At 45.0% G+C, this 69,073-nt stretch overlaps 5 protein-coding genes across 12 annotated transcripts; 2 read left to right on the top strand and 3 right to left on the bottom strand.

Annotated features, from left to right (window-relative positions):
* Positions 1-1,879: 1,879 nt before the first annotated feature.
* Positions 1,880-10,545, bottom strand: MIIP (migration and invasion inhibitory protein). 7 transcript variants are annotated; one of them, XM_077190302.1, is made up of 11 exons: positions 10,388-10,545; positions 8,845-8,996; positions 8,562-8,743; positions 7,544-8,008; positions 6,809-6,911; positions 6,248-6,359; positions 5,988-6,046; positions 5,423-5,552; positions 4,533-4,629; positions 3,646-3,753; positions 1,880-2,463 (listed from the first exon to the last, which is right to left on the bottom strand). In XM_077190302.1, exons 3-11 carry the CDS (start codon positions 8,730-8,732, stop codon positions 2,446-2,448), a joined length of 1,263 nt encoding a protein of 420 aa, XP_077046417.1. In that variant the 5' UTR covers positions 8,733-8,743; positions 8,845-8,996; positions 10,388-10,545; the 3' UTR covers positions 1,880-2,445. The 7 variants fall into 7 exon arrangements, with proteins under 7 accessions (XP_077046417.1, XP_077046414.1, XP_054503940.2 ...); XM_077190299.1 differs by having other exon boundaries at positions 1,880-2,789; positions 8,562-8,733; positions 10,388-10,544; XM_054647965.2 differs by having other exon boundaries at positions 1,880-2,789; positions 8,562-8,733; positions 8,845-8,945; positions 10,388-10,544.
* A 1,308-nt stretch (positions 10,546-11,853) lies between these two features.
* MFN2 (mitofusin 2) lies at positions 11,854-24,239 on the bottom strand. 2 transcript variants are annotated; one of them, XM_054647665.2, is made up of 19 exons: positions 24,164-24,239; positions 23,074-23,228; positions 22,390-22,568; positions 21,574-21,709; positions 21,066-21,228; positions 20,450-20,574; positions 20,039-20,147; positions 19,839-19,946; positions 19,335-19,488; positions 19,027-19,094; positions 18,751-18,872; positions 18,297-18,423; positions 18,023-18,127; positions 17,510-17,612; positions 16,653-16,873; positions 16,365-16,514; positions 15,939-16,135; positions 15,455-15,589; positions 11,854-14,811 (listed from the first exon to the last, which is right to left on the bottom strand). In XM_054647665.2, exons 3-19 carry the CDS (start codon positions 22,562-22,564, stop codon positions 14,742-14,744), a joined length of 2,268 nt encoding a protein of 755 aa, XP_054503640.1. In that variant the 5' UTR covers positions 22,565-22,568; positions 23,074-23,228; positions 24,164-24,239; the 3' UTR covers positions 11,854-14,741. The 2 variants fall into 2 exon arrangements, with proteins under 2 accessions (XP_054503640.1, XP_054503639.1); XM_054647664.2 differs by having other exon boundaries at positions 24,075-24,217.
* A 2,076-nt stretch (positions 24,240-26,315) lies between these two features.
* PLOD1 (procollagen-lysine,2-oxoglutarate 5-dioxygenase 1) lies at positions 26,316-47,548 on the bottom strand. The gene is made up of 19 exons (XM_054647707.2): positions 47,146-47,548; positions 42,294-42,385; positions 40,370-40,506; positions 39,399-39,562; positions 39,081-39,193; positions 37,678-37,741; positions 36,499-36,596; positions 36,068-36,169; positions 35,829-35,960; positions 35,414-35,535; positions 34,630-34,734; positions 34,083-34,208; positions 33,113-33,254; positions 31,881-31,994; positions 31,541-31,606; positions 31,133-31,237; positions 30,620-30,766; positions 29,771-29,896; positions 26,316-26,636 (listed from the first exon to the last, which is right to left on the bottom strand). The coding sequence occupies exons 1-19, from the start codon at positions 47,228-47,230 to the stop codon at positions 26,481-26,483; spliced, it is 2,196 nt and encodes a 731-aa protein (XP_054503682.2). The 5' UTR covers positions 47,231-47,548; the 3' UTR covers positions 26,316-26,480.
* A 4,603-nt stretch (positions 47,549-52,151) lies between these two features.
* Positions 52,152-57,601, top strand: KIAA2013 (KIAA2013 ortholog). The gene is made up of 3 exons (XM_054647705.2): positions 52,152-53,286; positions 54,283-55,136; positions 56,598-57,601. Exons 1-3 carry the CDS (start codon positions 52,320-52,322, stop codon positions 56,622-56,624), a joined length of 1,848 nt encoding a protein of 615 aa, XP_054503680.1. The 5' UTR covers positions 52,152-52,319; the 3' UTR covers positions 56,625-57,601.
* Positions 57,602-59,568: 1,967 nt separating this feature from the next.
* Positions 59,569-66,524, top strand: LOC129129820 (chymotrypsin-like elastase family member 2A). Its single transcript, XM_077190094.1, has 8 exons — positions 59,569-59,597; positions 60,928-61,069; positions 62,022-62,119; positions 63,015-63,143; positions 64,336-64,472; positions 65,164-65,309; positions 65,822-65,974; positions 66,443-66,524. Exons 1-8 carry the CDS (start codon positions 59,569-59,571, stop codon positions 66,458-66,460), a joined length of 852 nt encoding a protein of 283 aa, XP_077046209.1. The 3' UTR covers positions 66,461-66,524.
* Positions 66,525-69,073: the final 2,549 nt, after the last annotated feature.

The raw sequence follows: 69,073 nt of genomic DNA, 5'->3' as shown, positions 1-69,073 counted from the left end.
ACTCCCCCACTCTCTGTTTTCCCTGGAAATGCAGATCCAGCACTGCCTCCAGCACAGAGTCCACAGTCCAAGTGCAGAAGCTTCTTTAACACTGGCTGAAATGCAAGTTCCAAGCAGTAAGAAGAGGTGTTCCTTTACAGTGTGCCCCCAGGTGACATCTCAGTCCCATCCCCTGCATGAAAGGTTCTGTTCTCCAGGACTGTGTAAACAAAGGCCCCGTGCAAACCTCATTATTGCAGAACAAAACATTCCTGTACCCACCCTTGTTCCAGACTGCAAGGCAAGATTTATTCTATTACCATCTGGACGGCAGTTGTCTTCTGCTAAGTGGGCAGTTTTCCTTATCTCTTCCACAAGAGATCACTCCTCCCTAGGGAGGGAGACACCTGCTGATAACAGCCATTGAATGTCCCTGCATGGCTGATAAGAACTACAGCATCCCATTGGCAGATGTGAGCCCAGAGGGAGGAGCCAAGCATTCCTACCTGGATATAATCTGGAGATTCTGGAACACCAGCCAAGCATTCCTACCTGGATATAATCTGGAGATTCTGGAACACCAGCCAAGCATTCCTACCTGGATATAATCTGGAGATTCTGGAACACCAGCCAAGCATTCCTACCTGGATATAATCTGGAGATTCTGGAACACCAGCACAGCTTCTGCACTGGATTGCCCAGAGGAACAGCAGCTGCCTCTTGCCCTGGATCTGCAGAGGCAGAGACTGCACCTTTCTCCAGGATCCCTGCTCCAGCAGAACCAGCCCTGGCACTGCAGGAGGGCTGAGCCACAATTCCAATGGGACTGTGCCAACAGCCTGACCCACAGGGTGTCAGGCTGGGTTCTGATTCTGACAGTGGTGTTTTGGTTTACTGCATTGTTTATTTTACCTTTTATTTTCTTCCCTATTAAAGAACTGTTATTTCCTGCTCCCATATTTTTTGCCTGAGAGCCCCTTAATGTAAAATTTATAGCAATTTGGAGGGGAGGCAGTTTACATTTTCCATTTCAGAGGGGGCTCCTGCCTTCCTTAGCAGACTTTCCAAACCAAGACAACATTCCAACTGCTCCTCACAGCAAGGCCACCTGTGCAGGTCTGCCCTTACACCACTCCCAATGCCATGAAATGGAGATGGGGGGAGGGAACATGAATTTAAAAGAGAAGCTCCACAAACAGGAGCATTTTTAGGCTGTTTGAGCTTGCAAATGAAGGCAGGATCACACAGGCCAGAACCAACAGAGACAAACATGAGTGAGCAGGGGCAGCATCACCAACTTCTTTCATCTGTTTCTAATGGAGGGTCATAATCACACCTCCAACACTTCCACAGGTGTGAAAGACTGAATGTATTCCCATCTATCAAGAGACATCTTGAATTCAACATTGGCTCCAACCTGCATCCACCAGAGAGATCTAACACAGGTTACTCCATCTACAGCATTACCTTTTCTCTGTTTATAGTATGAGACAGACTTGCTGTAATTTATTTCAGGATCAATTAAGGAAATGTTTATGATGCCTTGAGTTTGAAGGCAAAGTAGTAAAAATGTTTGAAGAAAGAATTTGTCCTATTTGATATAAAATTTGGCACCTAGTGTTCTATAGTCACTGGATTAGTTTAGTTTTAAATTAGTATTCCAAATAGTGGAAATTATGTGACCAATTCCATTCAGTTGACCCTACAGATACATAACCCAAAGCTAAAGTCATGCTAAGTCATGCTTCCAGTGTTCCTCTCCTTGTTTAAAAAAGTATCTTCATGCATTTGATTTAATAAATAATGTATTTCATATAAAAGTAAGTGAATGCCAAGAAGCTGCACAAATCAAATTAATTCTCTCAAGTTAGCTCCCTAAAATACATTTGAGGCAGGAACCTCTGTTTCAGAGAATTCAAAGCAAAATAAAACATCATTTTTATTGTTTTCAGACATGGAAAGTAAGATCAGTCTATAAAGTTCAAACAAATCACACTATGTGAAATAGCTTGGTTTGGTACAATTTAAAAATTCTAAAATGCTTTTTTGGTTTATCTCCAGAAAACTTGGAAAAGTAGAGGTAAACAAATTGTGCAACCACTTTAAGGCATTATCTAGCTCACTGATGAATAAAATCTCATTTTACTTTAACATTTTTTTCACATTCAAAGTTACTCTGATGTGCTACACTCTGTAGCTACACACATTGCACTGAGAAGAAACTGAATTTTTAAAATTTTTACAAATCATTGAGGAACTCGAGTTTAACAGGCTAGAATACTGTGTTTCACATTTCGAAAATTTGGAAGTAAACATATTTGTGTCACTCCACTGAGCCAGGCCCTTCACAGGCCAGTTCCTCACCCTGGCATTCAGAGTTAGTGCCACTGCTGGTCACTCAGTTGAGGTGGCAGATGCACCAATGATCCTGCACACATGACTTTATCCAGCCCCAGCTGGGACACTTCATGCAGCTCTCAGTAGCTGTAAAAGGCAAAAAAATGTAAAGTGAACTGTACAAACTCACATCTGTCTATTGGTTGCTCACATAAGCACATGACTATGAAAACTGGGGAAAATCTGTGCAAATATTTATTTTTATCCAAATTGCTTTGTTTCTGAGTTGTTTCCACGTGCTGTGCCCATCCCTTCCCCAGGACAGTCATGGTGCAGAGTGTTGAGGGAGTGGGGTCTGAGCTGAGGCTGCTGCCTGGTGTCCTGGTTTGCTCTGCTAAACCTCAGGTGTGCCAGGGGAGGCAGTGCAGGAACTTGTCAGTTCTGGCTTCTCTGGACAATCTGGACACTGGGTGCTGGAATCCAAATAAAGAGGATATTAATTAAAGAATGCCAAAGTGACTTTTCCCATTTTGATGAAGACTTGAGCTGAACAGGCTTTTGCCAGTTACTCAGCTCCATTTGCTTTTTTGTCTCTGTGCACACCAGTCAGCAGAAGGAAAACATTTCCCACCAGTGGTAAGGAGAAACTCTCCAGGCATTTTTGTTTGCTCAGCCCTCAATAATCACACCCTTTAGAGATGGGGCTGCAATTTCCATTTGTGCAATTCCCAACTGGCACCATCATATTTTCTGAAAAATCCCTTTTTGTATAATTAACATAAAAAGAAACTGTGTTGAGCTGTCTGGGAAAACTCAGGAGATTCTTCTGTATTCAGCCCTGGCTGTGAACTCTGCCTGTCTCCAGGGTCTGTTCTTCAGCTCAGGCTACAACCAACATCTGGTGCCACCATTTGTGGTATTTTCAGGGTGGCAGGAAGGAAATGATGAATCTGACTCCATGTTCTTAGAAGGCTAATTTATTATTTTATGATATTAAAGAATGCTATACTAAACTATACTAAAGAATAGAGAAAGGATTCTTACAGAAGGCTTAACAAGATACTAATGAGAAACTTGTGACTCTCCAGAATCCTGACACAGCTGGACTGTGATTGGTCATTAAGTTAAAACAATTCACATGTTGGATAAACAATCTCCAACCACATTCCAAAGCAGCAAAATACAGGAGAAGCAAATCAGATAATTATTGTTTTCATATTTCTCTGAGGCTTCTCAGCTTCCCAGGAGAAGAAATCCTGGCGAAGGGATTTTTCAGAAAATATAATGGTGACACCCAACATCTCCTGGGACTCCAGAGGCTGTGCTTACCAGGTGAGGGGAGGGAGAAGGCTTCTCTTCCAGGGAGGCTCTCAGATCCAAACTGCTCAGCAGAGTGCTGCTGGAAGGAATAATGTTTTCCCAGCCAGCCAGGCAATGCTGTGGAGAAAGATGGGAATGCTGTTCCCTTTTTTATCTATTATGGCCTGTTATTGTTTAGAAGTAACTTCTGCATAGGGAGGTTTAACTGAGTAATTAATCTATTGTTTTTTGAGGAGTTTGATATGACTAACAGATAATGATAAATGAAATCTCAAATAAAAGAGAACTAAACAGTTCTCTTCCACTTTTCTAAACTGATCTCTCACTTTGAGAACTCAAGCACCTAACCCCTCTGAACCTGTCTCAACTGACTCATCCAGTTCCCTAAACCACAAAACTAAGCCTCCTCCCACCTCTTCCCTGGAAATCTCCAGGCCAGGGTTAGGTTAAATTAACAATACTGCCTGCAGCATTGACTGGAACAGAATACAGGACCAGCAACACAACAGCAGTTTTAAATCCACCCTTGCCACTACTGATTTAGTGAATACTTTATAGACACTCGCCTTTCAGACTCCTTAATGTCTGTGGAAACAAACACAGGCACTCTTAGCTGTGCTTCATCCTGTTGAGAGGCCTGAAACAAGTCAGCCAAATCTCCACATGGCATTTCCTTTTGTGCAGTGTAAAGCATTGGAAATCTGTCACACACTTTATGTCACTCACAGCAAGGCATGAACTCAGAACACACCAAAGGATGTTCTGGCTATCTCACTGATGCATATCAAAAATTTTAGTGGAAACTCTGCCAAGGGAATGAGTCCCAGATTTTCTTTCCTTCTTGCTATAAATCAAGGACCAGGGGTTGGGCCTTCAGCAGGAAGGCAGCAACTTACTGAGGACAGTGCAAGATCATCTGTGGGCTGAAAGCTCCTCCTGCGATGGGCTCTGTACTTGTGGGCTGGCAAAAGGGCACCCCTGGGAATGCTGACCCTGGAACCACACAAAGGAATCACAGAATCACAGAATAATGGGGTTGGAAGAGACCTCTGAGATCATCGAGTCCAACCTATGCCCTAACACCTCAACCAGGCTATAGCACCAAGTGCCATGTCCAGGCTTTTTTAAACACATCCAGAGATGGTGATTCTACCACCTCCCTGGGAAGAGCATTCCAGAACTTTATTATTCTTTGGGTGAAAAATTTCCTCCTAATATCCAACCTGTACCTTCCCTGAGGTAGCTTGAGACTGTGTCCTCTGGTTCTGTCAGTGCTGCCTGGTGGGAGAGACCAACCCCACCTGTCTGCAACCTCCCTTCAGGAAGTTGTAGAGAGCAATGAGGTCACCTCTGAGCCTCCTCTTCTCCAGGCTAAACACCCCCAGCTCCTTCAAATATTCCTCACAGGGCTTGTGTTCCAAGGAAAAAGGAAGGTGTAGGAAGTAACTGCCCACACCTCTGCCAAGGCACAAGGAATGTGCATGCCTTCCCACTCAGAACCCAAGGGTCTAACCCCAGAGTGAACCATTTTGGATTAGGGCAGTAGACATTTTACAGGTACATTCAGATTCTGGACCAAATTCAGACAAAACATGCATTTCTCATTGATTTCAAAACTGTTCATGCTTATAGAAAAAATTAATAAGGAGTTTTTAAGCAAAATATCTCTGCCTTGAAAACAGCAACCTTCTACAGAACTGTTGGGGTGCTCTTTTCACCTGATCAGATTTTATTCTCTATTATTTCCTTGATTTGTGCACATTACAAAGCAGGAATTCTTATTTACTTGACGTGGGTTGGCTCCTCCAGTGTCCCTGGGGGCTGGTGGCTACGTGGGATCTTACACACAGGGCAGGCAGCTTCTGAATCCCCAGGGATGGTAAAGAGGCGCTCGTTTAATCCATAACAGTAAACACCTGCACACAGCAACAAACTTTCAGCAGGGTTCTTGTTTGTCACAAGGTCCCTGAACCCAGCCAAAAAAACTGTGTTCTATCACAGCACCACATCTGCATTCTATAAAAAGAGCTGCTTTTCCTGAAATATCTTACACATTTCCTGTCCCCAAGTCAGTTCCTAAAAAGCAAAACCAAAACTTCAACCTCTTCAATTTAGAAACAGAAGATTAGCCAATTACAAGAAACCCTAACAAATTAAAATGACACTGAGAGTGGATCCCTAGAAGACTCAAGTATCTTTGGAGTAGGATGTTGAGTCTGGTTGAAAAGCTGCAGCTGACACTAACACATTCTGGCTGGTCTGGCATGACGTGGTGCTCTCTCAGGATGACAGGTAAAGACTGCTTAGCTCTTTATTCACAGAAATTGCATTAGGAAGAAATATGATCTTACACTTATGAGAACCAATTATCAGATCCAGTTCTTGTTCAGGAGCTGTGTAATCCTCAGGCCTACAGAAACACACAAGGAAATCAGTCAGTGACAGAGGGGCTGGCCCTGTGAACAGCACTGCCTCTTCCAAGCACACATGGCTGAGAGGTAAATAAAGACACTCACAATGTCCTGCTCCAATCAGATTATGCTTATCATTACTACAGGGGTTACTAAGGGACTGAGCGTTGAGGCTTCAGCCCTTCCCCATTCCCACTTACTGCAGGTGCTGCTGATGAATGCAGGTTTCTCTGTTGGACTGTCGGAACTCCTGCAGTTCTGCAAAGTACTGCTCAGATTTTTCTGTTACTGGAGATTTTGTTTCAAGAAGCCCTGAGAACACCAAGGAAAGAGAATGATTAATGATTTTCAATGATTTACAAAATTTGGGAAAGTACCAAAGCAAGCCTCACAAGATACAGTCCAAACAAAATAATGATAATGAGAAGGGCAGATCATGTCAAGCCAGAGATTTACTGTGTGGTTTGGGTCCCTTATTGCACTCATTCATTCCAGGTATTTGCTATCCCTTCTGACCTCACCAGGCTTTGCCATTTGCTGCCTGAATTCCCATCCCACTGCCACTTCACCACTCCAGGTAAGCACAGGTCACCTCTAGTCTGGAGAGGGGCCTCAGACAAAGCTGCAGCCCCTTTGCTGGGACCTGCTCCATTGGCCCTAGGACAGCAGTTCCACCACACCCCAAAGGGGTCAGAAGCTGTATTTTAACTCTAAATATCACCATATCACACTGAGAGCTTTGCTTCAGAGTTAGGATTCACCTGCAATCCAGTCATAGCCCAGGAAAGGACGGGCAGACCAGCTGCTGACAGGCATGGCATCTTCTTTAGGGTCAGGCTGAAAAGTCACATGACGAGTTTCCTTCTGAAAGAAAACAATTCATGACAACTTCCTAATCACCTGACAGGACATTCAAAGGCACAGCTGAGGAGACAACCAGCAGATGGGACAGCTGTGCCTTAGTTTGAGACTGGCTTCCACCTATGCCCCTACTCATTTGCAAATTTGAGTATTTGCTCACCAGCTCTTTGTCTTGTCAATAAATAAAACAGAAAGAGGAGACAGGGACTTGCCCAAATAAGGCAGGATTTTTCAGAGCTTTAAACAAAATGCTGAGCTGTATCACACATCACCAGAGATAAGGCAACCTGTGCTGCCATGGAGGATGATCACAGCCAGGGCCTGCCCTTCATGCCTAAGGAGACAAACTGTGGGACAGCAGCACTGCACCTGCCTGCTCTGCCTCAGCATGAGGATGACATGTGCAAAAGCCAGACAACACTTCCCAGTCAAGTGTTACAGATTTCTGGTCTTCAGTTCACTGGCTCAGGAAAGCAGGGCCTGAACAAACTGCCAACAGCCCCTGGCTGGGAACAGCTCTGACCCCAACTTCCAATTTACACAGTGGGAACAAGAGAGGTAACATTCACCCAGCCCTTCCTCCTCATCATTCTGTTGACTTAGGAAAATAAGAAAAGCATTGGTTTAACATTTACCTTCAACTCTTTGGACTGAGGCATCAGCAAGACTGACTTAGGGCTGTGGGGCTCTCTGATGACCACGTGCTGCTCACCAGCCTCTTTATTTTGCACTCTGCTCAGTGTTGGCCCTGGATGACATTTCTCATGGAAAGCATGTAGCAGAGCAGACTGTTTTCTGTTCTCTCCATGCCCCAGGAAGGAGGATTCTTCCTCTGGACTTCCTTGAGCACCACCATCCCCATTCTCTCTGGAGATGTCTCTGCCAGACATGATGACTGCAGACACTGGCATAACGTTCTTCTCTTTCCCAGGAAAGTTGGAATTGAAACCTGCTCCTTCCTGTGTCTTTGCTTGTTGTTGCTGTACCCCTCTGGCACTGCTGCTGTGTTTAGGAGATGAACTGAGGGCTGGGCCAGCTCTGGGTTCCACAGACACCTTTATTCCAGGGTCAGATTTTACTGCATCCACCTGATTTTCCTTCTGTAAGGACAGACTCTCTTAACACATTATCATCAGTCAGACTACAAACACCTTTTGTAAGAACATTCACTCACTAAATCAACCTCTCTAGATTCTGTTCTAGAATCAACCATTCTAGTCTGTTCACTCCTTTAAATTCCTGCAGGGGAAAAAGCAAAATCCTTATGTTCTGGAGAGTGTAAGAAAGAGATCCACTTCCAATGGAAGCTTTTCCCTGCTTTTCCTTAAAAGCAGCTTTTCCCAATTTCAGAAACCATTGAACTTTCAGCCCTCGTGCTTAGAAGAAACAAAATGATTTTGTTCCACAATGCTCATTCCTATCTTAGAAGAAGAAACTTGCCTTTCTTAGGCAGGAACTGATCTCCAAACCCTTTGCCAGGAGAAGAGATTGAGACCACAGAGCAAACAAAAACCAAAGGACAGACTCCATATTCCACATACCACTTTCCAAGAGCTCTTCCATGCCCATATGCCTCCTTGACCACACCAAAGCACAGGCAGAGCTGCTGTCTGTCATAAAGGCCCATTTGCTGCCTGAATTTCTAGCACATACCACTCTCCTGGACAAGAGGATCAATCTCTCAGCAGATGCAAGGCCATGATGAGATGCTGGAAGGAGCTGCTTTCTGGGAAGTTCTTTTCTCATCTTCTCCTGCCTCATTCTCAGCCTCTGCAGAAGGTCCTGGCTGGCCTGGCGCAGCCTCTTCAGGAGCTCCAAGTCCATCCTATAAAAACCTTTTAATGTGAAGCCAGAAGGAGAGTGAACTACATAAATTCACTGCAATAAGTGAAGAAGCAGACACACTTTCAGGGGAATTTTGCTAAAAAATACTTACAGCTGTTGAAATGTTGATTTTGCCCCTGAGAAATCAGCCAGTGTCACAACTCCTTATGCTCAGAACCAGCACCACAAGATGCTTCTCTCCCCTTGGATAAACTGCCAAATATTTTGCACTCAGAAACTGGGAGCTGACTAAACAAAGAAAGTCTGACAGAGGAAACAGTAAACACGAAAAATTCACATAAAAAACCTAGATAAGAGATATTTGGTTTAGAGGCTGTTATTTAGGACATACTTATGCAATTCTGCTGTAATGTTCTTTTGAAGCATTGAAATTTATATTGTGGTAACACCAGGATGCTTGTAAATTCAAAGTATAACTAATTAATGTGAATATCTCCTACATCCAAAAGAAATACAGAGTCAAAGCTGTCTTCCATGTTCCCTGGCCAGGAAGGCTCCAAAAGGCTCAACTATGACTCAGGACTACAGTTCAGGCAATTCCAATCCCACAAATTAATTAAATTAAATCCCACAAAGGGATGCCCTTTTATTAGAAGAGGGAGATGAAAAGGAGTTAATTAACAGATAAATAAATAAAACCTAGTTTGACTGAAAGGCTGTCACACTGTTCAACATCTTTACAATATCGCAAGCTCCTCTAAATTTGCAGAAAGTGGATTTTAAAATAAAACAGCTGCAAACCCTAAACCCAAACTCCCACACTGCTTTTGGCTAGGCTGATAAATTTTGTTCTCAAGAAGACTTTGTGTTTCTCTGGGACCTTTTGTTCTAAAGGATCCCCAAATACTTCTGGCAAAGCTCATCTAATTTGTTTTTGCATCTGCTACCTTGGCAACTGGACATGAGGAATCAAATGCACATGTGATACAACAGCAGTGGGAGGAATCAAGAGCAGTGCTATCAATACACTACAATATCTGTTTGTTGCAAAAAATAAGGGAGAGGTGCACTCACTACAAAACATAAAATAGAAATACCAGTGTTGAGGCACTAAATTCGAGACAATTTGGAAAAAACAGTGGTTTTCACAGCCTTCACAGGACAAAGCTAATAGATTTGATGAGCATCCACTCATCATTGCTTATCAGAAAGCAAATACTCGGAAAATAACATCAGTCAAGGGACTTTCTGGAAGGGTTTTACCAGATGAGATCCACTCTTGGCATTATCTACAAAACCTTCATGTCCAGCCACGGGGGCTCAGGTTTATGAAACTGCTGTAATTTGAAATCTTTCTGAAAAGGAGCTTGGCCTCCCGCAGTTAATAAAGAACGGTTGTGTGGGGAGCTGAGAACCCTGCGAGGAGGTTGTTCAAACTCCGCGCTGCTTCTGCACAGATGCGCTGGCTCGGACGTCCCATCCTCACAAACGAGAGCCCGAGCATTGTAAAATCGTAAAATTGTAAAATTCCCCTTTCCTATGCGAGAGGCCGGTCGGGCAGCGGCAGAGATCGGTGAACTCCTTCCTTCCTCCCTCCCTGGCAGTGCGGGGAGCCCGCGAGTCCCGCCCGGCCCTGCGGCCCCGGGGCTGAGGCGTTCAAAGTCCCCGCGCCGGCCCCGCTTTCCCCGGCCCACCTGCGCCGCCCCCGCCGCTCCGGGGCTGCCCGCCCGCTCCGGGAGCCGGGGGATGCCCGCCCAGCTCCAGCCGCCGCCGGGATTCCCCCGGGCCGCCCCGGCGCGGCCGTTCCAGCGGGCGGGCCCGCCCCACGGCTCCCGGCATGCTCGGGGCCTGCCCGGCCCGGCCGCGGGCCGCAGGGTAGGGCTGGGGCAGAGCCGCGGCCCGGCTGCGGAGTAGAGCTCGGGACAGAGCCTTGATGTGACCGTGAGGGGCCTGCCTGGCTCGGGACAGAGCCCTGGCACTACCCTGAGGGGCCTGGCCCGGCCTGGCCAGGGTAGAACTCGGGACAGAGCCTTGATGTCACCCTGAGCGGCCTGCCCGGCCCGGGACAGAGCCCTGGCACTACCCTGAGGGGCCTGGCCAGGGTAGAACTCGGGACAGAGCCCTGGCACTACCCTGAGGGGCCTGGCCAGGGTAGAACTCGGGACAGAGCCCTGGCACTGCCCTGCGGGGCCTGCCCGGCCCAGAACAGAGCCCTGGCACGGTCCTGCTCCCAAAGCTCCGTGTCAGAAGGGCCGCATAGCCCCAGCACCCCCCCACAGGCCAAAGGAGTTGTGTCTGAGAGGAATAGCAGATTTGTCTTTACAAACAAGCTGTGGGGCTGCTGGTAGATAAAACCAGCACTGGGAGATAAATAACTGGGAGGATTCCACTGATTGATGAATGGAAAAAGATATTTGCTTTTATGAATAAACTTTAGGTTTGCTGATAAATGAGATTAGACGTTGAGAGACAGAAGAAACAATAGGGAAGAAAAACCCCTAAATTCTATAAGAATTAAAAATTAAAAGAGAGGGTTATACATTAGAGGGGAATCTTTGGTATCAGGTGTTTTGGGAAGTCTGAACCTCTCAAGTACCTCAGCCAATGGGGAAAGAGAGAAGGGAAATGTGGCTGGGAAATTGGGATAAAAAGGAGGCTGTGTCCTCCAAAAACTGGAGAGATCCCAGGAGAATGCCCCATGGCCTCTGCCTTTATTGGAATAAAGCCAGAAGGGACTCCTCTGTCTCCTTTTTGGACATAAACCTCTGGTGTTTGTGGATTAATTTCCCTAATATTTTGAAACCACGTCACAGGAAATCCAGCCTTCTCTAACTCGCCCAATGTAACTTACCAGCTGAGGATGCTGATGCACCAGAGTTTCAGGCCACCAACCCAGTAGTTGCTCACTATTATTTCCGACAATTTTCTCAAGAAATCATTGATTCAATACTCGCAATTTTACTGCAACTAAAACTTCCTATCAGGCAATTCAATATCACTGGTTTCCTTGTTAATTTTCAAAGTAAGAACACAGAAAAAGGTCACAAGTGTCAAACATGCAATTCAGTAACACAAAGCAGCAAAGCTGTACATACTGATGGAAGCTGATATGCTTACACTGGGAGACTGTATCACAACATGCAGGACACATCAGGAGAAATGTTTTTCCAATTCATTTTTATTTTGGTTTCCATTGTTTACAGCACTGTTACAGGACTAACTCATGCAAATTTATCACCTTAAATACAGCAGAGAAAACTCACTGGTAAGAGTATTTCGAAGAGCTCCATCAACATAATACAACAGGAAAAGTAAGTAGCAGCAATAAGATAAAAGTGCATTTAGCTGACCTTCTTTAAATGGGAGTTTGGGGAAGACTGTTTCTGGAATTACCTGTTTTAAGCAATAGTTTAGCATTCCTTATGAAAATCAGAAGAGAACAAACTCATGATAGTGTTCATTCCTCCACCACTCTCAATTAAAGAAGTACAGCTGTAATTTGTTTCAGAAGAATCCAGCTTATAGGCCTGTCTGTTAAAAGTTTGATTCTCAATCACTAGGGCTTCCAGGACAAGGGTTACTCACACATGTTAGCAGTTTTGCTTCTGAAAAAGTTCAAGTGATTCTTTCCCCCATTCTGTAGGTCAGGCTTCAGCTCTGCAGTGAGAATGCCAGCAGCACCCAGGCCTGAGCAGCATCACACACACAGCAGCCAAACACTGGGTTCTAGGAACCCATCAGTCTCTTCTCCCTTCACAGATAAGACACTCCCTTAAAGGTCAGCTCATTTATCAGATTTCCTCTGAAGGCTGCTGAAGAGATAACATTACCTCATCAAAAGCAAGAATCATGAGCTGCTAAGCAGTAGAACCTCATCCTCTGCCTTGACCTGGAAATGACAATATCCTTGTGTATTTGGGACTCAGCAGAACAGAACATAGCTTATTGCAGCTGTGTATGTGACAGATTGAGAGACTGAAGATTCAAATTTATTCAACAAGACCTGCAGCAGAGGAAGACTAGATGATCCCACTTACTCCAATATACTTCACCACAGGCTCAGAGTACCCACTTCCAAAAGCAGGGACTCCAATTTTTCTTGCTCCTTCTCAGATTTGATCAAATCTATATTCCCATCCTGGTGGATGCCCAGGGAACCCAGTCAAGGTCAAAAAAAACCTTCTGATAGAAAGAGCTTTTCAGTTTGAGTTGGAGTCAAAGCTTTCTACTGGAAGGGAAAGGTTTGTTTCCTTTCTGCATTCTAGGGATGTCTCACCGCCAGCTCCTACACAATCAAGATACCTCAAGTCTTTCTACAAATCTCAGAACAGCCTTACCTAAGAAGTACTTACTGACATTTCACTATTTTTACTCCCTCAAGTACCAGGCAGCTTCCTTCTGGAAGTTCCATGATATGAAAAACATGGGACTTATCACAGGCACATATATTCACACCTGAGCATGAATGAGAAATCCTAAAGCCATTCTCAAGGGAAAAGTCTCTTTGTCAATATGAAAAACACTACTGCTCAACAGTTCAGAATTCAGCTGGGACCTGCTCCAGAACAGCCCATATTCTATGTGTGTGATGCTGAAGAGATTTAGGTTGTCACTAACCTCAGAACTACAGGATCTGAATTCTGGATTCCTCAGGTATTTTGTAGGCAACAGAAAGATTGTAATCAACACATGGCAAAATACTGACCTACAAAGGGAGAAAGAAGCTTGCAGTAGAGGAACTTAATCCTACTCAAGCTCCTACAATCAGCCAGCATTTCTTCTCTGCCAATTCTGACTGGAAGAGACTCAAGTCCTTACAATTCCCAATTATTATATTCCAAATGCATCAGAGCAAAACTCAACAATTAATTTCATGTATTTGCAAATAAAGAATGTATTTAAAAAACTAAATTGCTTTAAGCCATTCTTGCCCTGGCATGAACTACAAGAGCCACAACTCCCCCCACCCCAGAAGAGCTGTACTTGCCAGCATGTTCTGATACTTTTAACAGAAGAGAAAAATACCAAATCCTATTGCTGCCCAGACTGTACATCCTGTGGGAACTCTACATAAAGCAACATCTCTTACAGCGTGTCATCCACATGCTGTTCTTGTGGCCAAATAGTGGTAATGGAATTCCACAGGCCTGCTTCCAGAAAGACAGCTGTGCTTTTCCAAAAAAAAACCCACATTCATCAACTGAGCTCATCATGCAGTGCTTTACATTGTGTCAGCTGGCTTCTCTTTCCTAGTTTTCTTCATCAACAAGCTGCAAATCATCAGCACTATCTCCTTCACAGGAACTAGTTCTGTCTTTGCAAACTATTTGTCCACGATGGGAAATGGGCCAGACTGTGTTATTAAAGAGCTCTTAAAAGGAAGAAACTAACTCCAAATTCACTAAGCTCACCAAAGCAAAATCTTAATCCCTCCTGCTCCAGAGGAGAACTGGGTTTTGTTCACAGGTTTAAGCATCCTGAGAGCAGTAAACCTTTCAGTGCAGTGACACTGTGATTTTCTGTTATGTTCTAGAACAACGGAATGTTAACCTCAGACAAGCCTGTGTGGGCTACAAATGCTTTGTGAAACCACCACCATGTCTGTGTGCGTGGGATCTGTGTTTAGTCAAACAGCTGCTTGTCACACATACATCAACCTGGGGCTTCAAAACTTCTGTCTTTATGAAGTAAAACAAATTACTCCATAAAGATGGGTCAGAATAACTTTTAACCTGATAAACATTTGCTTGATTGCTTTAAATTTGTTTAAAGCAAAATAAAGTACAGTAAAAGCCCCCTGTAAATGTATAAAGCACACACTCCTCCTGAAATAGCCTGGTCTCACAAGGAAAAAGAAGAGTTATTAACAGGTAGTGTTTGGAGGTGGGACACAGAACAGGGAAGCAGAACCCTACTGTTCACACAGCAACTGGAAACACAGCAACTTGCTCTTGCTCATTCCCTTTAGGGAATTCCATCACCCACCATGTTCTCTGCAGTAATTAAAGAGCACTGAAGGGAAACTGTTGTTTTTCTCTTTTTCTCACACTATCTGCTTTGCTGCAGGTACTGATGTGTGAACATGTTGAGCTCGCTGTCAAGCCAACCTGCTTTGTTCCTGCAAGGACAGAAAGTTTTGTTAGGGGAATGAAACAGTGAAGGAATTTCTCAAGCCAGTCAGAAAAAAGTGCAACAAAAATGAGTACACAGCAAGGCATGGAGTGCCAGAGGCTCATTCCAAAAGGCTGCTGCCATTCCTGTGCAGGTCAAGGATGCTTGCCTGCTGTCAGTCACTAAGCTTTGAGGTTTAGACAGAGATTTTGGACACAACTTCACATTGGCCTTACTGTGTAGGTAAGGAATGTTTGAAAAAGTCTTCCCAACATCCTCTGCAGGGTAAAGAAAGCAGCAGACAACTGAGTGCAAAGGTGAAGGCAAGACTTTTTGCATAATTTTATAAGGGCCTGAAGGAGCTTGTAGGAGTGGAAGACTGTACGTTTTCATAAATGGGAAGGAACTGTAATTCCAAAAAAATAAAAAACAGGAAGAAAAAGGTGCCTTGTGAGACAGAAGTTTTAAATGACTGTCAACAGTCCATAGGAAAGTACCTAGTGAAAGGGAACATGAGCTGGTAGGGAAAAGGGCTGACAGCTGCACATCAAGTGCTATGACTAAGACAGAATGAACTCTAAGGCACAGCTCATACGAACATCCTGGGGAAATCACATGAAAAACAATTATATGGAATAATCAAATCTCACCTGAGCAGTTTTGCTTTGCTCTGCAGTGAATCCAAAACTTCTATTTTTTTATTCATGGCAGAAATTTCTTGCTCAAGATTGTCCCGTGTGACATCCACTTGCTGACACAAATGAGCAAACGTTCCAGCAAGCTCTCTATGAAACAAGAAGAGTTGAGTATAAGGGAAAGTAAGATCAAGCAGCACATTCAAGGAATAAATCCCTTTGATGTATAGGGATGATGGCATTGTGACTCAGACACTCATCCTTACACTTCTGCACAAGAATATGTCAGAGCATTTTGATTTGAGACAGGGAAGTATATTATGACTAATGACTAACAACACCCAAACACTACATATTCAAAATAAAAGTAATATTATTTTAAAACAGGTGTCATTACATTTTTGAAAATCTGCAATTCAGCATGAATAGAAGGAATAGCACTAAAAAACCCCAAACAAGAGAATTTCCATCAAGTGTTAGCTGAATACAGGGAACTCACTGCTGGACTTGGTGGCTGCAGTTGGAGCCCGTGTAGCTGACAATGAGCTGCAGTTTTTCCCCAGCATACTCCACAAACTGCCTCTTGAAAGCTCTCTCCTTGGCTTTGGTGGTCCAGGTGAGGCGCTCATACACGTAGAGCAGCCCATAAAGGCCAAAAGAGAGAGCAATCAGCCTCCAACCCACAGCCTTCCACACCTAAAGAAGCACAAGGATAAACAAATTGCACAATATTACTGATATTCACTCCACACAGAGCATTGCAAAATCAGCTCACTGTACTCAAATGGAAGATCAAAGGAGAAAATAGGAAATAGAGAACCCTATCTGTCAATAGCAAATATCTACAGGATTTGGCAGTGCAAGTGCTTTTTACACCAGTGCTCCAACTTAATTTATAAAAATGCTACCTAGAATGCACACATACCACACCACCAACCACGATGATCCCCATGGAAGTTCGGGAAGTTAAAGAGGCCAGTCCAGTCACCATGGACACCATGAGTTCTTCCTGGGTCATAGAGCCCTGAGGCAAAGGAGGCAGGCTGGGATTTGCTGGTGTTAAAGGGCGCTGAACCTAATCAGGAAAGCAGGGACAAAACAAAATCAAAGAAGAGAATAAAAGGAGGTGAACTACTGCTCTTCCCACCAGAGGAACTTCAGCAGCCATTGAAATAATGAGAATCTACCCCAGTCACTCAGTGAGGCACTCTACCTGGTCATTATAGCCCATCAAGGCCCGACGACCATTCTTTGGTCCCAAAAATCTGTTCACCAGCATTGTCCATCCAAGAGAGAAGTGGAATTCTATGTCCTCCTGGAAGTCAGCACAGAGCTTGTCACAGTTCAGGTCATAGCTGAGCCTGAAGCACTGCCGGGGAATTAACATGTCGATCTGGCCCCGCACAGAGACCGGGAGGAGGGGTTTTAAACCATCTACACAGAGAGACAACAAAAACATGCAAAAACAGCTGGTGAGTTCTCAAGAATTAACTGGTCTTGTATTCTATAATCAAGGTGCTTATGGATTGTTTCATCCTCTACAGTCAGTTTTCTTAGTATGTTAAATTTCATAAGCCAAGCATGTTGCAAAGTAAGAGATACAGCATCAATTATTATTCAATTCTTGGTTCTTCAGACCAACCCAGAAGGAAATCTTTCCATGGATCCTTCAAAATCCTTACAGGTAGCTGGTGAAGTTTACAGATTAGCAAGACTTTAGAAAACAAAATCTGAAACCCGGTTCTTTAGGCACCATATTCAGACAGGCACCTAGTTCCAAGTAATTTGTATTTCATTAGGATTTGGTATGAGCATCTTCCAGATTTTGCCAGTTCCACTCTGTCATGAGGGTTACAGTGTGACTGTACATATTCATTAGGAAATCACTGCATAGGCTCAGACACAGAACTAGTCCTCTGCACAACAGCATTACTCATCAAGATGGAAACTAAGGTGGTGTCAGCTGCACGTCAGCCATTGGATTAATGAGAAACCCAGAACATCTGCCTATAGTTATTTCAAAATGCAATTCAAGGGAAGAGAAAGGGCAGTATTGCCTCTGGAGCTGACCTATCATTTCTTGCTGCACTGTCTGCAGGGAAGTTGTGATAGCACTGGAGCAACGATCTGACATGTTACGGCCCAGGCCTTCCTCGATGTGTTTATGCAGCTCCTGACAAAAAAGAAAGGTTATTAAGATTAGAATAAACATAGCTAAGATGCAGGCTGAAGGTGCTAGTTAAAAGAGTTAAAAGAGTTGCTAGTTAAAAAGACTCTCCCAAAACAAGAGCACACAATCTGTCTGCCCAGTGTTCGAACATTAATATCATACCTCCCCCCATTTTTCAGTGAAGGGGATGAAAAGGCAAATTTAAAAAAATCTCATAGAATTTAGTTCAGGAAAAGTTCTGTTCAATCTATATAGTATGATATATAATGTGTATCAATTTATTACTGAGATTATTAAAAAACTAAAGCTTTACCTCTATCCTAGTTGGAAGATTGAAATGTCTAACAATGAGCTGGCATAATTACTCAGAGCTAAAAAAGGTCTCTTAAATTGCTTAAGCAAACATCACTTACAGTCTTGTACACTTTAAGAACTACTTGAGATGGGTGGAAGTCTGCTTGGTATTCATCTACCAACACTGAGAGCCGTCTGATTTCTTCTGCCATTGCATTGGACACCTAGAGAAATAGCACAGGAGAGAAAACAGAGCTTCTGAAAGCTTTTCTCCTCTTCCCATATGTAACTCCCACGTTGTTAGTACTTCAAAGCTTTGTCAGCACTGTGCATTTTCCCCACCATGCTGGTAGCCCTTTCAGACTGCAGTTTTCTGCAGACACTCCTCCTTACCTGCCTCTCCACCTCTTCAGTGATTTGTTTGATTTTCCGCTTGTAGTCTTGAGTAAGGAGCTCCAGCTGTTTGTCAATGAAACCGAGACGATCCTGACGTTCCTCTCGCATTTCCAGGCAGTAAACTCTGGTGAAAAAAAAAACCTGTGCATCAAAATGCCAAATAAATGCATTTTTTATCTATAAATATATTTGAGTTCCAGAAATAAGACAGATTTTCCTGCCCAGTAACAAAACATGTCAATATCTGCAACACATTACACAGTCATGGCACAGGACAAAAATAAGGTCATTTCCCAATATTTCCATAACACACTAGAAGCAAGACCACCAATACACGTCCTTCCTGCTCTCAAACATGCTGGATTCTGCTTTGCATTTCAAACACTCATGTTCCCTCACATTTCTCCCAGAATACAAAGTGCAGTAATGCAAGCACCAGCAGAGTTCTCACCGCTGTTCCTGGGCAGCAACGTGCACGGAGTCCATGATGAGGCGAACATCTTCCGCAATCTGCTTCGCTCGCACCGTATGCTGCTCGAATTTTGTTTTCACTGCTGACTGTGAGATACATTCCTGTATACAAAAGGCAGCCCAAGATTAGCAGCAGGCAGAACCATATAAACACAGTTTCTCCTTCCTGTACAATCCATTTCCAAAATATGTCCCCACAAGTGCCAGTCTTTCAGGAGTAAAATCTAACCAAAAGTTCGGCACACATAATGCTCACCTCAAACCTTCTCTCGAAGCTTTGAAATTCCAGCATTCTTACTTGAAACCCATCTGCCAATGCTCCACCTGAGAGAAGGAATGCACAAAACAACCATTTAAACCTTGAGAAAGCAATCAGATGTTGGACATGAAGAAATGCTTTTGCTTTACACTGAAGCCAATGTAAAAGTGCTACTAAGTCACCCCTTCTGTTATGATAGCCTTATTAATAAATTGGCATACTCAATTTTATACATTTTTTGAGACAAGATACTCTTTATTTTCATCTCTATAAGTCAATGGAAAGTTTCTGCTAGCTTTCCTCACCTCCTTCTGGCATGCCTTGAGCCCTCTGAATCCTGGCATTCAGCACTTCTTTTGCAGACACAAAGAAAATCCGATCCCCTGCCTGGGCTCGGTCCACCACACCCAGCTCATCCACCAGGAAACTGGTGCAGCGCTCCATGTGCTGCCTGCGCACCTGGGGGAAGCCATCAGAAACCACACATGCAGTTAAATCCACACTATCCATCCCTAAAGGTTAGACCAGGCACCCCAATGACCTCTGCTGGTCTAAGCTACCAAAGAAGCATTGAAGAAAAAAAAAATGTGTTATTTTATGGAATTTTCCAGAGGTTTTCTAGAGTGATCTAACTTTTGTGAGACTCTTGATTTCCTGCTCAGAAATTTCCAGATTCATGTCCTGATCACTAGTCTATGTTCCCTTGAGTCTCCACACTAAGGTGATAATGATTGCATCCCCAAGGACCAGAGTCAAAACAGACTCCATAATATCCATGCAAAGAAAAGTACTTCAAACACATCACAAACCTCCTCCATGTATTCTGGTTCAGAGGCAGATGCATCCCAACGGTTGTTTAAAATAAATATATTGGGTCGAGACAGACGTTCATTCACCTTGTGAAAGAACTGCTTCTCCTGAGGAAAATGAAACAAAACCTCTTTAAATTAATATCTCAAATATTTTTAACCTATAGCCAAATTCATTGAACAAGTGGACTTGCACATACAGTTTGCATCAATGTTGATTCAGAATTTGCCACCAGAACAAATACATCAGCATCAAGACAGAATTTGTCAATCCAGCTGTCCAGCTCTGTGGTTACATCAATGCCAGGGCTAGAATTAAAGAGAAATGAGATATTACTGTGCTGTGAATACAGCAAAAACAAAATTTAAATAGTAAAAGCTTTTCAGAGCATTAATTTCCCATGTCTGAGCTACCCTATCCTGAGGTGACAGAGTACAGGCTAAAAGGAAGTAATGATCAAGAAAATCACACTGTTAATTACAGCAAGGGACTTTGGTCACTGTCTTAGATTAGAACAGGGTCAATTCCCTGGAGGCTTGTTAAATATATTTGAAAACATTTCCATAATTAGTCTGTGATAAGCAGGAAAGGAAAGAAAGCTATTTCTCACCTGTCCATCAGCACCAGGTCGTCCTTTAGGAGAGAACATTTGGAATTGGGCCACATTACACTGACCAGGCTGCCAGCATTCAGATGTTCATCCTGATGAAGGGCATGAGCCAGCTGGTTCACAGTCTAGGAAGAGATGGAAATAACATTTCCTGTTTGCCAAGACCCACTAACACATTTATCCTCCCTTCAGGGCCCTTCACAGACAATTTGAGATAAAGCCCAAGTTCAAATTATATTCTCTCTGGAAGGTTTTCCACATAAAACCTTCTTGAATGTCCTAGGAAAAAGACAACTGCTAGTGAGAGTTTCTGAGATTTTTCCTGTCAGGAAAGGATACTGAGGAATTACCAGGAAATCTGTGATTCTGTCAGTTATACAAAGCTCAGAACTTCCTGAGTCATTGTTCCCTCCTCTCTCTAAGAAATACAACATATCATCTCTTCCATAAAACAAACAAGTCCCCATTCTGCAACTTGCTTCTTACATCTAATAAAGACTCATTCTTCATCTCCACTCCTTCAATGATTAAAATCCTTAACTGTGAATTTTTTCTTTCCTTTTCTGACCTTTCTGAAGAGCTCTTATCCTTAACCTTATGTTTAAGGAAATGGTACCTTTACACTCTTCTTCTCCTCTGAACCTTCAGTCAGCAGGAAAGCCTCGTGTCCATCTGTCCCTTCTACACGCAGGAAGCAATTAGTGGTGTGTCCAATTCCTGAAGGGAGAACCTTGTCCCACAGCATGGCATTTATCACAGTGCTCTTCCCATTGCTTGTCCTGCAGCCAGATTAAGGACAGTGTTTCAGGCTTTCAAGAGCTAGGTGTGCTCATTTTGATGTTACAGAAGCAAGTTCTCTACAGCCAAGCTGTATCAGAGCCATGAACAATTTAGGTGCCAGAGGCAACCTGCAAAAAGACTTTTTTATTTCCCTATTTAAAGAATTCTTCAAATTGAAGAATTATGTGATACAATACTTGTTTCCAATTTACAAGAGCACCTGTATCAGGGACATTACAAGCAAAAGCTAAAGCACTAGTGTTTATATAAATATTTTTTACTGGCTACAATACTCAAATGCTTTCCTGAATGGGCAGCATAGGCAACACAAGCATGTGACTCACCTCCCAAAAAAAGCAACTTTCATGTGTCGTCTTGCCAACACTTCACTAATACCACTGACTTTTGACAGGTAGCCTTTGACTTCCAGTACCTGCTCTTCTGTGGTGACAGGATCAAGCTCTGCATTCTTGTGTGTTTCTAAAATCAAAATAGATCATGCCTCTGAATGCCAGAAGCCATCTGGGTCAGACCTGGGTGAAACCTCTCTCTGCCATGGTATCACTTAACATTTATCTGTGTCCCACAGCTCACATGGGTGTTCTTGACATAGGCAATGACACCCTGAAGCAATTTTACAATAGGATTTATCAAATGGACTCTTTTGTGTATCTCATAACTGTTCATTCTTGGGACTGCCTTGAACACAACAGCCAACACTGCAAACAGGCCAGCACCCTTAGAGATAAAATCTGTCTGTGCCTTAAGCTGTTAAAGCCAATTACTGGTGCATGTTACATGTCAGTAGCAATGATGTGTCCAGGCAAGAATAGTGAAAGGATTACAGGCAAAAAATACCTACTGGGGTTGTGTAATTAATTAAAAATCTCCCAAACATAAAAACCAAGCATAGCTCCCTAACTAGCTCAGTTTCTTAACATGCATGAACTTCTCATCTTCAAATATGAACCTGAACTCCACCCAAATTCAACAATTTTCATTTTTTCTTACAAACATGAATGCATAAACAGACATGCATGTATAAATAAACACAGATTTAGCAGTTCTGTTTAACTGACTGAGGGGGTGATGTGTGTTTTGGGGGAATCATATGTAGGTAGAGCACTGTTCCACACTCACAGTCCAAGAACTCAAATTACCTTCTAGGAACGAGGAGCTCTCGTTGATGTATGCAGCCAACTGTTCAAAGATACCATTGATTTTCTTCTTTGCAGTGACAAAATGTTTAAGTGGAGAAGCATTTACCTCAGCCATGTGTCTTTTATCCTTCTTCACTGCAACTATTGAGTTGGAACGAGTAAACAGCAGGGACATTGCGCTACAGGAAAAATCCAGCAAAGAGCAGTGTCACCAAGTGTCACCACCTGTCCAAGGGGTGCAGTGACAGGACAAGGGGGAAAGGCTTTCCACGTACACAGGGCAGGGTTAGGTGGGATATTGGGAAGAAATTCCTCCCTGTGAGGATGGTGAGGCCCTGGCAGAGGTTTCACAGAGAAGCTGTGGCTGCCCCATCCCTGGAAGTGCTCAAGGCCAGGTTGGACAGGACTTGATCCACCTTGTCTGGCAGAATGTGTCCCTGCCCATAGCAGGGGTGAAACTGGATAATCTTTAAGGTCCCTCCCAACCCAAACCATTCCATGACTCTGTGATCCAACCAAGCATCTTTACAAGAACTAGATAAATATGCATTTGAAGGACTATCTTCTGTCTTTCATAAAGAAATTGTTCCACTTTATCAGGAAAAAAACCCCCAAAACTCTCTCTTTCTCCCTTCCAATAATCAGGCTCGCAGTGATCACTCCTCCTCCCCATCCTCTGCTTACTTTCAGGATGAGTTACGTTTTCACAAGTCACGCATGGCCAGCTTGAGGCCCTCTCGAGAACAAACGGCAGCAGTTTTCCCTGCCTTCTCCCTCGCCCCGGCCGCACTCGGTCCCGCAGCTCCTTCAGCGACGCCGAGTCCAGCCGGTCTCCACCCCTGTGGCAGAGTGACCGTGGATGACGGACAGAGGCCACCGAGCTCCGCCGTCACGGGCTCTGCTCCGGTGTGCCCGGACAATGTCCCCGGCTCTGCTCCCCAGCCATCCCTGTGTGCCCAGAGAATGCCCCCGGCTCCATTCCCTCACCATCCTGGTGTGCCTCAGGGATGCTCTGGGCTCTGCTCCCCCGCCAGCCCTGTGTGCTCAGAGAGTGTCCCTGGTTCTGCTCCCCCGCCAGCCCTGTGTGCTCAGAGAGTGTCCCCAGCTCTGCTCCCCCGCCAGCCCTGTGTGCCTGGACAATGTCCCTGGTTCTGTTCCCCTGCCAGTCCTGTGTGCCTGGACAATGTCCCTGGTTCTGCTCCCCTGCCAGTCCTGTGTGCCTGGACAATGTCCCTGGTTCTGCTCCCCTGCCAGTCCTGTGTGCCTGGACAATGTCCCCGGCTTTGCTTCCCCGCCATCCCGGGGTGCCCGGAGAATGCCCCCGGCTGTTCCCTCACCATCCCCGTGTGCTTCAGGGACGCTCTGGGCCCTGCTCCTCCGCCATCCCCGTGTGCCTCAGGGACGCTCTGGGCCCTGCTCCCCCGCCATCCCGGTGTGCCTCAGGGATGCTCTGGGCCCTGCTCCCCCGCCATCCCGGTGTGCCTCAGGGATGCTCTGGGCCCTGCTCCCCCGCCATCCCGGTGCCCACAGAACGCCTTGCGTTGACGCCCCGGCCGGACGCCGCATTCCCTCAGCCCTCAGGGGCGGGAGGAAAGGGCGGGAAGCGCCCTCCTCGCGCCCCCTCAGGACCCTGCCCCAGCGGGTCCGACACTCACCCGTCCCTGCCCTTGTCCCTGTCCCTATACCTGCTGCTCCGGAGGCGACCCTCAGAGAGACTGAGCCGGCCTGGAGCAGCTGCCAAGGTCCCCTCGGGCCGGCCCCGCCCGTGGCTCACCTTCACCGCCGCTCCCGCACAGCCGCCATGTCACCCCGCGGCGCCGTCGCCCGGGAGGTGCGTAGGGGTGTGCGTCATCGCCGGGCGCCGCGCGCGGGGCACGCTGGGAGTTGTAGTTCCCGGGCCTGATGGCGGGCGGTGGCCCGGGCCCAGTAGAGGAACAGAGCCCACAGACCGGGAAAGGGTCACGGGAAAGGTTTAATGCGAGTTCCCCGTGCTCAAACCGTACAGCTCGTTAACGCCACCACCGAACCGGCCCGAGGAAACACACAACAAAATAACAAAAAAACCCAAACAAAAAAAAACCCAAAACAAAATCAAAAAACCCCAAAAAACAACAAAACCCCACCAAAAAACAATCCCCCCTCAAATAAAAATAAAACAAAAAACAACAAAAAAAAAAAAAAAAAACAAACCCCAAACAAAACATAAAAAACCCCAAAACACTGAAAAAAAAAATCCAAAAAACAAAAAAACCCCCAAAAAACTGAAAGAAAAAACCCACAAAAACCAACCAACCAAAAAACCTACCCCAAAACAAAAAAATAAACAAAAAAAAAAAAACACCCCCCCAAAAACCCCCAGGAAACCAAAACCAGTAACAAAAAAAACAAAAACAAAAACAAACAAACAAACAAAAACCTACCAAAAAAAAAAACCCAAACCAAAAAACCTGCTGCTGAATAAATACATAATACACATTTTGGACATCTCTGACTTGCTGATGAATCCCTTCGTTTGGTAACAGGCATTTAACAGTTCTGCATTTCACATAACACGACTTTAAGTACAGTTTTACTTCTCAAATGCTTGCCCCTGCCTGGATTTTTCTCTCCTGGGCACAGGTGAGTGTATGGCCTCAAAATAGACCTAAAAAGCTCAAGGAAAGCAGTTGGGAAAGCTGCCTGTCCCCTTCCATGTCTGAAGCTGTTCTGCCCCATTAGAGTGACCCATCCCAGAAGAAAGGCTCTACTCTGACAATCAGGCAGCAGAAGCTGGAGACACACAACTAAAAGGCACATAATTATTTTTTTCCCCTAAGGACAATCACTCTATGAATTTATTGCTTGTGAAACACACTATTCTGGCATAATGGTGTCTGATAAGCAGAGCAGGTATCCCACAGGCACAGGCAGAAAAGGTTTCTGCCCCTTCACTCTCTAACCACAGGTCTAGTCTGGATATATTTTTATAACTACTGGCTCACCCCAATCTCTCAGCACTTCCCAACCACTCATTTCTATCAGCTTTGACCCCATTGGAGAAGTTTCTGCAATGGAGTGTTTTGGTTTTCAATCTCAAACAATAAAAACACTGAATAATTATTTCCTCTAAGAACCAGAGAACAGCTCTTTCCATCTAATGTGAATGGGCCATCAAAGAAAATGATTAAAACAATCTCTGACAAATGGAATGAGGCCACCAAAGACCACTGGGACCTCTGGGTTGTTATCCAGAGATTGATCAGAGCTTTTGGCTATTGTAACATGGGATAGAACAGACAATTCTGAGAGAAGCCCCCCTGACTGATGGAGCTGTTCCCAGCCTTCCCTTTCTTAGATTTAATCTACATATTGACATGGCATGAATTTGTGTGGGTATGCCTGCTGCTCTTAGCTGGAGAAACAGAAGGTAGGGAGGGAGGTTTTTTATCTCTTCAGTCTAATCCCAGAGGTAAAGCATCATCAGAGGACCTTCCCTTAGCTAACCAGAGCACCTATGTTACCACTGCTGCTGCTTTGAATTTTGTGATTTGCTTGCAAAGACAGCAAAGAGGTAAAGAATCAGATGATCTTCAGGCTCTTCCAACTCAGCTTCATTTGGTGTGACACTTAACTGTTGTAACTCCTGGAGTCAGCTCCCTGATTGGTTTATATTTGGAATAATGTCCAGGAATTATTGTGTACCATCCAGTCCCATATATGCTGTGGATGAAAACAGGCTTCCAGCTTGTAACTTGCCTCCTAAAAGCTGGATTTCCGTTCCAAAAAACCATTTTTTAAAGCCAATGAATCACTGATGAAAGTTCAAGTAAACAGCACTTTCAAGAAACAGTGGATGAGGAGCAGAATCAAAAATGAAGGCACAAAATCTCCTTTGGACTTCTACAGCAATATTCCTAGATATTACCTGCAGTGTCAGAGAGTGAAGTCCTCCAGCAGTGGAGTCTTAGAATATCAATAAAAATCACATTAAAAATCATATAAAAATCAAATCCACATATCTCTGAACAATGCCTCAGAAACTCTCAGCAACATTCCCTGTTTCTACTCCAAGTCAGCAGGGAAAGGGCCTCTCCTCCCCGGGGAGCAGAGCTCTAGGGGTCGATGAAGGACACGGCGATGTAGCGCGTTCCCCTGGTGGTGGGCAGCCCCTCGTGGTAGTGGGTCAGGCGGCCGGGGTGCATCAGGGTCCAGCCCTTCCTCGGGGCTCGGATGGAGCAGTTGTAGCGCAGGAACCGGCAGCCTCCGCCCTGGGGGGACACAAGGGACACATGAACCTCCACAAGGGACACTCAGCGTCCTCCATGAGGGGACACAAGGGACACGTGAACCTGAACCAGAGACACTCAGTGTCCTCCACGGGGGGGACACAAGGGACACATGAACCTGAACCAGAGACATTCGGCGTCCTCCATGAGGGGACACAAGGGACACATGAACCTCCACAAGGGACACTCAGCGTCCTCCATGAGGGGACACAAGGGACACATGAACCTCCACAAGGGACACTCAGCGTCCTCCATGAGGGGACACAAGGGACACATGAACCTCCACAAGGGACACTCAGTGTCCTCCATGAGGGTGACACAAGGGACACATGAACCTCCACAAGGGACACTCAGTGTCCTCCATGAGGGGACACAAGGGACACATGAACCTCCAGCAGAGACACTCAGTGTCCTCCATGAGGGGACACAAGGGACACATGAACCTGAACCAGAGACACTCAGCGTCCTCCATGAGGGGACACAAGGGACACATGAACCTCCACAAGGGACACTCAGTGTCCTCCATGAGGGGACACAAGGGACACATGGACCTCCACAAGGGACACTCAGTGTCCTCCATGAGGGGACACAAGGGACACATGAACCTCCAGCAGAGACACTCAGTGTCCTCCATGGGGGGACACAAGGGACACATGAACCTCCACAAGGGACACTCAGTGTCCTCCATGGGGGGACACAAGGGACACATGAACCTCCACAAGGGACACTCAGCGTCCTCCATGAGGGGACACAAGGGATACATGAACCTCCACAAGGGACACTCAGCGTCATCCATGGGGGGACACAAGGGACACATGAACCTCCACAAGGGACACTCAGTGTCCTCCATGAGGGGACACAAGGGACACATCAGCCTCCACCAGAGACAAATCAGTGTCCTCCCTGGGGGGACACAAGGGACACATGAACCTCCAGCAGAGACACATCAGCCTCCACAAGGGACACATCAGCCTCCTTCCTGGGGGGACACAAGGGACACATGAACCTCCACCAGAGACACTCAGCGTCCTCCATGAGGGGACACAAGGGACACATGAACCTCCACCAGACACACATCAGCCTCCTCCCTGGGGGAACACAAGGGATACATGAACCTCCAGCAGAGACACTCAGCGTCCTCTCTGGTGGGACACCAGAGACACATCAGCCTCCACCAGAGACACATCAGTCTCCTTCCTGGTGGAACACCAGAGACACATCAGCTTGGAAAAAGCACCTCAGGGAAGGGGTCCCTGCCTTCTGACAGTGCTGTATTTGTGTTTTGGGACTTCAGCTGCTCAGAGTGACCCGGGATGTGTTGGAAAGTCTCTTTTCTCAGTCTGGCAGTTGAAGGAGGAGTCAGGGCTCTTCAGTTCTCGGTCTCAAGGTTGTTCATTGTTTCTTATCTATAAAATTCTTTCTCCTGACCTGCCGAGATCTGTTCAGCAGGACAGTCAGAGGCACTCTGCCTGCCCCAGGGCAGTGTTATGTCTTTATACTAAAAACTATATCTACAATATTTATAATTACTTTCTAATACCTATCACTTATGTTAGACAGTGAGCTTCTACTCTAAACCAATCTAAAAATGCCAACATCACAGCAGAAGATGGAGGCCAAGAAGAAGAAGGAGAAAAGTTGGACACGCCCAGATTCTTCTATCTTGCTCCCTGAACCTCCATGCTAAAAACTTCAAAAATCTATTTTTCACTCCATGATAAATTCACTATCATTCTACTTAAAATGTCATGGCTTGCAGATCTTTATATAAGGTTGGTAATTTGCTTCATGGGTTATAATCAAAACTACAGGCATTTTGAGCTCTGTGCCAGGGTCTCTGAGCTTTTTGGCAGGGGTCTTGGCAAGCTAGGACACCCAGAGGGATGTCCTGAATTACGACATTTTGTGTTCCCCCCAGACAGAGGAAGGAATGATGAATCTGACTCCATGTTCTCAGAAGGTAAATTTATTATTTTATGATACTATATTATATTAAAAAATACTATACTATACTAAAGAATACAGAGAGGATACTTACAGAATGCTAAAAAGATAATAATGAAAACTGGTGACTCTTTCCAGAGTCCTGACACAGTTTGGCCCTGATTGGCCAAAGAGTGAAAACAACTCACAGCAGAATCCAATGGAACAATCACCTGTGGGTAAACAATCTCCAAACACATTCCACATGAGCACAACACAGGAGAAGCAAATGAGATAAGAATTGTTTTCATTTTCCTCTGAGGCTTCTCAGCTTCCCAGGAGAAAAATCCTGGGCAAAGGGATTTTTCAGAGAATGTGAATGTGACATCACAGCACTTCTGAAAATGTGACAAGGTGTTTGGGGAATCTCCCATATTCTGATGCATTCAAATGTTGCCACATTTCTTTTCACAGAGAAAAGCAAGGCACAATTCTTCCCAAGAATATTTCTGGGTTTCACATTCTCTGAACCTCAGAGAAAGAAAACACAATTCTTATCACTTGCTGTGCCTGTGTTTGTGCCAAAGTAGAACACAATGTGGAGATTGTTTACCCAAAGTGATGGTGTTTTGTTTCCTTGGCCTATCAGGGCCAGGTGTGGGTGTGTGTGTCAGGACTGCCACTGACAGTCACGAGATTCTGTGCAGTGGAGTGCTTGGCAGATTCAGTTTAGATGTAATGTAATATAGTGTAATATAATATAGAATAATAGAGTATAATAAAGTAATTAATTAGCCTTCTGATAAAATAGAGTCAGATGCATCATTCTCTCCCCTTGTCAGGGGCAAAAATACCCAATATATTCCTCTTCCTCCACTGCCCATTCCCTCAGGATTAAAAGTCTCCTGCCATGAGGCATCACCCTCTTTTTCCCACCTGGGGGGGGGTCACCTGGATGATCTGGTGTCTCCTATCAAGGAAATAAAATTAGCACTTGTCTCCACGTGGAGAAGAGCACTTCTTGTGTGGGCTGGGGTCCATAGCAAGCTGGATTGGATCCCAACAGCCCCCCAGGAATTCTTACAGCCATTAATTGTAATTCTTAGTACAAAGAAGCCTGATGTGGGTCAGGGCAGGGTTTTCAGCTGCTCCAGGTGCTGTGCTGCACTCCTGAAGCCCTGGCAGGCACTCACCTCGTAGTCTATGCCCACTCTGTTCAAGGCAATGTTGATGGTGAAGGTGGAGGCGTCGTGGTGGGGCACCAGGGATGGCTGCTCGTCAGGCTTGTAGCGAACCACAAAGGCCAGCTCAAACTGGGTCTGAGAGAGAAGGACAAAGAGCACTCTGTTAGAGGGCTACAGGGCTCTGTGGCTTCTGAGCTGCAGAGCAGGGGCTGACACTGAAATTGCATCCCACTGCTAAAGGAGAAAGGCAATTTCTCAATGACATTCTTCTGCCTGATTTTTGCCTATCTCCTAATACACATACTTGGGTCACACTGCAGGGTCAATTCCTCTGTGCTGGGAAATACTGTGTGTGTATTGCTGGAGCATTCTTGTCACAAAACTGCAGCTGGAGGAGGTGCTGAGCTCACCATGAGTTTTGCTGTTAAGGTGGACACACTGTGGCCTCAGCTCTCTTTACAGAGAGCAGCAGGCACAAGCTTTCCCAAGGATTTTTCATGGGAAAGCAGTGAGAAGCACAGAGAGGAGAAGAGAAAACAATTCTTATCTCTTATTCACTGCTCCTGTTGTTTTTGCACATGGTAGGAAGATTGTTTACCTGAAGGGATTTGGTAATTGGATTCTGGTGATGATTGTTTATATTGATTGGCCTATTAGGTCCAAGCTGCCTCCTGACTGGAGACAGTCACGGGTTTTTCTTTAGTATCCTTTTAGTATCTCTTTAGTATAGTATCTCTTTAATATAGTATAGTATAATGTAATATAATACAGTTTTAATAAAGCAAATGTTCAGCATTCTGAATCAATGGAGCCAATCATTGCCAGTTGTTGGGGTTGCCCTGCATACAACAAACATACCTTGGTGTAGTATCCTGGGTACAGCTTTTCTGTGATGGGTGCAATATAGTCCAGAAGAAACTTATACCATTCTCTTTCAAAGCCAATTTGGTTCATGTGTATGTCAATAGTTGGGACATTCTCATATCCTCCTTGTATTCTGCTATCCTGAAATAGAATCAGCAGAAATCCCTGTAAAGATGGGAACCTTGGAATTCAGGAATGAAAAGTACTTGTTCCTGGTAACTACAAATAAATATGATGTTTGTTTATCAGAATTTGCAGGATGGAAAGCTCATTTCAACTTAAGGGATGCAATATTACCATCAGAGAGGCTGAACACTGGAACTTCAGAGGACACTAAAGAGGACTCAGGGAAAAATCAGAGTTAATCAGGAGCAAAATAAAGTATTGTCTCTACTCTTCTGGTTTAATTCAGGATCTAATGCCTTCCCACAGGAGACACTGCTATCACCAGAAATGCATAGAAAATGGTGGAGCCCAGAACTCAAAAGAGCTCCTGCCTTTACTCACCGTGTTGTCACCTGTGGACCACTGGCCATAATGTTCCATTTCTTCCACCAGCTCATCACAGGCAGTGTCAGTGAATATGGGGAACCAGTAAACATCTGGGCAGGGCTGCAGATAACAGACAGGTGAGAACAGCAGAAACAAGGACAGGTGCTTGAGGCAAAAGAAGTAGGGCTAAAATGAGTGCAGACTGAGTGGAAGGAAACTAAAATATTGAGGATAGAAATTTGTCTTCTGATTTATGTGCCCCATTCCTACTTAAGAAAGCTGGAATGATTTAGCTCTAAAAGTATTTCAAGGTCATGTTTCCTATGTTCAACTGCTTATTCCTGAGAATTACAATAATGATGATAAAGCATTGTCCTAAAGCTCATTTCCCCATTCTGATGGATAAGAATGATGTTTTCTTACCATTTCTACCAATTTCCCTTTCAGAGCTGCTGTGTAGTTTTCATGGATGTACTTTTCTCTCCAATCCTGCAATCAGAAGAGATACAAACCACTAATTTCTGTGGGGCCCCTGCTTAAAGAGGTAATAAAGGGCCAGGCACTCATGCAAGCAGTATTTCACAGGCTTTAAAGATCCATGTGTTATGAATCCCAAAAACATGTTCTCTTCAAATTGTGTGCCTGTGCTCTTCATCCCACCTGAGAGTCACCATTATTACAAAGCCTGGGCTTCCCATAGTGATGAAGCTAATATCAGATCTTCCCACATTGCTGTGCCTTCTGAGTATGCAGGTTATCTCACCTCAGGATTGCTGAATATCTGCCAGAGGTCGTTGTGGAGGTGACTTGTCTGGTAATTCTCCAGGGACAGTATGTGTCCAAACTGATGCTGGTTTGTCAGGTACATAAAGACTCCCTGCAGGACAGAGAGAAATAATAAAGGCCTCATATTTCTGAGAGCCACTGTGAAACCAAGCACTGGACAGTTCTCCAAGCTGTTAATTTATTCATTCTTTCAGTTTTATTTCCACCCTGCACATGAGAAACTCTGAAAGGTTACAGACAGAGACTAATTCTGTGTCCTGTCAGCCAGGGCTGGAAGCACAGGAGAGCAGCAGCTGTGAGATTAGAGTCTTCCTTCTTACCCTCTCAATCCCATTTAGAGCAGTCCTGAAAAGGCCTAAGAACAAAAATGTTATCCACATTTAGTGGTGCACAGCTACACAAGGTTTCACAGCAAGACAGAAATGCCAAGCTGTTCCAAAATCTGCACTGTACTGACTAGTAAGAGTTATTTACATTTAGTGGTCCATGGCTAGACAAGGTTTCACAGCAAGACAGAAATGCCAAGCTGTTCCAAAGTCTGCACTGTACTGACTAGTTTGAGTTATTTACATTTAGTGGTCCATGGCTACACATCATTTCACAGAAATCCCAAGCTGTTCCAAAATCTGCCCTGTACTGACTAGTTTGAGCTACTTACATTTAGTGTTCCATGGCTACACAAGGTTTCACAGCAAGACAGAAATGCCATGCTGTTCCAAAATCTGCACTGTACTGACTAGTAAGAGTTATTTACATTTAGTGGTCCATGTCTTGCTTTCATGGCAAGACAGAAATGCCATGCTGTTCCAAAATCTGCCCTGTACTGACTAGTTTGAGTTATTTACATTTAGTGGTGCATGGCTACACATCATTTCACAGAAATCCCAAGCTGTTCCAAAGCCTGCACTCTACTGACTAGTTTGAGTTATTTACATGCAGTGGTCCATGGCTACACATCATTTCACAGAAATCCCAAGCTGTTCCAAAGCCTGCACTCTACTGACTAGTTTGAGTTATTTACATGCAGTGGTCCATGGCTACACATCATTTCACAGAAATCCCAAGCTGTTCCAAAGTCTGCACTGTACTGACTAGTACCAGTTCACCCTACCCCTGCCCTGGCAGAGCTGAATGCCTTGAAACTGCTCAATCCTGTCCCCTTCAGCCTGGCAGGCAGCTCTCCCCTGGCAGGATCTCTCCTTGACTGACCTGGCTGCGAATGTTGTGGCACAGAGCCATGTCAGCATCCAGCTTGCCACTGTGGAACAGATCCCCCTGCTCCAGCTCCGAGCGCAGAGCCTTGCCTTTAACCATGTAAACACTGCTGATGTAGGGAACATTCCAGAGCCCACTGAAACACAGCAGAAGAAAAGTGAGATACCACTGAGGATGACAGGCAGCACTGCAGCATCAGCCAGGCTTGCCTAAATGAGCCAGCTCAGAACAGCAGGAAGAAACCAAACCATACCAATAGAGATTGGCATTCCAGAAAAAATCACTTGTACTGCCCACAGCTTTTAAGCTGCACAAATGCTAGTCCACCAGGAAAGCAATTAATTGCTACTGTGTGTTTTTGCTAGGAATGTAATTAGTGGCTTGAATCTCTTCCCAGAGAGATCAACATATTTTTTCCAGTGATTTAAAGAAACTGAACCAGCCAAAAGTGCATAAGCTGATTTCCAGCATTTACTGGTCTATAAAAAAACAGGGTCCCTCTTTTTAATAGGCCAGTAAATAAAAAAAATTATCGTGGCCTATAAAAAAGAGGGACCCTCAAGAATATGAATAAATCAACAACTCAATTTTGTGAATCTTCCATTCAAAGATCACCTGAAAATTGATCTGACAGAGATTAAACAGCACTTTACAGGATTTTAAGGATCACACTAACTATAATCCCCAGGTGGGAAAAACCTGACTTGAGTAAGATGAGATGATTTCAGCAGTCAGCACTCTCAAACCCTTACTCTGATCAACAGAAAGTCTGCCCCAAGTATGTTATTGTCTCTGCTCAGGGCAGAATATAAAACAACTTCCAAATGGGAGCAGAGATTTCCTTTCCTATACACAAAGACATTTGCACTCTCTGGTTCTTGGGCATTAGTTTGATGACAATGTGCTGCAGCAAGCTTTGCATTTGAGGGATTTTATCAGTGAAAAGCTCTCTTTGCACACTCACACTCTCCTCCTTTGAACAATATCCACGTAATCTTCCGAGCGGGCGTAGTATCCATCGGGGCTCAGGGCTCCCCAGAAATTGGACCACAGCTTCTCATGACGGCTGACCAGGGGGGCAATCACCAGCCTGGAAGCATGAAAGAAAAAGGAATTGCAGTACAGGATGTTACCACAGGAAGAAAAGGAAAATGTTTACAAACCACAGTACTGGAAGAGCTGTTTCCTCCCTCACTTACAGAGTTGCTGTTTTGTTAACTCTGTTGGAATGAAATGCCCCATAAGAAAGGGTAAATATGGTCCCAATCTCCTCTCTGACTACACTCTGCACCAGGTCTGTCAGAATCCAATTTGTTCTAGTGACTATATAAAAACAAAGCTAAGGATGATTTACATCCCCTGCCTAAAATCCAGGGATTACAATTACACATAAGAGGTGTTTGGCTAACATCTCTGGCATAGCTCTTCTTGTTCCCTAAACATCTCAGGGATGTGCACTGAATTCCTCATGTGAGATGACCAGTAAGCATTGCTCAGACCAAAGAACTCACTTGTTCTGTTCAATCAGGATCCTCAGAGTCTCTTTGTTCTTCAGAACTACCTCAGCATCCAGGCTAAAGTAATAGTCACAGTCAGGATCCTTCCTGCACAAATCCCTGCAGGCAGAGAAAAAGGAAAGTCACATCCTAAACCAGAGGAAGACAAAGGACAGAGCACCAAGAATTCCTTCACCTTGTAGTCTAAAGGTCTTCTGGGTGCTCAGAGAAGTTTGGTTTAATGTACAACCCAGAGGGCCAGCATAGTACAAGCACATCAGATTCAGTATCCAATAACTGATACTGAGACACAGCCAAAATCACATTTAGCAAACTGTTTCTTCAGCTCAAACTGAAGGTTTGTAAATAGGAACTGAGGTTCCTATTTACAGCTGCTCCAAATCCACACCTGAGCTCAAACCTCCTGATCACAGACAGGAAGATACTCTCCCACTAGCTCTTAGTTTTGCTACAGCACTCCTCCTCTTCAGAGATATGGGTGCATATCCTTGTGCTCTGTGACTGGGTATATAGATGAGGGCAGGAGGTACAGGGCTATCCTTCTGTCAGAACAAAGGACCAGTGAGAGCTTAGTTTCTGAAACTGGACAAAGTGAGCTGGAATGGAAGCTGCTTTTTCCCAATATATAAGGGCATCAGAGTTAATGCCAGAAAAACTGAAAGGGTGACAGAGAAAAGAAGAGCAATCACTTGATAGGGATGATCCTGAGAACAAACAGATGTCTTAGTTTGGACACAGGCTGTCTCTGCCAGCTATCATGTATGGCCTCTTCACTTACATGCCCAAGTTACGTGCCTCAGCATTCTCCACCTCATCATCTGGTCCGATCACTTTGACAGCGAGATATTCTGTGCCATGCTCCTCCACAAAGGAGTCCACCTCCATCAAGTGATGCTCCTCCTATTCCAAAAGTAAGGAAAAACACTTAATAAGATGGGCTCATCCAGGCCACTCAGCCTCTTGCCTTCAAAATGAGTAGCTGGGCAACAGCTCTTACACCCATTTCCACACCTTTACAGCTGGGTTGGTGTCACTGCAGATAAGTACACAATCCTGTGGGTGCCATTGCAGACAATAACTGTGATTACACAGCCTGGAAGTCTAGCCCAAGGCTGCAGAAGTGCCTGGAGTAGAGGATGAGGTGTACATTTTCCCCACATTTGCTAAGCCCATCACAAGCCAGCCTCACTTACGTGGTTGTGAATGAAGAGCTGGATTCGCTGCTTTGGGTAACGAAGGTTACGAAGCCGCAAGAAGAACTGGGAGAGGAATGGGGTGGGCTGCTCGATGAAAATGCCAATCAGAATCATTGGCAGTGCCTCATCCTGCATTCAGGGACAAGAGGAGAGCAGTGGTGAGTCAGGTTTAACATCAGACACATAACAATTTTAAGACTTGTTTTGAGAGCTCTGAATAAACACAGCAGCCTTACCTTAAACCCCGAGAGGCTTCGCAGACCTTCATCACACACTGTGCAGCCAGTCTCAAATGTCCACACTTGAGGAATGTAGTTCCCCAGGTAGTTCAGCTGCAGCTGCAAAAGGAAGTTTGCCAGATTGTGCATTACAGGGCAGGGGAGTTTCTTTGTGTGCATCCCCATTGTGGGGTCACATTTGAACTTTGTTAACCTTCTCCATGAACTAAGGAATCTGAAAACCAGGACAGCCTGAGCATCCAGCTACATGTGGGTCTTTGAACCAGAACCATCTTGCTGCTATGAGCCTGGACTGATATTGTTTCTCAAATGTAAATGTACACAGGGAAAGTCAGTCTACGTGGAGGCAGTAACCTGATCCATTGAGCCTAAAGGGTCACTTTGCAACAAACACAGAACAAATCTTTCTCTCAGGACAGTCCACTTACCTTGGTGGGTCCATTTCCATGGATCACCACAGGCAGAGTGTCATATAACAAGTTTCTTGCTCTCACTCGTGCATTTTCAAACTTCAGAACTATCTCATCTGGAAATGACATTATCATCATGTTAAGGCTTTTATTGATAATTAGAAGCACAATGCCTCATTTATACAGAAAACTGCTGAAAAATGAAAGTGTGGACAATGGATAACCGTGCACAAGTAGTTTAAGGGCTGCAGACAAAATCTTTAAAGGAGAAAAATATTCAGAATGATCCTGTGAAGTAACAGGAGGATGCCTGGGAAGCTGGAAAATGACTGGGAGTTGGCAGAAGCCATATTGAAAGGTTCTTTCAAAACTGGCAGTGAGGAGCAGCTACTGATGACAGGGACAGCTATTGATGGGAGGACTCAGGCCCTTCTCACCTAAGTGTTCTATGCACCTGATGTCTCTCTCTCTGTCACCCCTCACAAAAGTCCATCCTCTTGGCAGAGATAATTGAGGACGTTGCCTCAACACAACCCCATACAAAATCCTTTGGAAAAAAGATAGCACAGATACAAGCTGCAGTCTGTCACTGATATAACGAGCACAGGAGCCAAAAACTACACTGCCATTATCACTTTTTACTTGACCAGAATAAAGATGGAATGGGGCAAGACTGAAAACATTAGGCAGCATTGATAGGAAAGTAAGTGAATCCCTCTTGCCAGGACTAGCAAAATCAATGAGCAGGTCAGGTCAGAAGCCTGGTACAATCAGTGAGTGCTCACAGGCATATCTGGCTGCTTCTCACCTCCCATGGCATTCCAGCACGGCTCTGAAGCAGAAAGGCAGGCGAGCCCTAGGCAGGGCTCTGTGTTATTACTTGCACTGAAGTCCCTCCCAGTTTCAATCCCCAAGGCTAATGCAATCTGACATGCCTGGAGATCAAAGTGGCTGGGAGGTGTGAGATGAAAAACCTGACCTGCATTCCCTGAAGTGGAGAAGGAATTGCAATGAGAGCATAGTTGCTCTCAATGGAATTGCAAACAAATCCCAGAACTCTGGCAGAGACTTTTAGTAAAGCTTTTTCTGTGGGGACAGCCATTTCTGAAATACAATCCCTTCAGCCATAACTTTATTTCTGGTGTCAACATGCAAGTTGCATTCCAAGGAGAAATGAGCTCCTTCCTTCCATCTCACCTAATGCTCCATTTAGGTTTTGGAAGATCCGGCTTCTGTGGTCTAGACTGATGTTGATACTTTCCTTTAAAAGAATTAGATAACCTTAATTAGAACACAAAAGGCATCCATTCTTTACCTACAACAGACCCTATGCTCAGTGAAGATATATCCCATTCCTACAGTCATTTGTAAACTCTCCAAACTCTGCAGCCTTAAACATTCCCAGATGATCATAATTTTAATTCAAATCTGGGACAACTCACCATTTCCAAGAACAAGTTAAATATATTCTATTAGGCAAAACTATGCAAACCCCTTCTCCCCCTCTTTTAAAGCTGCTGTGGGTGTGTCAATAAATCTGCATCATATGAATGAAGTAGACTTACACACAGTCATGTAAACCAGAATACATAAAATACACAGGAATGCCAGATAGAAAAAACATCTGCTGTGAAAAGTTTCTTGCCTTCTATCCACAGGGCAAGCATGACCCTGAGCATTGCCCCAGGTACCAGTGTCAAACCAGAGGAAGGTGCAAGATCAGCTTGTGCAATCTTTGTTTTTATCCCCTGCTGCAAGTCACACTCTGAGTGGGACTAAAATGCAGCTCTGACTTAACAGAATTCTGTGTCCCTGCAGGCATCTGTAAGACTGATTACTGGAAAGGACAGCAGGGTGCTAACATCCACTGTCTGAGTGCCAAGTCAGTGGAATTACTCAGCCCTTGCGTGGCACAGGGCCAGAACTGCAGATGAGAACATTAAAGGGACTGCTCATGTGGAAGTATCACAGGCCATACTCAGATTTGGGCAACTAAAAAAGTTCTAAATTTTCTACCAGCTGTTCTAAATTTTCTACCAGCCTTGCTGGCAAAAAATTTCAAGTGTCTCTCTAGTCTGAGAGCAGGTCCCTATTTCAAATGTTCCCTCTTGATTTAATTGCTGCTACAGTTTGAGTTCTCCATGTCCCTGGGTCTGTCCCCAGGGACAGATTGGCCTCTGTAATGCCCAGCTGGGCAGGGACACCAGAACCAGAATGACCTGTGGGCTGCATGGTCTGGCCAGTGCACCACACAGTGCTGGAATCACAGTGCTGCTTCCAGGGTCCATTCCAGGCTTCTGTAGGATATTAAATAGCATTTTCCTAGAATGTACTTCAGTGCTAGGCTGGCTGTCTCTAAGGCAGCACTGCACTCTGCAGTTTCACATCCCCTGGGAGGAGGCTGGTTAGTTCCTCCACACTCAATGGCTTTAAACACCAGCACCTACAGATAGTGGCATGAGCCTCCAGTAAGATTTGTTCTCAGACATCTCTCTTCCCATCCACATTTTATGCTTAAATATAATAACTGCTGATACCAGAAAATGGGGGTACTGGCTAGAATGCAAATTTTCACCAACTCAGAATCAAGATACACCTACTCTTTTTTCTGGATCCAAGAAGATTCTTGTATAGAAGAGCTGGTCACTGTCATCATCCTCTCCTTTCCACTCCTCCACAAGCTTCTTCAGGTTTGGAGCATAACCTATGAAGCCTGTGGGAATAAGGATGAGGAAGTGTTTCAACCCAGATGACCAAAAAATAGAAATACTCCTGTATACATCTACTTTCACTTCTCTCACATGAAATCTCACTACACCCTGTGCTGCTGCAGACTCATCATCTTTCAGTTTGCTTTGCCACTTCTCCCACAAAGGTCAAATAGGAGGAGAAAGCTGAAAGCAAGCTCTGTGTCTCACCTCCAGAACCCAGGAAGCGCTTTCCATCTCGCACCTGAGGGTACTTGGCTTCCAGCTTTCTGTCAGGATAGATGTAATTCTCTGCTGAGAAAACCACCTTGCTTTTGGCTTGTCTGAACTTCTTCAGCAGTTCTGTGGGGCCTGAAGCAAAGAGCACATCATAGCTAGAGAGAGAGACAGACAAAAAAAGGACAAAAGGAATGGAGTCAGAAAAACATGTCATTGAGAAAAGTTTCTAGAAACAGATAATTCTTTGGGAATCTTTCTTTTAGTTCTGTTTAACAGTATTAATTCTGTTTAACAGAAAAACAATTCTTCCCATTTGCTGTGCCTGTGTTTGTGCCAAAGTAGAATGCAATATGAGGATTGTTTACCCAAAGTGATGGGGTTTTGTTTCCTTGGCCTATCAGGGCCAGGTGTGTGTGTGTGTCAGGACTGTCACTGACAGTCACAACAGTATTAAATTTTTGTTAATGCAACTAATAAAGTGTAGTCTTATTTGTATGCTGGGCATATGAAAAGACACTGAGACTCCAACCCTTCCTTTTCTCTCTCCACCTCTCTGGAGACTAATTCTTGGCTCTCAGGACATGCTGCAGCCTACTTCACCTTATAAAACAAATAACTCTGGTAAGAAAGTCCTGCCTAGTTCCACAGGAATTGTCTGCTCATTCTCTGCAGATGGAGGCAGCCAAATTCCACTGTGGCAGAATCAGGCACAACACTATCAACTTCATGAAGGAATTGGCATCAGCCTGTTGAGATCAGCCCTTCCCAAGTGCCACGGATGCAGCTCTGAGCAATTGCCAGGAAACCACAGAGCATTCAGGGGAAAAAAACAAAAAACAAACCACCAGATATCTGGACACACTTTTCAAAAGCAATTGATTTCACAGTTCATCTCTTCTCAGTGAGAACCCATCCAAACCACTGTAAGATTCAGTTCATGGCAAATTCTTTGCAAGCATTACCTTTCCACAAAAAGGATGATCAAATCCTCCTTATCCCCATGCTGCTTCAGAGCTGACTTGAGGAGACGAACCTTCTGCCCCCCTCCAGCTGGCTGCTGGTCATCTCCACCCTGCCACTCCTCATCCAGCCCCAGCACCTACACAGCAACAGGCACAGGGTTACTGCATTTGCATTCCCCCCAGATGAAGGGAGGAATGATCGATCTGACTCCATGTTCTTAGAAGGTTAATTTATTATTTTATGATACTATATTATATTAAAGAATGCTGAACTAAACTATATGAAAGAATACAGAAAGGATACTTACAGAAGGCTAAAAAGATAATGATGAAAACTTGTGACTCTTTCCAGAGTCCTGACACAGCTTGGCTGTGATTGGCCAGAGAGTCAAAATAATTCACAGCAGAATGCAATGAAACAATCACCTGTGGGTAAACAATCTCCAAACACATTCCAAAGCAGCAAAACACAGGAGAATCTAATGAGACAACAATTGTTTTCTTTTTCTCTGAGAGTTCTCAGCTTCCCAGGAGAAAAATCCTGGGAGAAGGGATTTTTCCAGAAAATGGGAATGCCACACAGGGTCACCTCAACGGGGCACTTCCCCAGCAAGGCTCACAGGAAAGAACCAGAACCCACAAACTTAGTGGTTCTGATAACTCCCAGTGCAAATCACAGCCCCAGGACAAATGGACTAGGCAGCCTTGGATCCAGCCTCTGGGCTGGACAATCAGGGTCACAAGGTAACACAAAGCACTCCTGGCCACAGGGACAGGAGCACACCCTGTACTGTGTGTCCTGGCAGTGCAATGGAAAAGTGCCATGAGGCTCCCTTGAGCAGGAGCTATGGATCTCACCCCAAGCCAACACTCAGGACACTGCAGAAATAACCCAGTCACAGCACTTTTCAGCCAGCTGAGCAGATGTGTGTCCTCTCTTGAGCTTTTATTTAATCACTGTGGGGCCAAGGCTGATCCATTCCACAATTTGAAATTCCCTTTGACCAACTGTCGCCACATTTCTCTGCACAGAGAAAAGCAAGGCACAATTCTTCCCAAGAATTATTTCTGGGTTTCAAATTCTCTGAACCTCAGAGAAAGGAAAAACAATTCTTCCCATTTGCTGTGCCTGTGTTTTTTCCCAAAGTAGAATGCAATATGGGGATTGTTTACCCACAGTGATGGGGTTTTGTTTCCTTGGCCTATCAGGGCCAGGTGTGTGTGTGTGTGTGTGAGTGTCAGGACTGTCACTGACAGTCACAAAATTCTGTACAGTTGTGTGGAGTTGAGTGCTTGGCAGATTCAGGTTAGATGTAATATAATATAACATAGAATAATATTTTATAATAATAATAATTATTATTATTATTATTTATATATATTTATTTATATATAATATATAAAAATATATTTATATTATAAATTTATATAAATAAATTTATTTATAAATTTATATAAATAAATTTATATATTTATATATAATATACATAAATAAATATATATATTTTTATATATTTATAATAATAATTCTATAATAAAGTAATTAATTAGCCTTCTGATAAGATAGAGTCAGATGCATCTTCTCTCCCCCTCATCGAGGACAAAAATATCTGCTATATTCAAAAATGTCTTTCCTAGCCTAAGCCGGTCATTAATGGTAATCCTTAGTGCAAAGAAGCCTGATGTGGATCAGGGCAGGGTTTTCAGCTGCTCCAGGTGCTGTGCTGCACTCCTGAACCCCTGGCTTGGCAGATTCGGTTTAGATGTAGCACAATATAATGTAATATAGTATAGAATAATACAGTATCATAAAGTAATTAATTTGCCTTCTGGTAAGATGGAGTCAGATGCATCATTCCTTCCTTCATCAGGGATTTCCCTGAAAATCTGATAACCAACCCCCATGGAAGGTGCTAGAAATCACCTGGACTTTGTAGTTGAAGAATTGGGCTGATCTTCTGAACCGCTGGAATCCCTCAGTCTGCTTGGTGGCCACAGTCAGAACCAGCAGATTTTCTGCACACAGGGGAAAGCACAACAGATACTCAGCTTGTGTGGTTTCCACAGCCTGCTGGTTCCACACCTAACTTGATTGTGGGTATAAAATGAGAGATTATGTAAAGATACAATTTCATTGCCTGAGTTCTGAGGTAAAAAAAGAAAATAAAATTAATTTAGTGGGTTTTTTGCCCTGCTAGTGAAAGCTACAACTCTCTTCTCTCACACAGAGTACAGAAGAAATTAAACTTGAAGATAAAAAACAGAAATACTACAAAATGCCCATTTGAAAGTCATCAATTTAATGCAGTTTTGACTTTCTGTTCCGCACAGAGCTGCTTTTTTGTCACTCAGCATTGACTGGATGTAGGGAAAACCAAAATTAGATTAAATGTTATTTTTCCCTCTCCATGGCTGCTTCAGTTTTCTACTCCATTCCTGAGGCATTTTCCAGTTTTTCATACATATTCAATGTGAATTTAATTGTGCTATAATTTTAATTTACATTCTCCTCCCAAACTTGTTTTTCATTTCCAGTCCCTTAAAAAGGATAAAACTTAATCCTGAAGTTCTCTTTCAGAAGTTTCTCTGTGGTACCCTGGAATATGATTTTTACGTGGAATTTCTGCTTTCCTCATTGCAATGATGAAATGTTATACTTCACCTTCACAGTTTTGCTGAAGTAGGAATTTGTATAGGCTCTGGCAACAGTGCTTAAAATGCAAATCCTGGCCATCCGTTTTAAACATCAGAAAATACCAGGAAAAACTGAAAGTACATTTTCTTGGCCTCAGCAGGCTTCTTTTGGAACAATGATTTTTTTCAATGGATGTACCAGATGTATCTCCCTCAGGTACCCAAACTGATATTCTGCCTAGTCTTAGAGAGGAAGGATCTAGAAGTTTAGATGGACCTCACAAAGGCAGCAGAAGTGAAAAATAAGTATAAGACTCCATGTCAGGAGGAAAGGAGATATTACCAAAGAAATTCCTCAAATCCTTTACCTGATTCAGAATAAAAAAAGAGAAGAGAGCTTGAGAACAATCAATAAGTCAGGTCCAATTGTATTTATGAGACACATGCACAAAGTGATAAATAAAAGAATATGAATCCCACAGAGGTGAAGTTTTTAAGGGCAGATTTTTAGACATATGAAGTGCATTCCTAATCCAGCACCTCCAGCACACTCCAGTGCCTTGTGGCCAGCCCAGTCAGAGGGAGCAAACAAATTATTAAAATACATATTTCCTTAGGGAATATGTTAAAGCCATTAAAGTTTCTAGCCATATGATGGCACACAGAAAACCATGGCAGCTTTTTGAGAGATCTCTGAGCTCATGGATCCTGAGAAAGTGAGGATCATATTGCCAAGGAAGAGGGGGACAAGCATGGGTTTGTCAGAGAGGAATGCAGACAGCCCCTAAATTCTAGTACATGAGGGGAGAAAGCATATTATAATAATAGGAGGGAAAGGAGGGGAAGGAGGGGAAGGAGGGGAAGGAGGGGAAGGAGGGGAAGGAGGGGAAGGAGGGGAAGGAGGGGAAGGAGGGGAAGGATCCTGACTGCTATGCAATGATTTCAGCCCAAAATCTCAGGCACCTCACATTAAATAAATCACCAATTCATTTTTGTGCTGCCATCCCAAAGAAGCCACACACTGTTTATGACTTGACTGCCAAAATTTGCTGGACAGGATGAGTGCTAAAGGCTCCCACAGCACAGGAAGCGGTGTCCTATTTCTACGACAGAAAAGTTCTCCCCGTGCAGTTTGTGAACTCAGAGGAGCACGAAAAACCAGCACAAAGCCCACTCTCATCCCCAGCAGAATCCCAAGTCACAGATTCCTGTGAGAAAGGACACAGAGACACTAAGCTCAGTTTCTGTTCTAAGAGCTCTGTGCAGTAGGCACAGCTTTCCATCCCAAGAGACATTCCTTCAGCCCAGCACTGGGGTTTGTGCTATGTTGCCTCCACTCCTTCTGCTTTAACCCTTTCCCCTCTTTCACAAAGATTTTGCTGAACTCTCATGCAGCTGATGGATACTTTCAAGGACAGAGCAGGAAACCCTCTCCTCTTACTTTCAATGCTCCCTAAACAGATTGATGCATCTCTGTTTCTCATATCACAGTCAACTTCCACATGTAGAAATGCAGCTTGCTCTGCTGAGCCAGGCCTCCTGGGCCCAGAGGCTCCCTGGGCCACACCAGCAACTAGGAATTGTACAAATACTTTTAATAATGGCATGGCTGCAAAAAGCAAAGCAAGCACTGGACTCAGAAGCTGGGGAGCTGGACTGTATTGCTGGTTCTGCTATGCAACAATGCAGCTATCCCTGCTTTTCCATCTGTAGAATGATAGAAGAGGATATTTACCTCTTTTGTGAAGGTTTTAGAGGTCTATAGATGAAAAGGATTCTGTAAGAACAAAGCACTGGATCAGGAACCTTGATACCAAGATCACAATGAAATGATTCAGTAAATATCTGAGTTTTTATAAAAAATAAAAATCAGAGACCAGATGAGTTCAGAAACAAAAAAAAAAAAAAGAAAGTTATTTACTTCTGCCCTAAGTCTACAGGGAAAGCACAGCTGCAGTTGCATTTCAGGATAAGGAATGAATTTATCCTCAGGCTGTGATTTGGGAAATCTTACTGTGTCACTTCCTGTTAAGACAGTGTCTAAGAAAATAACATTAATATGGGGATCAAATAGAAAAAAAATCAACTGTGCACAATTAAACAGTGGATAATATAATCTCTGTATTATATTTACAGAAGAATTTTTTAAAATTCTATCAACTACAAATAACTATGTTGAGAGCTTTTGCAGAGATATAAAATAACATCCAAGAGAGAAGACAGGTATCACTACTCTCACATTACTCTGGGGAAGCTGAGGCACAGAAAAGATGAGGCATTTTCTCTTTCAGCCATGCCAAAAGTGATGGTTCAGATAACAGCTAATTCCAAATTCCTCTTCCTAACCAATTTACCTCATTCTCTTTCCCAGCCCTCAGTTTTATATCTCTAGTGCATACTAAAACCATGGAAGATTTGGGATGTGCAAGGAAGGCAGGATAGCACAGAGATTCTTTGTTTTAATTACACCATTATAGCCAAGGAACTCCCAACACCCCCACAGATGCACATTAACTGTATTAAGTAATGTACATAAAGATAGTTATACCAGAATCTCACTGTGAAGGGAAATATTACACACAACAAGATGAAATCTCCTCCTAATTGCCACTTCTCTAATGAAGACAGAGATAATTATCCAAACTTCTTGGCAGAGTGACAGAGTATGAACCACTTTGTCAGTGCAGCTGACATTGTGAAGCTGACCTAATCCTCTGCTGTTCTACCAGCCACTCTAGAGCTTTACTGACTGTTTACAGGGCAGACACAAACTGATGCTATTTTAGGAGCATCCCTGATCTTGAGTCACAGTGTGGCCAGTCTGGAATCAAACACCCTCCGCTAACCCAATTCTTGAACCGTCTAAGCTCAAAATTCTTGAATTCTTGAACCGCCTAAGTTCAAAATTCTTGCATTCTTGAACCGCCTAAGCTCAAAACCAGGGAGTGGCTGACCCAGGTGGGATGAAGGACCGAGAGTCCTTCACGGGGCTGGAATGATGGATGCTGTCTCACCGAGGCTCCAGGTGCCTCCCAGGGGATCACAGTGCCGCAGGCTCGGCCCGGGCAGTGCCGGGCAGGTAGGGCAGGGCGGCACCGGGGCGGCTGTGCCCGTCCATCAGCCGGCTCCCCGTGCTGCCGGTGCCCTCCCAGTGCTGCCGGTATCCCCCCAGTGCTGCCGGTATCCCCCCAGTGCTGCCGGTGCCCCCCCAGTGCTGCCGGTGCCCCCCCAGTGCTGCCGGTGCCCTCCCAGTGCTGCCGGTATCCCCCCAGTGCTGCCCGTATCCCCCCAGTGCTGCCGGTGCCCCCCCAGTGCCCCGAGCATCCCCCGGTGCTGCCGGTGCCCTCCCAATGCTGCCGGTATCCCCCCAGTGCCCCGAGCATCCCCCTAGTGCTGCTGGTCCCCCCAAATGCTGCCGATCTCCCCCGGTGCTGCCGGTGCCCCCCGTACCCCGAGCAGCCCCCGGTGCTGCTGGTCCCCCAAATGCTGCCGGTATCCCCCCCCAGTGCTGCCAATCCCCCCCCAGTGCTGCCAATCCCCCCCAGTGCTGCCAATCCCCCCCATACTGCCAATCCCCCCCCAGTGCTGCCAATCCCCCCCAGTGCTGCCAATCCCCCTCCAGTGCTGCCAATCCCCCCCAGTGCTGCCAATCCCCCCCATACTGCCAATCCCCCCCCAGTGCTGCCAATCCCCCCCATGCTGCCAATCCCCCCCCAGTGCTGCCGATCCCCCCTCAGTGCTGCCAATCCCCCCCCCATACTGCCAACACCCCCCCATACTGCCAATCCCCCCCAGTGCTGCCAATCCCCCCCATACTGCCAATCCCCCCCCAATGCTGCCAATCCCCCCCATACTGCCAATCCCCCCCATACTGCCAATCCCCCCCATCCTGCCAATCCCCCCCCAGTGCTGCCAATCCCCCCCCCATGCTGCCAATCCCCCCATGCTGCCAATCCCCCCATGCTGCCAATCCCCCCAGTGCTGCCAATCCCCCCAGTGCTGCCAGTCCCCCCCAGTGCTGCCAGTCCCCCCGTGCCCCGAGCAGCCCCCCGTGATACCAATCCCCCACCCCGTGGTACCAATGCCCCACCCCGTGGTACCAATGCCCTCCGTGCTGCCGGTGCCCCGAGCACCCCCCGTACCTTCCTGCTGCGAGGCACGGCCGCTCCCCGGCCCGAGCAGCGCCAGCACCGCCCAGAGCAGCAGCAGCACGGCCGGAGGCACCATGGAAGCGGCTTCTCCTGCGAACACAGAGCAGGAGCGGTGCCTGCGGGACGGAGCGGGGCTGCCGGAGCTGTGCCACGCACCAGACCCGCCCTGGAGGAAGCGGGGAGGCGCCGGCTCCTCCTCCCGGGCAGCCCCCGCAAGAGGCGGGAGGGAGCCGGGGCAGGGCTGGGAGATCCTGGAAAGCGAGGGAACAGCGAGGTGAGCTCGTGGGTTTGATCCCGGAGCTGCAGCGGATTAAAAATAAATAAAATAGGCGTTTTTCACATCCCGGTGTGAAAAATTTGTATTTTATTATTGGCGTTTTGCAAATATTAAAGTGAATATTATACGTGTTGTGTTAGAAAGTAAGGCTGTGTTAATTCTCTTAAGTAGTGTGTTAAATATAGCTTTAGGTTATAAAAAAATGTTAAAATAGAAATTATGCTATGGAGGATACTTTTTTTAAAGAAAGGACTTGCAGTGAGACAGCAGCCACAGGACACCTGAATCTTTCAGAGAAAGAGAATTTATTGCTCCTTTATCAGGAGAAATGAACTTCTTCCTGCCTTAAAGGCGTTGTTAGGATTCAGAGGAAGAAGCTGATGATGACCAGACAGAATCCTGTATTTGAATGGAATTTATGCATCATGCATGAAGTGTATGAACATGCAACAAGCTATTGTTTTTAATGGTTAATCCTTTGTTAACGTGGGTCCTTTTTCGGGCTCGTGCTGCCCAGAAAGAGGTGCCCAGACTGTCTGTAACTCTTTGTCTCCATTGTGTCATATTGTCCTAATTCAATTTGTCCAAATTACTATCACTCAAACTGTATTACTATTTTTAGAACCATTTTATTACTATTAAACTTTTAAAGTTCTAAAAACAAGTGATTGGCGTTTTTCACACCCAGGGTGCGGGATCCTGTGGGGGCCGGGCAGTGGGCAATGGATGAGCAGAGGGGCAAAGAGGCATTGAGCTGTGCAAACCCAGGGCTCTGGGAATATTTCTGTGTCTGCTCTGGGCTGCCCTGATCCCTAGGGCAGCACTGACTCTGACCCTCATTCATGGAGAAAGTTTCCTAAACTCCAGAATAGACTGGAACCCACAAAAGTGTGAAATAGATTCTAGAGAGCAGTGCAGGTGTGTCACTGGGTGAGAAATTGAGGTTTTGGGGTTTTTAGTGTGTTGTGGATGGCAGCAAGATGGAGGGCACAGGGTGTTGTCCTGGGTTTCTTCTTCATGCTTCTTCTTCCTCCTTCTCCACGGGTTTGGGTGGCATTTTGTAATTGGGCAGAAAAGTCTGCACTGCAGGTCTGTGGGATCAGTTATTGGGTTAAAAGGGGACATAATCCAGGTGTCAGTTCTGAATTGGACAGTTTGGTCTGAAAAGCCCTTGTACCAAGAGATTGTTGCCATTTTGTGCCTTCTAATGAAAAGCTGCAGAACTCCCAGCAGTGAGACTGTTTTACTGATAAGAAATAATAAACACCTGAGTGTGAACATGAACTCCTGTCTCAGTGCCTTCAATGCAGACCCAGAGGAACCCACAGCTGGGACCCCCACATTGAGCAAACACTGGTATGGGAGGGGAGGAGTCACCTCTGGCCAGCTTCAGCTACTGCTGGGCTGCAGCTGGCTGACACTTATGGGATATTTATATATAAAAAAGCAAACCAGAAATGGATTATAATGTTATGCACAGCTCTAGAAACTGGAAGCCTAATTAAATACCTTCTTCCTACCTGTCACCTCCCATATTTCCTTGGTGAACACAAAGTCTGCAGTGGTTTTGTTTCCTGGAGTAGCTGGTTTTCTCTGGCCTTATACACATCTTTAAGTCTTACATTAATCTCTGTGGCCTTGTATTGGGTTTTCTTGCTGTAGCTCTGGTCCCTTATGTAGGCATCTTTTTCTATTTCATTCTGCCCTTGAGAATAAACAAAATAATCCTGCCTTAGAAAGTTACACATCTTAAAATTAACATTTGCTTTATGGTCATTTCTACACTGCAGTGAATGTAAGGTTTAGATGTAGGGAAACCCTTTTGAGCCTGCAGGACACCAGATCTGACACAGATCCTATGTGAGGCCTGTCAGTAAATCATCTCTTTAAATTAACAGAAATCACAGATATAACAGGGATCAGGTTAAAAACAAACAAAAAACAAACATAAAACAAGAAGGTACGAGGAGGAAAAAAAAATCAAGCACATTAGAAGGGTTACACTGTAGCTAACAGATATTCTCCATGATCCATAACAGCATCATCCCAAAGAATTCCCATTACTGTTTGTTTGTTCACTGAGAATATTCTTGAGTGTGTTCAAAGCACTGTTCCTTCCATTCCTTCTCCCCAGTGCAGGAATTCCCTCATAATTACCAGGCAAACAGAACAGCTGTCATGCTGAAGCCATGAGCATCCCAGGCAACAACCCTAGCTCTCTCTAAGATGATGATTTCAGAAAACTTCCTTTTGCAAAGCTGCCAGTTTCCCTAAATCAAAAAACTGAAAAGAACATACATTCACTTTAGATTTCTTCAGTACTTTGCAGGCCCAGAAAAAGCCCATGATAAATCTGTTTAAGGCAGGAGCCACAGCATAGATGTTCCCTCCTTCACCTTCAGACCTCAGACTGAGGTCTGCAACTCAAGGTGGATTTTTAAAATTGCAAGTTTCTCATTTTAATGAAGTTAAATCTCTCCAGTCTACAACGAAAGCGGTTTTGCACACTCCAAATCATGAATGCCTCATTGTTTATGCTGCTGTAGCCAGGCTGTCTCTGTTTGACAGCTTTGTATTCTGCAGCTATGCCAACCCAGCAAGCATATTCCCCCCTCTTTGTGTGTTTGTGCTGATCTCTGTGAAAAATGCCAATCACTCGGTTTTTAAAATTTTAAAAGTTTAATAGTAATAAAATGCTGATAAAAATAGTAATATAATTAAAGTAATAATAATTTGGACAATTTGGATTAGGACAATATGAGACAATAAAAACAAGGAGTTATGGACAGTCTGAGTATCTTTTCTGGGCAAAATAAGCCCTGAAAAAGGACCCACGTTAACAGAGGATTAACCCTTAAAAGCAACAGCCTGTTGCATATTCATACACCTCACATATGATGCATAAATTCCATTCAAACACAGGATTCTGTCTGGGCAGTGTCAGCTTCTTCCTCTGAATCCTGACAACGTCGTCCTACCTGAGAGAGGCAGGAAGGAGTTTTGTTTCTCCTGATAATGGAGCAATAAATTCTCTTTCTCTGAAAGATTTAGGTGTCCTGTAGCTGCTAGCTCAGTGCAAGTCCTTTCTTTAGGTAAAAAAAGTATCCTCCATAGCACAGCTTCTATTTTAACATTTTGTTATAACCTAAAACTATATAACACACTACTTAAGAGAATTAACACAGCATAACTTTCTAACACAACACATATAATATTAATTTAAATATTTGTGAAAAGTCAATCATAAAATACACATTTTTCACATCTGTGTGCTGGCTGCCTGTCTTTTTAAGCAGAGCCAGCTGCCGATGCAGATGTTGCAGTGAGTACGTGCAACACGTGCTCCAGGCAGAGCAGCAGCTTCCTGAAAACTGGAAGGGCCAGAGCTCTGCTCCTACAGCAGCCTCAAAGCTGACACCACCAGCCTGTTTTGGTTTTTTAAGTTCTTCTAAGCCTTCTGATGTTTATATTTTCTATATTATATATTTTTATTTTATATGTTATATTTTTATATAATATTTATATAATTTTATATTTTATATATTTCTGTAAATACTTACTGTTTTGCATTCTTTTCTGGAGGAAGAGAAATTTGATGGACTGTTGGTTTCTTCAGTGTCATTGGAGAGGTGGCACTGTCACCCTCCAATCCACTGTCACTTTTGGAAATCTATAAATGTTGGAGTCAGGAATTAAACACCCTTCTTTTTACCCTGGAGATTCCAGTGTCTGTGTCATTTTATTTCGTGTCCTAAAGTGACACCAGCCCATTGAAACCTGCAGTGAATGGGGTCTCATCCACTGTTTAGGATTCCAGTGCTCTCCCCACCCACCCCCCTAGTCAAACAGCTCATTTGTAGGAAGAAATTAAGAACGTGTCTCCTCTGTTTCCATTTTTTGAGCTGGTTCATTGCCTCAACCTGGTCGAGAATTTCACATTTCACCCTAACTCACAGTGTTTCTGCCTGACTTGCTTGAAACCCGTTTTGTCTTTCGAGCACTGTTCTGGACACAAAGCGTCCACATCTAAGGCATCTGAGAAAGTTTGGTCCATTATTTACGACACAGTGGGACAGAGTTTGATAGAAAAAAATTTCCTTTCCCGCATAGTCTGTGGTGGCAAGCCACTAAACTGCCACGGGAATCACGGAAAACCCCTCCAGGCCTTTTCGATCGGCGCAGTGACCCGGGGAGGAGACACTGAACCCCAGCGTGGGCTGCAGCTGCCCGAGGGCACCCACGGACACCGCAGAGGGAGCAGGGCAGGGCAGGCGGGCCCGGAGCCGGGGGAATCCCGGTGCCGGCGGTTCCGGAGCTGAGGGGGCTCGGAGCCGAGAGGGGTCCCGGTAACGGGAGGGGCCGGGAGCCGGGGGGGCCCCGGGCAAGGGGGGACCTGGAGCCGGGGGGGTTGGAAACCGGGAGCTTGGAAGCCGGGGGTTTCGCAGCCGGGGTTCCCGGCGGTTCCGGGCTTTGCCAGCCGGGTTCCCGGCGGTTCCGGGCTGTTGGCAGCCGGAATCCCGGCGGTTCCGGGGCTGTGACAGCCGGAATTCCGGCGGTTCCGGGGGTTTCGCAGCCGGGGTTCCCGGCGGTTCCGGGGCTGTGCCAGCCGGGGTTCCGGCGGTTCCGGGGCTGTGCCAGCCGGGTTCCCGGCGGTTCCGGCGTTTCCCAGCCGGGTTCCCCGTGGTTCCGGGGCGGTTCCGGGGCCGGGCCGCGTCTCCCGGCCAAGCGCCCCCTGAGGGCCGGAGGGCGCGGCTGTCGCAAAGCGCCGCCAAGCGCCGCCAAGCGCGGCGGAGCTGCCTGTGGCGCGGCGGCCATGGCGGCCTAGGGCCGGTGCGGCGGGGCCGGGGCCGGGAAGGACTGGGCCGGGGCTCGCCCGCCGCCGCCGCCCATGTGGCTGCAGCAGCGGCTGAAGGGGCTGCCGGGGCTGCTGTCCAGCAGCTGGGCGCGGCGCCTGCTGCTGCTGCTGGTGCTGTTGCTCGTCGCCTACTGGTACCTGGGCGCGGCGCGGGCGCGGGGCGCGGGGCGCGGGGCCGAGCCCTGGGGCCCCGCCGCGCTCTGCGTGCAGGCGGCCTCGGGCGCCTGGCGGGAGCAGACCCAGCGCGGCGATGCGCTGCCGCTGCCTGAGGAGGCGGCCGGGGCCGGCGAGCCCCCGGGGCTGGCGGTGGCCGGTAACGGGTTCCTGCTGCTGGACGTGTCGGCGGGGCGGCTCTGGGTGCGGCCCGCGGGGCCCGCTGCGGGCCCGCCGCTCGCCACCGAGTACCCGGCGCTGGTGCGGCTGAGGGCGCTGGGCGGGCGCGGCGAGGCGCGGGCGGCGCTGGCGGCGCTGCGGGACGGGGCCGTGCGGAGGTTGCGCTGCGTGCAGACGGGGCCCGGCGCCGGGGACTGCGTGACGGTGCGGGAGGAGGTGGTGGCCCACCGGAGCCGGCCGCACCTCTACCTGCAGCGCATCCGCATCGCCAACCCCACCGTGCGGGTGGCCGCCTTCGAGGCCTCGGCTCCCGCCGCCGCGTCCGCGCTGGGCGGGCGCTTCACCACCAGCCTGGAGAAGGTGGAGGAGCGGCAGTTCCTGCTCTCCTCCGGCCGCCTGCTGCTGGCCGGCAGCCCCAAGGTGGTGCTGGTGGTGGTAGCTGCCAAGAAACTCGTGAGCCGGGTGCAGGTCGCGCCCGAGTCGCACTTTGACGAGACCGTGCTGTCCGTGGTGTACACCTCGGAGCCCATCGAGGTGTCCAGGCTGGAGGAGACCTTCAGCAAGCTGAGGGAGGCAGCCAAGAAAGAGATGCTGGAGGTGATGCAGATGGGGGTGGAAGATCTTTTCCAGGAGCACCAGCAGACCTGGTCTGACTTGTTCATTTCAGGTAAGGAAAGTGATGCTCAATTTCCATGGGGTGGCTTCAGAGGGTGTCTGAAAGCTCAGTGTCCTGGTTGCTGTAAGGTCTCCAGAGGCTCTGGTCTTCCTGATGGGCTGTGGGATATTAAAACAGTGTTTCTGGTTAGGAACCCAGCTTATCTTACACTGGAGTACACCTGACTATGCATAGAAAGTGAGAGAAGAACATTTATAATCATTATTCTGTGTGTACTGCTTCCTGTGGCTTCAGGAACTTCACTGATTTGCCTGCATGTCAGTTGGAAATAAAGTTGACCTTTAGTGATAGCATAAAAGACAGATTCTGCATGGAGATTAAGGGCCATTCTACAAAGATGCTTTTTCTTAAGATTTTAATGTCTTACATAAAAGAGTAGCTGACCAAATAATGTATAACTTGTTATTTTATAACAAGATTATATTCTTTTGACAGATCATTCTTGCAGAGTCATGACGACAGGCCTGTAAGGCATCTGTATATTAAATTAGCTTTGTCTTTAGTGGGAGCTTGGCTTTCAAACTGCCAAGTAGCAGAGAGAGTGGCTTTTAGACAAACACAAGGAAACATTTCACTTTTGTTACTATAGGACACGAAACAACACGAGCGCACACACTGCTGCTCTCAAGGTGGAGAAAAAGGGAAATTTATTTTTTGATTCTAACATTTGTATTTGTTTTCTAAAAGTGACAGTGGATTGGAGGGTGAAAGTGCCACCTCTCCAATGACACTGGACAAACCAACAGTCCATCAAATTTCTCTTCCTCTATAAAAGAATGCAAAGCACTAAGTTATTTACAGAAAGTGTGTGAGAAAATTCATCACAAGAATGTAAACATCAGAAGGCTTAGAAAATCTTAAAAAATCAGGGCGCCACACTTTGGTGTTTTATAGATAAAGAACACCATATTGAACATCAGTGTGCATGTTTGATCTTCTTTTCCTCCTAGTTAATTCCTGACTATTGGTTGTTTTCTTTTGCTCCAGGGATTGAAATGAGGAAGATCACAGATGCACACACCCCATCCAGTGAGACTGTCAACATGACCCTCTACTACGTGCTGTCAACTGTGCCAGCCCCCCTGCTGGACCCTCTCCTTGCTGGTGAGGACAGGGAGAAGATTGAAGCCAGCCTGAACTATGCTGACCACTGCTTCAGTGGCCACGCCACCATGCACGCCCAGAACCTGTGGCCACCCAGGCTGACCAGTGTCAGCCAGATCCTGCAGCTCTCAGACCTGTGGAAGCTGACTCTCCAAAAACGGGGCTGCAAGGGCCTTGTGACAGCTGGAGTGCACGGGCTGATGCAGGGAATGGTGCTTAGTTTTGGGGGTCTGCAGTTCACAGAAAACCATCTTCAGTTTCAGGCTGACCCCGATGTGCTCCATAACAGCTACTCCTTACGTGGCATCCATTACAACAAGGACTTGATCAGTTTAGCTGTTCTCCTGGATGCAGAAGGAAAGCCCTTCTTGCACGTGTCTGTGAAGTTCCAGGAGAAGCCTGTCAGACTGTATGCCTGTGAGGCAGGCTGCATGAACGAGCCCGTGGAGCTCACCTCAGAGGCACGAGGTCACACCTTCCCCGTCATGGTCACTCAGCCCATCACACCACTGCTTTATATATCAACAGATTTGGTCCACTTGCAGGACCTAAGACACACACTCCACCTAAAAGCTATTCTAGCTCATGAGGAACACATGGCCAAGCAATACCCAGGCTTACCCTTCCTGTTCTGGTTCAGTGTGGCCTCCTTAATTACTTTGTTTCATTTGTTTCTGTTCAAACTCATCTACAACGAGTATTGTGGGCCGGGAGCCAAGCCCCTCTTCAGGAGTAAGGTATAAAACTGCTGCTTTTGGCTGCTGTCCACTGAGTGTTGTCAGCCTGATGTTGTGTCAGCTGTGCCTGGGCAGGCTCTCTCTTGGACTGTGAGGATTTTCAGCCTCTCTTGAAACAAGCAATCTCTTCTTGCAAGGAGGATTAGGGCAGGGATTGGAGCAGTAGGGCTCAGAATCATTAGAAAAGATAAACTCATCATCTGTCCTTAGACATTTGTGAGGCTGCAGGTGGAGGCAGACACAGCTTTCTGTCCTTTTCCCACACATCAGTGTAGGACATTGCTTGTTTCTAGGCCAGCACTTGCAGTTGCCATGAGATGATTCTTGTTAATCAGTACCAAAAAACCTGTGAGAGAGCTGCTGTACTTGTCTGTACTGCTGTGTGGAGACCTGCACACCTGCCTGCCTGCTCTGGATGTGTGAGGTGTCCACAGCAACACCCAAAGGCAGGCTGGTGTTGGGGGTGAAGCTGCTGACATGCTGGGACTTGTGGTAGGTGTTCACATTACAGACACTGTGCAGCCTCCATCACACCACACTTAGCACCAACATTTTGGGAGGATGCTGAATGGGTGTTTCTCCCAGTCAGACAAAATACAAAGCTAAGGAAAGTACTGAGTGCTTTTTACTGTGAGTTGAAGGTTCTGGCTCCAAGTTCTGGAGCCAGAGCTCCAAGCTCATCTTACCTGGGTGTAAAGAATTTCAAGTTGTTCTGAGTTGCCTTGGAAAACTTATTTGCTGTAAAAACTTAGCACAGAATAGATGGTGAGTTCTGCTCTTAGTACTGGGAATTTCTGATTGTGTGTTGATATGAAGTGGAAATGCAAGACCAGGCTGGATTTACTGTGTGAGCTAGTTGTGCTGTTCAGAGGCTTCCCTCCTGAGGCTGGACTGAGTTAAATGTAGCTTTCATTTAGAAAAAAAGGAGATGGTAGTTAAACAGCTGTCAGAGGAAAAGTTCTAGCTATAGATTGTGCTGTTATTCCAAATTATAAAATCAAATTTGATTTTGGATAGCTAAGGCTGAACAGAAGGTATTGAACTAAACTTGACAGCTGGTATGTAAGGGGTCTTTAAAGTGAGCTGCAAGTTTCCCTGTCAGCTCACTGGTTTTGTCATTTTGAGCACTGGAGATCAAGCCTGATCCCAAGCAGGTCTGAATACCTGTGATCCAATAAAAGATGGAGTGGGAGGTGCTTGTAGCCAGACAAACTGACCTAGGAAGAGGTAGGATAGAAATGGAAATCAGACAACTGCAGTTAGAAGCCTCTGATCATGATCAGAACCTCAGTGCAGAGGGAGGAAGGGGTTAGGAGGTGATGTCAGTTACTGTGTAACACCCCTAAAATGTGTCCTTGGAATTATGTAATTGTGTCCTTTCACTGTTGTCTATCCAGTTGCCTTTGTCATCTCCAGGCCTTGCCTCCTGCCTTCACCATGACCTGTTAACCCTTGCTGCAGGTGGCTGTCCCCGACTCTGCCCGCTGACGTGCCCGGAGGCTGCACAGCCACAGTGAGGGCTGACCTGGCTCCTCATCCTCCTGGGCACTGCAGAGCACACAGCTCTGCTGCCTCCTCTCAGCTGCACCTGCTTCACATGAAGGTGATGCAGAACTTGATTCCAGAAAGAGGGAAGATGTGGAAGGCAGCTGGAGCTCAGAATCTGTAGCAGTGAGCAAGATAGATGGTCTTGAAATAAGACCCTGTTCCAGTCACTGAATGGGAACATCCCCTTGGCCAAGTGAACTTAGTCCTGCTTGCAGCCTCCATTTGCACAAGACACCTGGCAATATTGCAGCTGAGAACAAGGAGCATTTGAAAGCAACAATCCTTCTGTGCCTTGCTATTACAGGAATCTGAGACTTGGAAGGTGTGGTGATTCAACTGTTTATCCCAGAAGCTTGTGTAACAGATGTGTCCTTTCCCTGTAAGCTGTCCAGTTCCCTAGGAGTAATCTATTTGGTGAAAATACTTGAAGATATACTAAGACCTTGGATATTTTGATCTGTTGTTTTTTGTTTTTGTTTTTTTTTTTTTTAGTTCTACAGAAAAATAAAGGATAATGATTCCCTTCTGAGAGTTAACTAGAAAACTTTAGTGTAACTTCCTTTCTGGTATACAGTTTGTAATTTATTGCTTGGGGGGAGGGGGAGTATGTTAATTTTTCCTCCACTTCAGTTACAGTCAATGGAACTGTCAATATCTAACAGTTTTAACTGTCAATAAGTTCTGGTAACAGGTTTTATGACTGTAGAGTGCAAAATCAATTTAATGAAATTGTTTTCTGGATATGCACTTGGAAATGCTGATCTACAGGTTTCTTATTCTAAACCTATTGAGACTTTGTGCATTGATTTGTTTTGGCTATGGGGGAAGACACCCCACTTTCTAGTGACTTACAGGTTGTTTGGTTTTAAAATACCAAAGCTGTTGTTTCTAAATAAATATCTTTCAGTCTAATCTGATTGCTGAAGTGTGGTTGGGGTTTTTGTTGGGTTTGTGTCTGTTCTCTCCTGCTGTTGCTCCCCACCCAGTTGAGATAAGCAGGGCCTTATGTTACATCTGTGGCCAGTATTGACTGCAAATACAGTGTGGAAAATAATATATCAATGGATATAAGACAATTTGGAAGGCACAACAAGTGACAAAAACACTCAGGGTAAAGCTGATCTCCATTTCCTTGCTCAGTATAACCTTGTTCTATCCTGAGGAATGAAGGCCAAACTTTACTTTGAAGAACACAGAAACAATCCCAGGGAACCTTCAAGCAGGAGGTTTAACAGCCACCCTGCAAGTAATAAATTTGGCAAAGTTAGGGGTCCCAAGTTAAAACTGGGTCAGGATTTAACTTCAGATTTTCAGAGGGGTTACTGTCTGGTTAAGATGAAAAGCAACCCTCAGGAAAGCAGATTTCAGTGTCTAACTTTCCTGCAGACACTTCCATTTACTAATTAGTACAACAGAGTTACTGCCCCTCAAGGGAATAAAGACAGGGAAGCAACAGAATCCATTTTAAATTGTACACAGGTACATTGTGCATTGAGGGAGATATCTACTATTTGCTTTAACAGAACATACCAGAAGCTCCTTCTCTTTCTCACCAAAGTTCCATGAGCTGCTTGGTTTCTGTGAAATATCTGGCATGAAGATGATAAGAGCTTCCAGGGGGCTCTTTCCAAGCCAACATGGTATCAGCTGGAGGCTGAGCCATTTGATATTTCCTGGCAGAATTGCCAGCAGCCTGACACCCATGGAGTCCAAGGAAAACTGTTCAGGCCTGGAAAAGATGGATAAGCTATCATCACATAAAGCATGAACAGAACAAAAAACAAAACAGCTTTGAGAGTGTTTTACATTAAATATATTAGGATTCCTATGAGAATTTCCTTCATAACAAAAGAACTGTTTCAGAATTCCTCCATGAAGAAAGGGAAAAAGAAACAGCATTTCTCTATTTACAGTATGCAAGAGAGCAGAAGGTCATATTTATTTACATTAAATATATTAGGATTCCTATAAGAATTTCCTCCATAACAGAATAACTGTTTCAGAATTCCTCCATGAAGAAAGGGAAAAAGAAACAGCGTTTCTCTATTTACACTATGCAAGAGAGCAGAAGGTCATATTTGTTTACATTAAATATATTAGGATTCCTATAAGAATTGCCTCCATAACAGAATAACTGTTTCAGAATTCCTCCATGAAGAAGGGGGAAAAGAAACATTTCTCTATTTACACTATGCAAGAGAGCAGAAGGTTATATTTGTGAAATGCAGAAATGCTTAAAGAACTAAACAAAATTCCACATTTACAAGCACACAACAAACAAAGCAAGTTAAAATAGTAACTGACCATCTGAAATTTACTCTTTATGTATCATGAAAATGATAGTGACATGGAAGTTAAACTGAGCACATAATGTTGTTTAGCTTGTAAATTCAGACACTGAGAAAAGAGCCAACAAATTAATGGAAAAAAATTTAGAATCTCAATTCTGCACTGTTAATCCTGGTTTCTGCTTTTGTCAGATAATAAATACAAGATGCCAGAACAGGGTTTGGTTGATCCAATTTGCAATTCAAAATGCAGCTTCCTCAATTGCTGTTGTCTGGGTAGGAAAATACATTATTTAGAAGCAGATAAATCAGCAAAGCATTCTATATTTGTGCCTTCCACATGTGTGCTCCAGGCATCTTTCATCCAGCACAGTACCTACTGCTGAATGGGAGCTCTGGAAATAAATCTAATGTTTCATGTCAGGATTAATAAGCAGCAAAATCAGGGATTTTGCTGCTTATTAATCCTGACAGGAAACATTAGATTTATTTCAGCATTTTTGTACCCCTTGTTTGGTGTCTGTGTACAACACAAGTCTGGTTGTAAAACTGACATTATGATATTTGTTTCCATTCTAGTAAGTTTGTTCCCTATGATGAGTGTCCTGGTTTATGGGATGGAGATGTTTGTTTTTCAAATAACCAGAGAATGCTTGGTGGATGGAAAGGTGACAGAGGATGGAAAATTCCTGTAGTAGAAGAGAAAAAGAAAAAAGAAAAAAAGGGACAAGGGAAAGCATTGATATCCAGTCACTGATCTCAAATGTCAGTAATGAATTTGGACACTTCTTTTTGTGGCAGCATCTCTGGAGTGGTGTCAATGCCTTTGTCCTGTGAGTGGAAGTGCTTTGCTCTTCTCATGAACAAGCTCACAGTGTTTTCCAGCTCTGCTCTGGGGGTGCACAGGCTCATTTGCAATGCTGCAGGAACCCTGTTCTCTTCAGGGCCGCTGATCTAACAAAGGGAAATAGGGAAGGAATGGAGTCTGACTCACCACAGCATACCAGGATTTCAGCTTCATCATGGACAGCTGTTTCTTTGCATGGCTTGAAGTATTGCTTCAAAGCTTGAAGTCCCACTTCAAAGTGGTTAAAGTCTGGTGTGCTGGAGAAGTCTGGCCTGCTAAAGCACATTGCAACTTGATCTGGGAAAGAAAAGACAGGTTTTCAGTCAGTACAATGTGGTAGATACCATTCAGTTACACACAAAACAAAACAAAACAAAACAAAAGCAAACCAAGACCCCAAACCAAAATAAAATCCCAAGGAGTTGTATAATTGTACAATAACCAAGGTAGGAGGGGAGCCTCTGGAGATCAGCTAATGCTGATCTCCACCCACACATCTGACTCTATCACTGTCCCAACAGATCAGGCACTTACTGCTGACATATCACCAAGTGTTAGAATTATTAATTTAACATTGTCCTTCTGTGGACACCTTGTGATGAAATTTCAAGGCAATGGAAATGCACACAGCTGCTACAGATAATAAGCATCAAATTAGAATTATTTTTAACTAAATTGTTTATATAGCCTGTATCCAAGGTCCACCTAAATGAGGATTTTATGTACATAAAGAATTATCCCACAGTGATACAAGTTTTCCATTAGTATTGGAACAGCTCTGCATCTAAAGTCATGTGTTCCAGAGATTGAGGGCACCATATAAAATGGCATGAGCTGAGCCTGCAGCCCACAGCACCCAGGAACTGGCACCCAGGAACTGGCACCATGCTTGGAGTCCTCTTTGCTGTGCTGGCTCTGGCCTCTGCAGGTACGTGTCCAACTTCTGCTTTCATTTTAAATGATCAAATTAATTAAAATCTAAAACCAGCTTTCCTTTTTTTAGACAAATTGAACATTCTGCATCAAAGAAAAGAATACAGCAGAGGGTGTTCATGACAAGGGTCTCTTGAAAGAGTAACTGGGTGCTGTGCTGTTTGATACTTTACAGATATTTTTCTAAACCTTCTTTCAGAACACACATTCTATTTCTATGTCTTCCAGCCTTCGGCTGCGGGGTTCCTGCCTACCCACCTTTAGTGTCCAGAGTGGTTGGAGGGGAGAATGCAAGGCCATACAGCTGGCCCTGGCAGGTTGGTGATTCTGTGCTTTCCCTGCAACAGCTGGGGCTGTGCTCTCTCTGCACAGCACAACTGAACTGAACAAACCACTTTAGTTCCATTTGATGCATCTTGCCTGACGCCTTTTGACTCTTCTGTTCTGATCAATCCTAAATCTTCCAGTCTTCTTAAAAAAGCTCTGAGTGTGCTGCATTTTGCTGGCAATGTTTAGGTGCTCAGTTTGTGGTCACTGGCAGTGGGGCTGCTGTGAAAAGCATGTGAGCAGCACTGAAGGTAGTGAGCCATGGAGTGCCCAGGGACTGACAAACCACCAAAGGGAACAGAGGGGTGCAATGCATGGACACGAGGGGGGTAAAATGTTGGGCTAAAGATCAAGACACTTGAAGCTCTCTGATGTGGAATGATGTTACTGTGCATGGGCAGATGCTTGAAGCCTTCTGATGTGGAATGATGTTACTGAGTGTGGGAGAAAGCTTAAATCTTCTGAAATTCTGTATTGTGGCCCTACTGACATAGGAGAAAGCTCAAATCTTCTGAAATTCTGTATTGTGGCCCTACTGACACAGGAGAAAGCTTAAATGTTCTGAAATTCTGTATTGTGGCCCTACTGACATGGGAGAAAGCTTAAATCTTATGCAATTCTGTATTGTGGCCCTACTGACCATGGAAGAAAGCTTAAATCTTCTGAAATTCTGTGTTGTGGCCCTACTGACTGAAGCATGTGCTGTGACAGTCATGCAGGCTCTCATTTTAAGTCAAGTAGACTTGGGCTATTTAAGCAAGATGTATTTTAAAAATCAAGCTTTGGATGATAGGGAAGGAGGGAAAACCTTTCTGTGGCCAGGAGTTGGGAACTTCAAAGCCTTCCACCATCAGCAAGTTGTGCTCTGGGTGCAGGAACACAGCACAGTGATGAAAAGTGAGTGAGTAAAAGCCTGAGCCTTGCCTGGTTCTTCAATCCCAGGTCTCCCTTCAGTACAATGCCAATGGCAAGTGGAGCCACACCTGTGGGGGAACCCTGATTGCCACCAACTGGGTGATGACAGCTGCCCACTGCATCAGGTGAGTGCTGAAGGTAAATCTGACCCAGGAAGAAGCACATGAGCTGAAAGAAATGAGTGAAAACCACATCAATGCCAGTTCTCCATTTCCCAGTTGCAAGCTCTGAGTTTTGCATCATATCTTTTGATTAAAAGTCAGGAGAATGATATCTCTTTATATTCTTAATGTAAAAGGGGAAAAAACCCCAGTTACCTGAATTATATATTCTTCATTTCCATAAACAAACTACAAACATCTTTCTGTTTTCAAGCTGCTATTAAAATTCAGCTATGTTGCCTGTTTCTGTAATATGTGTCAGTGAGATCCACAAGTTAACTAATCAATCCACTCCCTGAAGAAATAATCACAAATATTTTGAATATACCAATAATTTTCATAAACTCTTCGTAACGTGTGGCAGTGTAACAAATAAATTATCAGGTACAGCAATGTCATCAAAGCTGCTTCCACAAATACAACCCCATTTTGCTCTGAGGTTATTGTAACATTAATTTGTAGCAAATATTATAAATATATAATATGAAACATGAAGGATTGGCTGCATGTTATTATTATAAATACTGCATATTATATCTGTCACACAGTTATTCATTAGTGAAGCTGTTAAAAAAAAGTCCAAATTTGTTACTGCATTGAAGAATGTGAGCTGAATATTGCAAAGATTGGAGGCACCTTGAATGTGTTCAAGAAGCCTTGAGCAGGAGTTGAGGGGACAGCTCAGAGATGGAATGATTCTCAAGTCTAGAGCACAATCTTTGCCCTCAGCAAATCACTGGCTCAGCTCCAGACCAACCCTGCCTGTGATGAGAGATTACAGTCAGGAGTGTTCTTACTGAGTCCCTCAGGAGCCAAAGGTGCAGCTGCACAACTGAGTGTTCATCCTTTTCTTGCCCAGTTCTACTCTGACCTATAAAGTGCTTCTTGGAAAATACAACCTGGCAGCTCAGGAAGAAGGATCAGTTGCAGTTTCTCCAGCAAAGATCGTTGTTCATCCCTACTGGAATCCAAACAATGTTGCAAATGGGTAAGCTGGTGGAAGGTATTTTTTCAGTTTTTAGGTGGAGGGTAAAAATCAAACTGCCTGAATCCCACCCATCTGGAGTTATGGTCATTAAATTCATGTTTAGAGCCTCCTGTTACAGTGTCCAGTTTCTACCTTCCCCCTCAAGAGAATACAAAGCAATTAACAATATTGATTTTTTACTAATTAATAATATTTCCAGAAGCCATTTTCATGTTCATGCTTGGGTCAGAAGCTGTTACATGCAATGATATCTCTTCTGCAATGCAAGGGAATGAAGCATTTCATACAGCAGCTTTGAAACCCTCCTACCAGCAGCAGAGACCCAGAATCATGGATCACCAAAGTCCATGTGGCTGAGGGCCCCCTGTGTCCTGCTGCAGGCTAAGGGCAGTAACAAAGAAATCCCCTCAGTTCCAGTCCTTGGACTGAGTCCTAACATATGCTTGGTTTTGGTGAAAAAAAACCTATAAAAGACAGCTCTCTTCCATCAGAAAAACAGGCAGTTCTGCAGGGAACAGCCTTCCAGCCCATGGATTTCCCAGGAATTGCTTTGGGGTGCAGGAATCTTTGCTGTTTGTGCACTGGCCTTTGCTCCCTTGCTTCTCTTTGGAATAGGCCTGTGGTGTTTGTGAGGTCCCCAGGATGAGGTGAGAGATGAGGATTTGACTCCATGTTCTCAGAAGGCTGACATATTATATTATATTATATTATATTATATTATATTATATTATATTATATTATATTATATTATATTATATTATATTATATTATATTATATTATATTATATTATATTATATTATGCTATACTAAAATTATACTAGAGAAGGATACAGACAGAAGGTTTAACAAGAATGATAAGGAAATCTGGTGACTGACTCCTCAGAGTCTGACACAGCTGAAGGTGATTGGTAGTTAATTAAAAATAATTCACATGGAACCAATCATGTTGGTAAACAATCCCCAGCCACATCCCAAAGCAGCAAACACAGGAGAAGCAATCAGATCATTATTATTTACATTTTTCTCTGAGGCTTCTATACTTCCCAGGAGAAGAAGAAATCCTGGCAAAGGGATTTTTCAGAAAATCTCACAGTGACATAGGCCAGGAGCTGTGTAACTGCTGAGCACTCAGGCTGTTGTGTCCTAATCCATTTTGGAAACCTTTTCACCTTGCCTTTCTCTGCCCCACAGGTACGACATTGCTCTGATCAAACTCTCTGAGCACGTCACCCTGAGTGACCACATCCAGCTGGCCTGCCTGCCCCCTGCCCAGAGCATCCTGTCCTCCAACACTCCCTGCTATGTCACTGGCTGGGGGAGACTGCAGAGTGAGTACTTGGCTATTTGCAAAACCAGGAAATTAAACAAAAAAACACCTTTCAGAAGTTGCTTCTCATCTGAGATTGATGGCAAAGATTATTAATAGTGCTTAAGATCCCCTCAAAACTCAGTGTAGTGAGGTAGTTTGTTATATTAGGCCCCACTTCACTCACACATTATGATTTTTCCTTTTGAAATTTATTTTCCTTGTAACAGAGCTGGTAATGCACCTGAGGGGCCTTTATTGAGCTTTTAGGAGCTATTGTAATGCAAATGTTAATAGTGTGCAGACAGGTGCACTTGCCAATCCCAACACACCTGATGAATATCTGAAGGCACACAAGGGAATAGATGTGAAGTGAAGAAATTCTCAGAGTTGAGCAGAGGTTTCAGCTTGGCTCAGGAGGCAATTCCTTGAGGGATAAGTAAATTGCAAACTCCTGAAAATAGAGCAGCTCTTTGTTTCTCTAACAATGAGACATTTTTTAATGGAATGCAAATTTTTAGCAAGTGAAGGTGTATATGAAAGAATGGATCTAAGGGACATTCATACCTATAACAGCTTCTCCTTTAATATAGCCCCTATGGAGTGCTTTACCTGGAGTGCTTTACCTTTACCAGACACCATTTAGCAGAGCAGTTTTATTCTCCCTTCAATGCCAGCTACCACCATGGCCCTGTGTTTCTGTTCTCTCTCAGCTAATGGACCCCTTCCTGATGAGCTGCAGCAAGGCCTTCTGCTGGTGGTGGATTATGCCACCTGCTCCAGATCTTCCTGGTGGGGAACAACTGTGAAACCCACCATGGTTTGTGCTGGTGGGGATGGAATCACCTCCAGCTGCAATGTGAGTCCACTCTCAGGGCTTGGGTTTAGATTATTGAATTTGGGATCCCTAACGAGGGGAGAGAATGATGCATCTGACTCCATCTTATCAGAAGGCTAATTAATTACTTTATTATACTATATTATTCTATATTATATTACATTAGATCTAAACTGAATTTGCTAAGCACTTAACTCTGCACAGAATCCTGTGACTGTCAGTGACAGTCCCAACACACACACACCTGTCCCTGACAGGCCAAGGGAACAAAACCCCATCACTGTGGGTGAACAATCTCCATATTGCATCCTACTTTGGCACAAATACAGGCACAGCAAATAAGAATTGTTTTTCCTTTCTCTGAGGTTCAGAGAATGTGAAACCCAGAAATATTCTTGGGAAGAATCGTGCCTTGCTTTTCTCTGCGAAGAGAAATGCGGTGACCCTGAGCAAACAGGCCTGATGGGAAGGAAAGGTTAAAAACCCCACAGAGGGAGCTGCTCACCCTCTGACTCTGTTCCCCTTCCTGCCAGGGTGACTCTGGTGGCCCCCTGAACTGCCAGAAGGCTGATGGCACCTGGGAAGTGCACGGCATCGTCAGCTTCGGCTCCTCTCTCAGCTGCAACTACTACCACAAACCCTCTGTGTTCACCAGGGTCTCTGCCTACAACAGCTGGATCGCACAGGTGAGCAGCTGCTGCAGAAAAACTTTAAAAAACCAGGGTGACATCCACACACCTGGCTGTGCTGGGGCCCTCTCACTGGGATTCTGCCCCCTGCTAAGGGAGCTGTGTCACGCCCGATTCAACCATGACCAATTGAGAGTATCCTCCTCTGAAACAGATATCAAATTTTTTTTCACTTATTCAAATAAGTTTTGATAGTAGGAATGCATTCTCCCTTTATCCTAGAGCTTTGTTGTGGTCATAAAGATTTACTCAAATTTGCATTCATCAATACACTGATGCAATTGCACCCTAAAAAGGTAGCACATGCAGCTCAAGTCTGGAATGTCAAACATCTTTTAATTTAATATAAATTTTGATTGAGAAGCAAAAATCTTATTTAAATCCTGTGACTTGGACACAGCACAGACTGTTCACAAATTCCTGCAGCTCATGATCTGATTTTTCTCTTGTTTTACATTTTTGTAGGTTATGGCAAGCAACTAATCCACTGAGAACTGGAGGAGATACCAAAGGACCTTTGATCAAAAAAACCTGGCAAATTACACTTTTAACAACACAGATATTAAACCAAATGCTCGTTAAATAAACTGTAATTTTTGCAAGGTGAAAACAAAACGTCTCTGTCATTTTTTCCTGACTGTTGGCAAGCCCAGAGCCTGTTTCTGGGGGTAACACTGGCTATTTTTCCCTGTCCCCTACCTTGGGCTGGAGCTTGCCAGACTCACCTGGGGGAAGGTGTGAGCCCCTCTGTGGAGGGTGGGCAGCAGAGGATGCAGCAGGTCCCTGCAGGTGAGTGTGGGAGTGATGCTTTCACACAGAGCTTTTCCCACCTTAATGCGGCCTCCGCTGGGTTTCAGGCTGTGGAAAACGCCAATCACCTGGTTTTAAAATTGTAGAAGTTTAATAGTAATGAAATAGTTATAAAAATAGCAATATAATTAGAGTAATAAAAATTTGGACAATTTAGATTAGGACAATATGAGACAATAAAAACAAAGAGTTAGGGACAGTCCGGGTACCTCTTTCTGAGCAAAAGAAGCCCGAGAAAGGACCCACGTTAACAGAGGATTAACCCTTAAAAGCAACAGCCTGTTGCATATTCATACACCTCATTAGTGATGCATAAATTCCATTCAAACACAGGATTCTGTCTGGGCAGTGTCAGCTTCTTCCTCTGAATCCTGACAGAGTCTTCAGGACTGAGGGAGGCAGGAAGAAATTTGTTTTGCCTGATAATGGAGCAATAAATTCTCTTTCTCTGAAAGATTCAGGTGTCCTGTGGCTGCTATCTCACTGTGAGTCCTTTCTTTAGAAAATAGTATCCTACATAGCACAGTTTCTATTCCAACATTTTGTTATAACCTAAAACTATATTTAACACACTACTTAAGAAAATTAACACAGCATAACTTTCTAACATAACACATATCATATTCATTTTAATATTTGCGAAAAGCCAATCATAAAATGTGCATTTTTCCCAGGGGTATCCCTGGCAGGCTGCAAGGGGGTCAGGATATCACAGTCCTGTTCAGCACAGCCTGTTCGGGTTCCCAGGCCGCTCCCAGCCTCAGGCTACCTTAGCAAGCTTAGGTGATATCAGCTCTGGTGATTATCAGCTCCTTTTGTGATTTCAGCTCTTTGCTTGCTAAGTGCCTTGGGCAGACGCAGGGAGAGGGAGGAGAAGGCTGTGTGAGGTTCTTTCTGTTGGGTTTGTTATTGCTGAAATGGCTCCCGAGATATTAAAGTCTCTTTTTTCCCAGCCCCGTGCTTGAAGAAGTCGAGATTCGTCAGTTCTGCTTTTCAAGGTTGTTTATTTTTTGCTTATCTGTTCCATTCTTTCTCTGACCTGCTGAGATCTGTCTGGCAGGTCAGTTTGTGGCACACTGACTGTCCTTGGGGTGGTGTTGGCTTTTTATACTAAGAACTATGTGTGCTTTATTTACAATAATTTTCCAATACCTATCACCCATGTTAGACAGTCTGTCTCTAAACCAATCCAAAAGTGCCACCATCACAGCAGAAGATGGAGGACAAGAAGGAGAAGAAGAAGGACAGGACACATCCAGATTCTTCCATTTTGCCTCTTGAACCCCCATTCTAAAATCCCAAATTTCTACTTTTTCACCCTGTGACAAATTAACTCTCATCCTCCTCAAACTCTTGTGGTTTGTAAATCCTCACACAAAGTTGGGAATTGTTTCCATGGGTTAGAATCAAAGGCACAGGTGTTTTTGAGTCCATGCCAAGGTCTCTGAGCCCCTGCCAGGGTCTGGAGTCCTCCAGGGCAGCCAGAGCAATGTCCTGGGCTCTGACACCCCTCTGCAGAGGGTGGGCAGGGGGAAGAGCCAGAGCATCACCAGAAACACCTCGGGGGCTCGGGAGGAGGGGCAGGGAGGCACCGCAGGGCTGGAGGCAGCAGCAGGAGCCTGAGGCTGGGCTGGGAGCTGGGGATGCCCGGAGGGAAGGCGGCAGAGCAGCCCGCAGGTCCCTGCAGGTGAGTGCGATGCTTTTCCAGAGCTTTTGTACCTGGCATCTACAAGGCAGCAAGGGCAAGGTGCTGTATAAATAAATAGTTCAATAGTTATTTAGTTGTTCGCACTTGGTGTTTGGTAATTGGCGCTGTTCACGCATGGTTTGTATCCTATCACCACACGATCTTCCCCTTTTTCCCCAAACAGCCCCTCCAGCCACGGATTCTTACAGCCAGAGCCGGCTCTGAGGGCTGACCTGTCTCCCCCATGGCCCTGCTGCTCCGTTTTTAGTCACTCAGGTGAAGAATTCGGTTCCTTTTTTAGTCATTCAGGTGAAGAACTCAGTTCCTTTTTTAGCCATTCAGGTGAAGAATCAGCTCCTGTTTTAGTCATTCAGGTGAAGAATTCAGCTCCTTTTTTAGCCATTCAGGTGAAGAACTCAGTTCCTTTTTTAGCCATTCAGGTGAAGGATTCAGCTCCGTTTTTAGTCATTCAGGTGAAGAATTCAGCTCCTTTTTTAGCCATTCAGGTGAAGAACTCAGCTCCGTTTTTAGCCATTCAGGTGAAGAATTCAGCTCCTGTTTTAGTCATTCAGGTGAAGAACTCAGCTGCTTTTTTAGTC

The sequence above is a fragment of the Agelaius phoeniceus genome, chromosome 24 (assembly GCF_051311805.1).
Source record: "Agelaius phoeniceus isolate bAgePho1 chromosome 24, bAgePho1.hap1, whole genome shotgun sequence".
NCBI classification, from domain to species: Eukaryota; Metazoa; Chordata; class Aves; order Passeriformes; family Icteridae; genus Agelaius; species Agelaius phoeniceus.
The sequence above is the reverse complement of the archived record's forward strand: the minus strand, read 5'-3'. Positions and strand labels throughout refer to the sequence as shown.

Excerpts from the sequence above, each read along its gene's own strand:
- MIIP (XM_077190299.1), bottom strand. The coding sequence starts at position 8,732 with ATGGACTTGGAGCTCCTGAAGAGGCTGCGCCAGGCCAGCCAGGACCTT. Across the intron at positions 8,009-8,561 it reads TCCTCTTGTCCAGGAGAGTG|AAGGAAAATCAGGTGGATGC; the intron begins GTATGTGCTAGA and ends CTGTCCTTACAG. Across the intron at positions 5,553-5,987 it reads GATAATTGGTTCTCATAAGT|GTGTTTACTGTTATGGATTA; the intron begins GTAAGATCATAT and ends TGCTGTGTGCAG.
- MFN2 (XM_054647665.2), bottom strand. The coding sequence starts at position 22,564 with ATGTCCCTGCTGTTTACTCGTTCCAACTCAATAGTTGCAGTGAAGAAG. Across the intron at positions 21,229-21,573 it reads AAAGTTGCTTTTTTTGGGAG|GACAAGCAATGGGAAGAGCA; the intron begins GTGAGTCACATG and ends ATCTGGCTGCAG. Across the intron at positions 16,515-16,652 it reads TGATGGGCTATAATGACCAG|GTTCAGCGCCCTTTAACACC; the intron begins GTAGAGTGCCTC and ends TTTCCTGATTAG.
- PLOD1 (XM_054647707.2), bottom strand. The coding sequence starts at position 47,230 with ATGGTGCCTCCGGCCGTGCTGCTGCTGCTCTGGGCGGTGCTGGCGCTG. Across the intron at positions 39,563-40,369 it reads ATCATCCTTTTTGTGGAAAG|CTATGATGTGCTCTTTGCTT; the intron begins GTAATGCTTGCA and ends CTCTCTCTCTAG. Across the intron at positions 37,742-39,080 it reads TCTTGGATCCAGAAAAAAGA|GAAAGTATCAACATCAGTCT; the intron begins GTAGGTGTATCT and ends ATTCTTTTAAAG.
- KIAA2013 (XM_054647705.2), top strand. The coding sequence starts at position 52,320 with ATGTGGCTGCAGCAGCGGCTGAAGGGGCTGCCGGGGCTGCTGTCCAGC. Across the intron at positions 53,287-54,282 it reads GTCTGACTTGTTCATTTCAG|GGATTGAAATGAGGAAGATC; the intron begins GTAAGGAAAGTG and ends CTTTTGCTCCAG. Across the intron at positions 55,137-56,597 it reads AGCCCCTCTTCAGGAGTAAG|GTGGCTGTCCCCGACTCTGC; the intron begins GTATAAAACTGC and ends CCCTTGCTGCAG.
- LOC129129820 (XM_077190094.1), top strand. The coding sequence starts at position 59,569 with ATGAGTGTCCTGGTTTATGGGATGGAGAT. Across the intron at positions 59,598-60,927 it reads CTGGTTTATGGGATGGAGAT|ATATTTTTCTAAACCTTCTT; the intron begins GTTTGTTTTTCA and ends GATACTTTACAG. Across the intron at positions 61,070-62,021 it reads CATACAGCTGGCCCTGGCAG|GTCTCCCTTCAGTACAATGC; the intron begins GTTGGTGATTCT and ends CTTCAATCCCAG.